The following is a 71,936-nucleotide window of genomic DNA, read 5'->3' on the forward strand; positions in this document are numbered from 1 at the left end:
TTTGTAATTTTATAATTATTTAAATTTAAAATTAAAAAAAAATTTAATATTAAATCTAAAAAAAACTATTTAAACATTACATTTATTATTTAAAAAGAATGATTCAAATTAAAATTTTAAATGAAACTTGTTACTTTAATTCTTTTAAAATATAATAGAGATTTAGGTGAAACTCCATAAATATCTCATAATGTAATTTATTTTTTTATAAAATTAGTAAATTTAAAATTTTTATTTTATTAGGATGTGTCTATAATCTGAATAAAGAATAAATTGTATATAAACTAATATTTAAAATCAAATCACATATTATTATTTGTATATTTATATTAAAAATATAAATTTATAATTTATTTTAATAAATACGAATATATTATATCTATATATAAAAATATTTTTTTTATAACTGTTTTAAGAATGGTATTATAGTTTACTTTTGTTTTGAAAACGAGTTTTTCAATGGTTAAGTATTCTACAAAACAAAAATGTATAAATAAATATATATAAATTATTTAGCTTTTCTGTTTTTTCTAAAAATCTTGAAAATCTTTGGTTCATAAAACAACTTTTTATTTTTTCTTCCATTTCGTTATGTCTTTTTGTTACTTTTCTATTTATTTCACGTTATAATTCGTTTTTTATTTTTTTTTATAAAAATCAAATAAATTAGTGATCATGATAGCTATTTTATTTTTTTAATCTTGATGAGAATATACAAATAAAAAATTAATAAATATATTTTTTTTTTAATTTTTAAAATTAAAAAAATTATGAATAATATGTTTTATACAATTTGATTATTGTTATAATTTAATTAATGGAGATATTTGTTAATTTTTTTTTAATAATACGCATACTAACGTTTACATATTTATTAACTTATGTTTAATTTTTCAAAAAATCTAAAAAAAAAATAATGATGCCATAAATTAGTAATTTAGTAAACAGATTTATATCCCTAAAATTTTTAAAGATAAATATTTAATAAAAATATTAAAATTTCAATTAATTTTAAAAAAATAATTGTCAAAATTTAAGTTTAGTTTATATATAATGAATGTTTGATTTCAGCTCAAAACAAATATATGATATCTTAAAATTGAATCTATTTTGGATAAATTTTATTTTTTATATATGAACAGTGAATAATAGATTCGAAACTAAAAATCAGTCATCCTAATATTTTAAGTTCATCCTACCTTGTGCAGTGATGTGCGAATGTTCCTGAGATTGAAGGCATGGTAGTCCAAAGTAAGACTTCAAACGGATGAATGGAATCACCAAATAAAAATAACAACTACCAAAAGAAGGGTAGAACAAAAATCCTACCTTCTATAACAATGTTATGTTATAGTTTGACGTTTGAACATGTAAAATAATTACAGTCACAACACAACAACTAACAGTAAAGAAAATGATTTAGGATTGTGTTCCATAAGCAATGAATCCTAATTGTACTAGGAGGCTAAATAATATCAACTAACACAAAAGTACACTACAATACAAGTAAAAAGAAACACACTACAACATTATGTCTATGTGAATAATACAACATCAATTATGTGCATTAATCAAACAAGAATTAAAGTTGACATTCAAACTGGTGAGACTATTATATAATAGCATATTATGACATATATTATAATTGCATGCATTTTAATTTCAAATAAATAGACAAGGATATTGTTTATCTGTAAAAAATGTGAAAACCAAAATGAAGAGGGAACAACAATAGTACATTGATTTCAGAATTGAAGTCAACAATGAATAACAAAGCACCTAATATGTAGAGCAATAACAAATGTAGAGGCAGAGATCTGACTGTGTTAATTACTGCCAGAACTTTAAAGTTTGAAATGATCTCCTTATTCACACACCCATTGAAATTTCTTGATGACAGAGTAAACTCTTTCTTAAAATTGAAAATCTATTAAAAAAAATAGTGAGTACTTATAAACAAATACTTTAGTACTCATGTTAATAAGAATTCCACTAACATTATGCAAGAAAATGTCTATTTATATAATAACTTTGATTGTATTTATAAAGTCTAAAGTTCCAAGGTTTCTGAAAGAGAACATTATATGAATGCTGTAAGTATAAAACATTATGATATTCTGTCTCTTCTTAAAAATCTTATATTTAGACAAAAGTTAACATTATATACATAGATTGAGGTTTTAGTAGTTGAAAGGTATGAGATTGTGATTATGACACAAATTATATAGTGTCTAAGGCAGTTATTGCTACTGAGAAATTTACCCACTAATTGTCAGGCCGTTGAAAAGTTTTGCAAAACCTTACATCACTTGGATTTTGTGGATGACCTTACTGGTTGTAATGATGATGGTGAAAGGGACCACGAGTTCTTCCTCTCAAATGTTTCTGAACCTATTCAGATTCGAAATCAGTTCCTTATAATTCTCTCACAGATGAGAACTTGAAATTGGTGTCTTCTTGGAACGTGGCTACTTCTAGAGTGGTCCCAGTGCCTGCACTTGTTGCTTCTCACTCTCTTACCTCCACATTATATATTATACACACCAATACGTTCAACTTGTTCAAAAATAAACTATCAACCTTCATACAACTCATCACTTAAGACAAATAATGTCTTTAAATACCATTCATCTTCACCTGTGATCTCAACGTACTCATTTTCACAGATCAAATCGTTGGATATGATATGATATGATGACTGACATCATAACATGATTCTTGCATTAAACTAGGCGTCTCAATAAATAAACAATGATGTAGCTATTTTGAAAACGAACATGCTTTATATATCCGTTATATGGATTTGCATGATGAAATCTGAAAATTTTGATGCATTTTTCAATTCAGCAAATGATGTCATCTTCAGAACTAGATTCAGTTTCACATGATACATTTTTTTCCCTTACATCATATTCCTGACCCTCTTACACTCACCTCCATATTCTGTGTTATATTATATAGCCCTCTGGGGAGAGAGAACCCTACTTCATAATTTGAACTGGTCCTCTTTGGTGGGGGATTTGAATACTCTAAAAATTTGATATTAAGTATCATATATATATATATTTTTCTTTTCTCGCATTCTGAGTTCTTTATATTATTTGTGAAGGCTTTGAAATTTGTGAGGCCTGAAGAAGAGGGTAGCTAGGTGTATGATGACAACAAAAATTGAGAGCTCTAGTTAGAGAGGTACATGCTATTGTACTTTCAAGTTTGGAAGGGAGGGAAAGATAGGAGCCTCTATTATGGCTAAAACACTTAAATTAAAGGAAGGGTAGGGTCCTAATGGATCAAATTTAGATGGCACAAATTATTGATGAGGCCCCATTCCTTCTTCATGCAAATTATCAAAAAAATTATGAGAGACTGAGGTGTGGGGCATACATTCACATACATATAGACTCACTAATTTACTTTCTACCATGTGGGCCTCATACATGTTGACTGAAAAAGCCCAAATTGAGAACTAGTATATATGCAGGTTAAACTTCTATCTCTAAAAATGGACCAAACAAAACTATTATATATCTAAACCCCTTGCCATTATTTTTTTGTAACATTCAGAGGGATGATGCAGTTTTGAGATCCAATCATAGTTAGGATAGTTGAAATCAGCGAATTTTACTCATAGGGTTTTGAATCTTAATGTTGTAGTTAGATTATAAATGAACTAGAGAAAAAGAAATGAGTTATTAATGGATTTTAGGCAGGTTTTTTAGATTTTGAGATATCTTAACTTTTCAACGTTAAATTCTTCCTAAACCTCCATACATTTTCTTTACTTTATAAATATAAAAAATTTATATTTTGTCCTATTCATATTGCATAACCAGATTTTTTTTTTCTTTTGAATTACATAGTGTTTGAAAGTTGTTTTTTTCTTAAAAAATTACATAATTGGAAGTCGTTTTTTCTTTTTGGACAATCTTAGTTGTATTCTTCAATAACACTTATTATTAAGAAGAAAACCATCACCAACATCCAACTCCTAATCAACAATATCATTCTTTTTCTCATTATTGTGACTTTTGCCACCACTTCGATCACCAATTGTCCCCTTTTCAAAAAAAAGTTCCATTTTCAAAAAAAGGTCACATAGTTTTCAGATTGTAAAATTTAAAAATGGATTGCACTATTTTGAATTGTATAATTTAAAATAAAAAATTGACTTATGACTTGTCTAATTTAAAAGTTTTATTTAAGAAAAAATATTTATAATAATCTAAGTTTTTTTAGTTGCACAATCTAAAATAATAAAATCAGAATTTTTATATTTACAATTTTAGAAAAAATAATTGTTAAGAGGTAGAATTTGCCCTTTTCAATTCTCCTCTTGGACAAGTAGTTGAAATTTTTTTCTCTTTTCCCTCTTCTTTCTCTTAAAAACAAATAAGGCGAAAGCAAGGAAGCATGTACGGGTCCTTGGGCTGAAAATTCCTCCCCCTTCCATTACAATTATTAAAATATTTAACTATTTAACAAATAAAAATCTCCACAAAAAATATTATTATTTTATATATAAAATTATAAGTAATTTTTATTTCAAAAGTTAAAAGTAATAAAAAGAATAAAAAAATTATCAACGAAAATTTGCATTTCGAATGATAAAAAGTTCTATAATTCATAGGATATTGAATAACTATGTGATGTTATATTTAGTTGTCGATTTTGTTCATTAAATTTGAATTCATTGAGATAGTAAATGAAACTAAAGAGGTTCACAACCTTTCTAAAACTTGACAGAACAAAAATATAACAAGCAGTATCATGAGTTCTATCTTATCTGTCCCTCACTAACATGAAAATAACTTGTCTTCAAAAGATAGCTAGCTAGATATTCTTCATATTATAAATCATACTGTTTTTTGGTTGTCATCTTATGGAAAAAAAACTCCCATCTCTAAGGCAATATAATGATTGAACATCACTCAGAAATAGTCTCTCAATTTAAAAAATATGATGAACCCACACATCTTTATTATATGCTATATTCTCCAATATTTCCCCCCAATTCCATCTATTGTTAGGTCTATGTAGGCCCAATTGCAGCTTCTGTACCATCTTAACCTCAGGTAATTTACTTTTACTTGTTTTTTTGTCTGCCTTATTCTTCACCAATTATAAGTTCTGTTGCTTATATTTTTAGTTTGTATGGACTTATATTACTTCAGTTTCAAAGTTTTGTTAGTTGGATTATAGTATTGGCTTTGATACCTGTGGAATGCAGACCAAAAAAAAGTGAATGAGTTAGCTATTATTTAAATTTGAAAAATAGCACATTGTTCAAAATTCCTCAACTAATTATAAAGCTTTATATAAAGGATCACACATATTTTTTTAAAAATAAATGAGTCAGTTCCACATATCTCAAATACTATTTTTATTTTTTATAAGAGTTAGATATGAATCACTTTACGAATCCCACATATCTTAAATACCGTTTTTTTTTTATAAAAGTTAGATCACCATTTAAATAATTCATATTTATTTATTTTTTATTAATAAAAAATAATACAATCCTACCTTAGTTCATCTCTTTAAGTCAATGAGATTTTCAGCACTATTAAAATATTAAAAATAAACAATCTTTTATTAACTATTTTATTATCATAAATAACTTTGAAGTTTTTAAATTGTTGACTTGTATAAAAATGACATATTTAGTGATTCAAACTGATAAATCAGTCATTGATCATGATTGTACAAATGGTTATAAATTATAATTTGTGGCCAAGGGATATACCACATTTTGTGGATTAACTTATATTAGAGGTGTTAAAATGAATTTAAAACAGCAAGTAAACTTATCTCATCACATTAAGTGGCAACTAACCAAAAAGTAAATTTGGACTTGTTTTTAATTCAACCCTTATGAGCACTCACCTATTCAGCTTACACTAACATGCACATGAACATTCCTTAAATAAATACCGTAGAATCCTGAAATAGGTATAGATGGATTATCAGCAAGAATGGATAGCTTTTCAAAAACAAACAACTCATGCATGTTAGATGTCATTTTCTCTATCAAAGTTTTGACCATAACAAAAAATCATAGGTGTACTGTCTAGGCCGAAAGGTTGTACCAAAAGTCTCGACCGAAAGGTTGTACCGAAAGTCTCAACCGAAAGGTTAAATATAAAAAGTAAATAAGTAAAGTTAAATTAGTGATTATAGCAAAGCCCATGGGCCCAAATATACAGGTGTGTGTTTTCAAAATGTTAGGTGCAAAAAGAAAAGACCCAAGTAACTCTTAAGCCCAATAAGAGAGCCTTATAAATAGAGGTTCAACTCAAGAGGTAAGGGAGATTCAATTTATTTTATGAACATAAAACTATATCTGACTTTGGCATCGGAGCGCCTTGCATGTACACACACCCACCTGTGAGGAGAAGAAGCCGAGAGCCCAACTCGAGTAGAAGCCGTGAGAGCCCAACTCGAGAAGAAGCCGAGAGCACCTAGCTGAAGGAGAAGCCGAGAGCACCTAGCTGAAGGAGAAGTCGAGAGCACTTAGCCGAAAGAGAAGTCGAGAGCATCTACCTTGAGGAGAAGCCTAGAGCACCCAATGTGAGAAGAGACCGAGAGAGTCCAGCCCACAGTTCGGAAGATTTGTATAAGAGTTAATCTTGTCAACCTGATTTTAGTGTTCTTGGTCCTTGTTGTAAGAACATTTTGGCGCCCACCGTGGGGCCGAGAAGTAGCTGAAAAAGGTTGAAGACAAGATGAATCAAATGAGAAGAACAAGGTGGAGAGCAATCTGGGGAGCAGAGAGATAATCAAAATTCCATGTCAATGACTATGCTCATGCAGTTACAAAGAGAGTTCGAAACACTAAAGAAAAGCAATGAAGAAAAGTTAAGTATGTTAAGGGCGGAGAATGCGTACATGAAAAGGAAGTTGAATGAAGAGACGATTTTAAACACATCATTTGAAACTGTTCAACCAAGAACACATATCCACCAAAGGGTACATAATGAGAAAAGATTTGAAACTACAAGGAAGAGAATACCAGAGACTTCTGGTATCTTTGTAGGAATATTTGTTAGGAGGCATCCATTTTCCAAAGCCATAGAAACCCCACTGCCCGAAAATTGGAAGAATTTTACCATGGAGAAATATGATGGAGGTACAGATCCTGATGAACACATTGCAATATACACAACGCAGATAAGTTTGTATACGTGGAATGATGCCATTTTGTGCCGAGTATTCCCAACAACTTTGAAGGGAGGGGCTCTGAGTTGGTTTACTCGGTTGCCACCGTTATCCATTGATTGTTTCAACACTTTAGTAAAAAAGTTTGGAGCTCATTTTGCTACAAGCCGACCACATCATCTGACATCAATTGCCTTAGTGAATATAAGGCAAGAAAAGGGAGAATCCCTAAGAACATTTATGGAGCGCTTTGGAAAGGTAGCACTAAGTATCCGCAATCTCAGTCCGAAAGTCACAATGCATCATATGATTACAGCACTGAAACCGGGACCATTTGCCGACAGTCTTTGCAAAAAACCGGCAACCAATCTTGATGAGTTAAGACAATGTGCATCAAAGTTTATGCAGATGGAAGAGTTGAGAGAATTTCGAGGGCGGATGGAAATGATAAGAAGATAAGTGAAAAGGAAGGAGGGCATTCGTTTAGAAAAGAAAGAGAATAATTTCGTAGCCGAAAGTTTCAACAATATACACCGTTGAGTAGTAATGGAGCAAGAATCTTACAATAAGCAATGGCAGTAAAGATAATCTCACCACCAAAGAAGGAAAGAACTTCAGAAAGAGCATATCAGAGTAAACATTGTCAATACCACAAGAATCATGGTCGTCATACAGAAGAATCTGTAGCTTTGAAAGATAGAATTGAAGAATTGATTCAAGTTGGGCAGTTGAAATGCTTTGTTAGAGATGGAGGGATAAGGAGCAGACAAAGTCCAAGGCAGTTAAACACTCATCATTGTATGTAAAACCTTTCGGTCAAGGATGATTTTTCATGTATAAAGAAAGTCTTATTCAAGATTGAAACACTTAATGAAGTTATTCATATGAAGAGTCAAACTGTTAAATCCATCAATGCTTCGCATACTTCAAACCTCTCGGTCCTGGATGCTTTCACTTCAAGTGAAATCCCTCCCGAGAGTGTATCTCGTACTTCAAACCTCTCGGTCCAGGATGCTTTCACTCCAGGTGAAATCCCTCCCGAGAGTGTATCTCGTTCTTCAAACCTCTCGGTCCTGGATGCTTTCACTTCAAGTGAAATCCCTCCCGAGAGTGTATCTCGTACTTCAAACCTCTCGGTCCAGGATGTTTTCACTCCAGGTGAAATTCCTCCCGAGAGTGTATCTCGTTCTTCAAACCTCTCGGTCCTGGATGCTTTTACTTCAAGTGAAATCCCTTCCGAGAGTGTATCTCGTTCTTCAAGCTTCTCGGATCAAGATGTTTTCACTCCAGGTGAAATCCCTCCCGAGAGTGTATCTCGTTCTTCAAACCTCTTGGTCCTGGATGCTTTTACTTCAAGTGAAATCCCTCCCGAGAGTGTATCTCGTTCTTCAAGCTTCTCGGATCAAGATGTTTTCACTTCAAGTGAAATTCCTCCCGAGAGTGTATCTCGTTCTTCAAACCTCTCGGTCCTGGAAGCTTTTACTTCAAGTGAAATCCCTCCCGAGAGTGTATCTCGTTCTTCAAACCTCTCGGTCCTGGATGCTTTTACTTCAAGTGAAATCCCTCCCAAGAGTGTATCTCGTTCTTCAAGCTTCTCGGATCAAGATGTTTTCACTTCAAGTGAAATTCCTCCCGAGAGTGTATCTCGTTCTTCAAACCTCTCGGTCCTAGAAGCTTTTACTTCAAGTGAAATCCCTCCCGAGAGTGTATCTCGTTCTTCAAGCTTCTCGGATCAAGATGTTTTCACTCCAGGTGAGATCCCTCCCGATAGTGTATCTCGTACTTCAAGCCTCTCGGATCAAGATGCTTTCACTCCAGGTGAAATCCCTCTCTCGAGTGTTTCATTCAAATCAAATCTCAATCAACGAAGTTCTTATTTAAGTCGAAAAGTTATAGTCCGAAAGGTTGGCAGAAAACAAAAACCGAGAGCTCTTATAAAAAACCCGAAAGGTTCCAATACTAAATTGAAAGGTCTTATAAAAAAACCGAAAGGTTCTAATACAAAAACCGAGAGGTTTCATTTTTTGCATGGCAGAAAACAAAAACCGAGAGGTCTTATAAAAAACCGAAAGGTTCTAATACAAAAACCGAGAGGTCTCATTTTTTGCATGGCAGAAAACAAAAACCGATAGGTTTTATCAAAAACCGAAAGGTCTCATTTTTTGCATGGCACAAAACAAAAACCGAGAGGTTTTATCAAAAAACCGAAAGGTTCCAATACTAAACCGAAAGGTCTTATAAAAAAACCGAAAGGTTCTAATACAAAAACTGAGAGGTCTCATTTTTTGCATGGCAGAAAACAAAAACCGAGAGGTCTTATCAAAAAACCGAAAGGTTCCAATACAAAACCAAGAGGGCTTATAAAAACCGAAAAGTTCTAATACAAAAACCGAGAGGTCTCATTTTTTGCATGGCAGAAAACAAAAACCGATAGGTTTTATCAAAAACCGAAAGGTCTCATTTTTTGCATGGCACAAAACAAAAACCGAGAGGTTTTATCGAAAAAACCGAAAGGTTCTAATGCAAAACCTAGAGGTCTCAAGACAAAACTGAGAAGTCTAAATAAACATTGGCGTATCAGTATCAAGTCCAAAAGTTCAAACCTATAAAAAATAGTCAAAATTGGTCTCTAACTAGAAAAATCGAGAACTTTAATTAGGAAGTTCATAGACAATTATTTTCGGTTCAAACTCAAAAATCGAAAGGTCCAGGTTGCAAAGTATTTAAATAATTTTATACTTGAAAACCGAAAGGATAAGATAAATTTATCTTAGGTTGAAAAATAAATCAGTTAAAACCGAATACTAAAATCCAAAAGGTGGAACCGGATAAATTGGTTATATTAGATCATCTAATTTTATCTTTTCTGCATACTTATGTTAAATAAGATTATTCACTAGCAAGCGATTAAGTTACATGCTAAGTAAGTAAAATATTATATATGGTTTGATGTTATACATCCAAAATAACTTCTTCAGGATTTCATGTCAATAATAAGTAAATAATAGCTTATGATCGAAAGATAACATTTAAGTCATATAAGTCAGATGACCGAAAGGTTAGGTTGGCACCGAGAAGTTAAGACCGAGAAGTCTCGGAAAAACAAAATTAATCAATCATATCACATAACCGGAAGAACAAGATTGAGAATTCTATGATATCATTTGCTTGTAACCGAAAAAAAAAATTAATCAATCGGATCACATAACCGAAAGAACAAGATTGAGAAGTCTGTGATAATATTTATGGGTAACCGAAAAATAACATTAAATATTTCAAACAAATAACAAGTTGGTTAGGCCGAAAGGTCTAAAATGATATTTAATTGGTAATAAAAAATGGCTCGAATTAAAAGAAAACAATAAACAATTATATTAAGTTCAAAAGGTGGTTTCATGACGAACCTAAAACTTTCCAAAAGGAACTATTTCATGTAAATCTTTCGGCATAAACTACTTTCACTTAAAATTTTTTCCAAAGAATATTATATGTAGTTCTCATGGTCAAAGATGCTTTTTTAGTTGGGCAAAGTGCATCGAAAATTATCGAAAACTAATGTCGAATACTGATGATGCCAAAAGATGAGGTCGAACATGTTTGTTATATTAGATGAGTTAAACTAAGATATATCTTTTAAGCATAGTTAGCCAAATACTAAGCCAGATACTGAAACCGAAAAGGTGAGATGTATTTATTTTAGGTTGGAGAAATACTAAAATTGAAAGCTAGGATCCGACACGTTGGTTATATTAGGTGATATATGGTGCGGTGAACATGGACAATCACATCTTCACTTTATCTTTCATGCACATTTGTGATAAATAAAGATTATTCACTAGCAAATAATTGGGATACGTGCAAAGTAAATAGAATATTATATATAACTTGATGTTATACATCCAAAATAACCATCAAGTGGCTGGGACAAAACATGTTAAGAACCCTGGAACTTTACTTGGGAGTTCTTACAAAACAACAAACTAAAACAATCTATTCGGCGCCGGCATGCCTATCATCATCAGCGCCACCATCTTCATCTTCATCTTCATCATAAGGAATTTCACTGATGGGCATCAGTTCGTCATTATAAAAATCTTTGCCATGTCGAAATTTTCAACATCCATTGGAATCTTGTAAAAATACTCGGCTTGCTGGAGAGGTTTTTCAAAACCCAACTTGTGTTGCTGAACAACAACCCTCAACTCGAGTAACCCTTGAATTCAACTGGTTTATCACAGATTCTAAACGAAGATTATTATCAGCTTCAGCTTTCTTCGCAGCAGAAAGATCAGCGAAGTTTCCTTTCAAACGTTGAATCTCCTCGTCAAGGGATAACTTATGAGCCGTTAACTCAGTAATCTCATCCTTCAAAGACTCTTTCTCGGCTTCATAACAATCCTTAGCCTTAGACAACTCTTCAACTTGGGAAGTTAAGGATCTGATCTTCTCATTTGATTCAGTTGCTTCCTTTTTCAATTTTTCAAGTTCAAAAGAAGAAACAACATCCTTAGTCTCTTCTCTTATTGCTTTGCCAATTAGTAAAGTCCGACTAGCAAGCTCAATCACCGAATTTGTAAGAGAAGGAATAGTAGCCTACGAGAACATGTCACGAGAAGAAGCATTGGGACTAGTATGCACAAAATTCGAAAGTTATAGGCCGAAAAGTTGGCCGAAAGGTAAACGCCTTCAAACAATTGTTATCAATTTTCAACAAGTTATAGGCCGAAAGGAAATCCAAAAGGTAAACGCCTTCAAACAATTGTTATCAATTTTCAACAAGTTATAGGCCGAAACGACTTCAAATATTATGTTATCAATTTTCAACAAGTTATAGGCGAAAGGAAATCCGAAAGGTAAACGGCTTCAAACAATTGTTATCAATTTTCAATAAGTTATAGGCCGAAAGGTTGACTGAAAGGAAATCCAAAAGGTAAACACATCTTCAAAAAAAAAGAAAAAATTATGTTATTCAAGACTCTTGCTAGATTCAACCAACTCTTTAATCAGCTTCAAGATCTATAGCTTCTTCACAACAGAAATGATGGTAGATGAAACAATTGAATGAATATCCTCATTCATCTCAATTACTTTCCTAATAGCCTCGTTACTCATGTCCAAAAAATTCTGTAAATTCATCAAAAATAGAAACAGAGCTTGAAGAAGACATTATACCTTTTGAGAGTATTCAGTTCAATCTTTCTGAATCAATAAAAACAAAAAACCCTTCCAAACGAAGCGTTACAATATCACAATTATAACTCGTCATGTCAATCGGCATAATCAAGAAAAGTACACGAAACAAGGCAATACTTTGATACGAAAGGTATTAAATACAAAATTTGTCCTTTTCATTAGGCATAACGTCTTTTTCAAATCCTCATGCCTGGGGGGCTAGTGTACTGTCTAGGCCGAAAGGTCAACCGAAAGGTTGTACCAAAAGTCTCGACCGAAAGGTTGTACCGAAAGTCTCAACCGAAAGGTTAAATATAAAAAGTAAATAAGTAAAGTTAAATTAGTGATTATAGCAAAGCCCATAAGATGGACCCAAATATACAGGTGTGTGTTTTCAAAATGTTAGGTGCAAAAAGAAAAGACCCAAGTAACTCTTAAGCCCAATAAGAGAGCCTTATAAAGAGAGGTTCAACACACACCCACCTGTGAGGAGAAGAAGCCGAGAGCCCAACTCGAGTAGAAGCCGTGAGAGCCCAACTCGAGAAGAAGCCGAGAGCACCTAGTTGAAGGAGAAGCCGAGAGCACCTAGCTGAAGGAGAAGCCGAGAGCACTTAGCCGAAAGAGAAGCCGAGAGCACTTAGTCGAAAGAGAAGTCGAGAGCATCTACCTTGAGGAGAAGCCTAGAGCACCCAATGTGAGAAGAGACCGAGAGAGTCCAGTCCAAAGTTCGGAAGATTTCTATAAGAGTTAATCTTGTCAACCTGATTTTAGTGTTCTTGATCCTTGTTGTAAGAACAATAGGTATCAGAACTAAGATATAATCATTAAGGTTATACACTGATACAACACCATAACAAGGTAAAAGCAAAGGTTAAATAATAAAATAACAAGGTAAAATAACCTTTTTACATTGAGTGATTAATTTAAACGTGATACCTAACTCTTAGCAGCAGAGCCCATAATCTAGGTTAGATATTCCATGAACTGTGGCAGCCTGCTATCATACACTACATACCCGAAAGCTAGAGGGAAAGAGAATGAACATCAATATGGTAAATATAAATATACAAATTCGGAACCAAAAGACTCCATTTCGTATTTTTTTTTTATCAGCAACGAATTAATAGAATTTAAAAGAAACACTTTAAGGGTGTTCCAACCCTTATATATAATAACTCTTAATTAAGCATTCAACAATTAGATCAAAGTTAAGCGGCACACCACTTAACTCAAAAACTTAAAACTAGTTAAAGATACTCAGTCCCAAAACCTGAATCTGCATAACACCAGCATAACACAAACCAGAATCCTGGTGATGAAGGAGAACTACTAGGGGAAACATGCTAACCGCTAGGTGTGACCAGCACAACATAACCAAGTAGCACAACATAACCATTTCGTGTCTTCTTATTTCATCATAGGTGGTATACATATTCTCTTCTGCATGCAATGTGCTTATTTATCTAGAATTCAAATGAATAAGAAAAAATAAGCAGTGCCCTGGAATATAATGAAGAATTATATGAGCATTTATTAATTGATGAGCTTGATAAGGATGGAGATTATAATCAGATTTTTACACTTAAGAGAGAAAAGGATATTCTGTGAGAACACTGAGATTTGTCATCAATCTTGCAAAGTGATTAGTAGATAATATGTAAGGACCTACAATCAGCAACCCTGGTTTGGCAGTCCAATAAACAATTCTGTATCCACTTCTAAACTCTGGCTACTTGAACCGTAAGGTGCTGCTTCTACTTGTGCTTCAACTTGTGAGTGTCCAGGCCATTGCTGCTGGTATGTATTTTCCGTCCCCTGCCACTGCCATCCATAAGAAAAAAAACTTAGAAAAGGGTGATGGCCCTTTCCAACAGTAAAGATTCCATCTTCCCATTTTAGACAAAGTGATCAATGTAATATATGCAACACTATTATTTGCAAGTGGATCCATGCTACTTTTATGTTATTCTTATCGACCATTTGATTTTTGTGATTCAATCATTAAAAAGAGAAGGCAGATGTATTGAAGGGAGGAGATTCCCACAAAATATATATTTCTTCGATAATCTTTTATCGCTAAGAAATAAGACATTGTTTCTTTTGTAACAAGTCAGGATATCAATAAAAGGATTGTGTAAAGAGAAGAATTAGACAAGTTTGAGATGTTTGTAGAATATATATTTTTGGAGAGATTATACATTAAAATTATTGGCATTAATTGAAGTAAGATGACCACATTAATAATTCTGACAAATATTAATCCTGAGGTAAGCTATATAGGCACTAAAAGAGACTTAAAAACACAAACAAAGTTAATTTATTGAGGCGTGTATGATCACTGTCCGTAATGACTTATTTGTAGTGAATTGTACAAGTTTATCTAGATACAGCAGGAATTTCTTGGATCAAAATCGAGGATCAGAACTAGCAAGAATAAGTAAGAATCCAAGACTATGTAAATAGATAAAGAACATAAGAAGTGACAATAGGAAAAGACCATGAAAGATGTATTGAAAGATGCAGAAGAAACCTTGGGCCTATTTATAATTGGGAGAAGCCACAACTTCAAAAACGATTTCAGCGTGCTTCTCGTTCCAGCAACTTAACTTCCCAGGAAGGATGAAGGAGATCGCGAAGAGAATAAGACTCACGTGCAAATATCCAACCAGAAAGCATGGGAGCGTGTGACGAGTGTCTGAGGAGAGCTTCGTGAAAACTGGAATTAGAGGTGGTCGAAAAAGACGCACGAAAATATGCAACATTGCATGAGATTGAAATCGGATTTCTACAACCTCTTTGTTTTTATTTTCTTTTGCTATATACATGGATTCAGTTTTGCAAGATATTGTGTCCATGAGTCAAGACGAAATAACCAAATTGAAAAGCCAAGGTACAATCTTTCCAACCCAACAAGATCTCCAATGAGCTACAAGAGGTGACAATAAATGACGATAAAGACAAAGACCAGACAAAGGTAAAATCAAATGAAAGGGAACAGGGTTGAGAGTTGTGCCATCAAAGAATTATTTGAATTTAGGGTTTAGGGTTTAGGGTTTAGGATTAGACAAAGTGATTATGAATATGCAAAGAAACTTTTTATGGGGTTGGAGTAGCCATACTAAAAATATTATTTAGATTAAATGGGAGAGTTTGTGTAGACCTACGCAAGAGGAGGGACGATTGAGAATCAGGAAATTAGAAACTTCAACTTAACAAAATGGAGATGGAGGCTAAGTACAGACACCACAAGTATTTGAAGAGATGTGTTGTTGTCTAAGTACGGAAATTGTGTAATTACACTAGTAGGATTAATGCGTGCAAATAGCTTATTTCACAAACCTGTAGTCCAGAACAAATGATTAGGTCATACATTGAACAAAAGTACTATTAAATTTTGAGAGGACAAATGACTAGGTTATACACCAAAACAAAAATACCCGAGGCTATATTCAATATCAAATGACAAAATGAAAATTGTACAACATCTAGGTTTGTGGACTGAAAATGAATGGGAGTGGAACCTTGAATAGAGAAGACACACCTTTGAATGGGAAAGAATGGAAAAAAGAACAACAATCACAACTCGAGAATGACATTAACAATGCTCATCTTCAAGAGAAAGCTCAAGATACGTTGTTATGGCTAGCTGATCAGGGAGGAACATACATTGTCAAATCACCATATGTTGTTTTACAACAAACCACCACTTATGATCTTAGCTTAGCCTTGGATACAGTGTGGGTTGTCAAAGCACTTTCTAATGCACGCATCTTGGCTTAGAGAATTTTGCAAGTTAGAATCCCAACAAGGGTGAGCTAGATTAGTCCCCTCCACAACTTATCCTCTATGTAGTTAGTCAGATAAAACTGTCCAACATATTTTTCTGGAATGTTAAGTAGCTTATCGGGTTTGGACAACATGTTCCATATGGGCAGAGTTTCAGGTATCCTATCATAATAATATTAAATATCACTTTCAATAATTTTTCTTAGTCCTTAGATGTTAAGGTAGGCTCATATATCTTCTAATTATGTTTTTCGGTGTTACTTAGATGTAATGTTTGTTAATTACATTTTGATTAATAAAAGGGGTCAACATGTTATTCATAAGTGTGTTAAAGTGGGTTGCTCATCTTAATATAAAGGTTATCTCTAATTCCTATTGCCAAAACATATCTTGATAATCCATGATTGTCTCTATCTCGTGTAGTACATTAACTCCAAACTCGAATTAACTTGTGAAGAGTCTTGAAAGAAAAAAAAAACTTTCAATTCTATCTTCGTTTTTGTGCGATTTTGTACATGAATTAGATTATTCCTAAAGTAGTTTTTATTTATTTATTTTTTATTGTTGATAAAAAAAGTCTAAAGCATAAACAAATTCATGTTTTAGGTGAAACAAAAATATTATAGTTAACTACTAATTAAAATTATATATATATACTAGAATTTTTAAATAAAAATTTGTAAAAATGATTTTATTTATAAATTTTGAAAGGACACAAAATATTAAAAAAAATTATAAAATATAAAAATTCTACTATTAACCATAAGTCAAATAGCATGCATCAAACTCAATGAATTAACAAAACGTCATAATTAAGCAGTTGGCAAAACTAAAATGGATCACCTTGTTTCATTTGTTTATGATGCATAGAAGATTTGGGATAATGAATAGCATGGATCAAAACCAGGAAGGATAAGAATATCACCATTTCAGTTAATTTGACATTCTCTTCGAGCAAGTTATTCTCCTAAATTCAGTGAGAAAATGTGTCAGGAGTAGAGGATTCTTGTAACAGTGTTAAGCGTTTTCAATGTACTTAGCAGCTGAATGAGGCAGGGTTACCTGGGATCGTAGTTGATCAATCTGCTCCATATACAGTTGAGCCTGAATGAGAAAGATCAAAATCTCTCAATTCTCTCCTTTGAATCTCTCGAATCTCTTAATTTTTTGTTGATTATCTCAACTCAGGTGTTTTACTTACCTTTCTTTGTCTGACTCTTAACAAACTTATCTGCAGCTGATCCTCAATTCCTTTCAGTTCATCATAGGAACAACTCACGTTTTCTCCCAGCAGCTTCCTAAAACATCAATTCAATTTCAAATAACGAACCAAAAACTGTGGAAGCCAGTGCAGTGCATTTCAGGCAAGAACAAAAATACAATCAGTAATATATAGCTCAAAAAAATGCTAAAGAACATTCCCAAAAATTGAGTCATTAATTTGGCAGCAGCAGTAAAACCTCAGCTATACTATTAGAATTGAAATACGATGAACCAGAGGTAGTAGGATAATTGAGAAAGCATTAAATAAGGGCTAACCTTTTAGAAATTTCAAGAAGCTCAATCTTCTTTGCCATGCTTGCAGATTCTAACTTCAGTTGCTGCATGAAAAAGATCAACAAAAGTTAGCAATATATTCCACTTACTATCATAAAAGTAATAAAAATAATATATTTTTCTACTGTTAATGTATTTACTATAACCTAATTATCAACTTAATACTAAAGATTACTATCAAGGAGGTCGATGATTCATCAATAAAAATGAGTTAAGGAGGAATATGGACCATTATGTCCTACAGAAGTTACCATTTGTAGTGCAGTCAAGTATATAAATATAAATGAATCAATCAATTAAAAGATAAAGAGAAATTAGGAAATGCAAACTTAAGAAAGACAAGTGATTTTAAATTTTCTAAGTTAGGAATTTCTTTAAGCATTCCTCGACAATTCCTTTTATTTACGACCAAACTCCTAAGTAGAATGGGAGAGCGAAACCATTGTGCACATTATGGCAAAAACTATATGATTACATTTTTTACCTTCTTTGTTACCTTTGTTACCTGAACAGATATTAATATTTCCCTTTAATTACAAATTACTACCACACATTATCAAACACATTATGAAATAGGTTCACTTTAAATTATATTATTTTTTATTGTATTCTAAGTTATATTAAGTGTATAAAATTGTTGGGAATCTCTCCTTAATTTAATGGGGACCATGACCAATGAATCTTGATAATTGATCTATTGAATATATTCAATGATGACCATTCCAAAGTTTTGAAATTATATCTCTCTTGAAAACTATGAAATTCAATCTAGAAAGTTGTAGATAATATTTTCAAGATATCTTGAAAATGTGATAAACATTAATTATCCACTATCTCTTTATGAAGAAGCATTTCTCTCATTCTCTATATAAAGTGAATTTGTGAGGAAGAGAAGTGTAAGCAAGTGAGAAGAGCAACATAGAGAAAAAATGAGAGAATAGATATACACTATAGTGTGAGATTAGAAATCCTAGTGAGATGCTAGAGAGACATTGTATTTCATTCTTGTTGGGTGAGATTGAGTGTTATCCTCATAAAGTGAGAGAAACTAATATTGTAATCTTACTTTCATAGTAAAGACATTTTTTGGACTAGGTCCCGTGGGTTTTTATTTCTCAAGTTGAGAAGGTTTTTATTTCTCAAGTTGAGAAGGTTTTCCCACGTTAAAAATTCTTTGTGTCATTATTCTATTTTGCTCTGTTTTCTATTATCTAGTTATTGTTTTCGCAAGTGCCCATTTTGTATCTACACCAAAGAGGGAGAGTTAGTTCTGGTTTTCCCAACATTGGTATCAAAGCTTGGTTCTGATACAAGATGGAAGGAATCTCTACTGACGCAAATGATATTGAGAAGCGAGGAAAAGGTGAAACCCGTGGGAGATTTGAATCCCTTGGAAGAAACAAAAGCAAAGCCAAAGGTCGTTCTCAATCTCTCACAAGAACAACAATATTGTAGTATTGTAGCAAAGAAGGTCATAAGAGATTTGAATGCAAATTTATGAAGAGAGACCAGAAAGTCGGAACTGTCCATCCAAACTTAGTTGATCCAAAAAAGGAGGATTGTACTCCAACCACAGTTGTCACCGTTGACGATGATGTTTTTCTTATTGGAGAAGACAATTACCTAAATGTTGCATATGGTGATTGCTCTTGGATCGTTGACTTTGGTGCCTCTTTTCATGTAAGTCCACATGAAGATTTCTTTTCAAATTATAAGAAAGGTGACTTTGGTACTGTGAAAATGGGAAACCATGTTACAAGATTGTAGGTATTGGTGATATTGTGTTACTATCAAACACGGGAAACAAACTTGTGCTGAAGGAAGTGAGGCATGTTCTAGAAATGCATCTCAACCTTATCTCAACGGGTAAGTTGGATGATGCTGGTTTTCTAAGCCACTTTGGTAATAGAAAGTGGAAACTAGCAAACGGGAACCTAGTCATTGTCAGAGGTCAAAGGAAGGATCCCTTTACATTATGCAAGGAAGAATTTGTTCTGGAAAAGAAAATGTTGCTACAGACTCCAAAGATCTTTGGCATAGACGTTTGGGACATGAGTGAGAAAACACTGTAGATGCTTGCCAAAAACTACTTGTCAGGTATAAAGGGTCAAATCTTGGAATCCTGTACTGATTGCATCATGGTAAACAATGCAGAGTCGGTTTTCAGAGATCAGGTGATCCCTCAAGGAGACATGAGGTACTTCAACTTGTGCATACAAATGTTTGTGTACCATCTGAAAAATATCTTGGTGGAGCCTACTACTTTGTAACATTTATTGACGACCACTTAAGAAGAGTATGGGTGTACTTGCTAAAAACCAAAGATTAGGTACTATCAACATTTAAAGAATTTCATGCTCTAGTGGAGCGTGAGACTGGAAAAAAGCTTAAGTGTCTGAAAGCAGACAATGATGGAGAGTATCGTGGTCCGTTTGAAACCTATTGTAAGATGTATAACATTAGAATGATAAAGACACCACCAAAGACTCCTCAATTGAATGGAGTAGCTGAAAGGATGAATCGTACTATTGAAGAGAAAGTCAGATGTATGTTACAAGGTGTTAACCTCCCTAATTCTTTATGGGGTGAAGCAATAAAGACTGCAGTTGATCTTATAAACCTGACACCTTTAAGACCTCTAGATGGAGAGATTCCAGAGGAAGTGTGGTGCAAGAAGAAGGCATCCTTCAACCATCTAAGAGTATTTGGATGCAGAGTCTTTGTTCATATTCCAAAGGATGAAAGAAAAAAGCTAGATGATAAAGCCAAGGGGTGCATATATTTGGGTCCCCAAAGGATGAATTTGGGTACAGATTGTGGGATCCTATAAAGAAGAAAATTGTTAGAAGCAGAGATGTTGTGTTCTTCGAGGATCAAACGATCAGAGATATTCAAGAGAAAAATCAGTGCTAGTTCAAAGTTCGCATTGATTCCGGGGAGAGATTCCTCAACAGATAGATCATGATCAAATAGACCAACAAACATATCTTGCTCACCCAGTTCCTAACCAGATTGATGAACAACCAGATCATGATTAAATAATGTTAGATCCTCAAATACAACAAGAACCTGAGCCTTTAGAGCACCAAATGGAAGTTAAATTTAGACTCTCTGAAAGAAGAAGAATGTCATCATCAAAGTATCTTGAAGAAGACTATATTACTTTGACAGATAATGGTGAACCTCAAAACTTCGCAGTGGTTATAGATTCAATTGAGAAAAGTGAGTGGATCAAAGCCATTGAAGAAGAGATGAGATTTTTACATGAAAACCATACTTATGATATGGTGGAGCTACCTAACGAAAGAAAAGCCTTGAAAAACAATGGGCGTATAGGTTAAAACTGAAGAAGGAAGTTCGAGACCAAGGTACAAAGCTTAAATTGTTGTGAAAGGGTGCAATCAAAAGAAAGAAGTTGATTTTGATGAGATATTCTCACTAGTGGTAAAGTATTCCTCCATAAGAGTAGTATTTTGTATAACAGCTAGCCTAAATCTAGAAGTTGAACAACTTGATGTCAAAATAACTTTCCTACATGAAGACATCAAAGAAGAAATATATATGGAACAACCAAAAGGCTATGAAGAACCAAACAAGGAACACTTAGTGTGTCGTCTGAAGAAGAGTTTGTATGGTCTGAAACAAGCACCTAGACAGTGTATAAGAAGTTTGAATCCTTCATGACCAGGCACGACTTCAAGAAGACAACTGTTGACCATTGTGTGTTCATCAAGAGGTATGAAGATGGAAACTTTATTATCCTATTATTATATGTCGATGATATGTTGATCAGGATAAAGTAAAACCAAGATTGTTGGTTTGAAGAACGCTTTAAGCAAGTATTTCAAGCTAAGATTTTTCCTCAGTTCATTTAAAGGTATGGTCTTGGGTTACTTATAAATTTGCCTCTACACGTTTTTCTTATTTTGATTGGTGTCTTGATCCTCTGGTTTGTATGTATTTAATCAAAAGACTTTGAAACTCTAGGCCTTTTGTTTTTTCAGAAGGTTGAGATGAGGTGTTAGGTTGTTTCTGAGGCGTCCTTTTTTCATTCCGTTGGCTTGCTTTTTAGTTGCTCAAGTAGGATATTTATGATAAGTTTTTGGGGGAGGTGTTGTACATTTTTGTTCAATTTTGTACAAGGGTTGGACCACCCCCAAAGTGGTTCATATTTATTTATTTTTTCTTGTTGATAAAAAAAACCCTTTGTAAAATACTAAGTTTCAAAATTTTCGGAAAATGACTTATCATTTGAAATAACCTTCAACCCCATTTTCCACCATCTCTAACAATCCTCCTGACTTCTCTCTTCCATTTTAAACACATTGCTCTTCGGCACATGCTAAATGGTCGCCAACAGAGTCCTATTAAGGAATCACAATTCAGCCACATTTATGTCTATTATATCTAAGGAGAAGAAACATTGAATAAGACATTAGCTTCTTCTGACTCCAATATTACTTCTTCCATCACCTTACTGCCCCAACTTGGGTCAAGAGTCACTATTACCTAGCTCGGCAACAACTGATGTTTATCACTCCTTTATATATCTTAAATAATTGCATTATCTGTCAGACATGGGTTTTAAAGCCATGTGTGTTCTTGGCTAAAGATTGCAAGAACCTATAGCGAGGAGAAATTAACTTTATTACTTCTCACTTTCACAGTGAATTAATTATGAGATGCATTTTAAAATAAAGACCTTAATTTAAAATATTTCAAAATTATGATAATTAAATATTAAAAATTATAAATAAAACTAAAATTGAACATAAAATATACGTACATCAAAAGTTAAAACAAAATAAGTCAGGTTTTGAAGTATGAGCTTGTAACAAAAAAACTAGGAATTATATAAACTAACTTCTATCAATCATAAGAAATATGCAAATAATGTTGAAATACTTATTATCCAAGATTAGTTGTTAAAATACTTATTATCCAAGGTTATTTTTCTGAGTTTTAAAAATAATTTTTTACAACTTTAGAAAACTTATTTGTAAGGTAAAGTTACACTTTCAAAATTTTAGAGAATTTAGTTATAAAATATATTAAAACTATATAGTTTTAAATTATTTATTTATAAATAGATTTAATTATATTTATTTCTTGAAGTTTGAGAAATTTGGAGTATTTTATTGAGGTTCTACAATAAAACTTTGAAATTTAACGAAAATTAAAAACTTTAGAATAAGCCTTTGAAACTCAACAAAGGTTAAAAAGACTTACGTTAATTTGTTGAGGTTGTAGAATAAACCTTTAGAACTTATTGAAAGTTTAAAAAACCTCCATTATTTTGATGAGGTTTTAGAATAAATTTTTAGAATTTTAAGGAAGGTTAAAAAAACCTCCGTTGTTTTGCTGAGGTTTTAGAATAAACCTTTGGAATTTAATGAAGGTTAATAAAACCTCCATTGCTAAGGTTTTAAAATAAACCTTTGAAATTTAATGAAGGTTAAAAAAACCTTTGTTATTTTGCTAAGATTTTAGAATAACCTTTGAAACTTAACAAATATTAAAAAACCTTCGTTAATTAAATCAATTCCTAAAATAATAATATATTTGTGCAAATGTATGATTGAATATGATGGAGAAATCGGTTTCGTGGGTTTCTGGTTTTCCTCTTTGTCAACAATAATAGTGTTTGTTTTGAGCAAGGAGGTTAGATGGCAGATACTACATTTTTTATCACTAATTTCCCAAATGAGTTCTTCGAAAGGATTTATAGAGATTTTTTCAACGTTGGGGAAGAGTTTTAGATGTCTTCATTCCTAGAAAGCTAAATGCAAAAAAATAACATTTTGGGTTTGTTAGATTTCACAGGGTGAGGGATGCGCTCACATTGGAAAGAAGGTTGGACCCCATTTGGATTGGAACCTAGAAATTGCAGCAAACAAACCCAAGTATATCAGGCAAGTGATTGCAAAGAAAAAATGGACTTCCACACAGCGAAATGTACAACCCCAAAAAGTTTGGAGTCAGAAGGATCAACAACGTTCTTTTACTCAAGTTGTTAAGAATGAGAATGTGAGTATTACCTCGAAGGATGCTAGTGACACAACACCCCATATCAGGATTGAGGTGGAATCATCTAACTGGCTGGAGATATGTTTATGTCTTGCGAAGAAGAGGGCATAATTGAAAAGGCAATAGCAAAGAACAAGGATTGGTTTGACAATATTTTTGGATCATTAGTTCCCTGGAATGACCCCTTCGTGGTATCTAAGAAGTTTGTATGGGTTAGTTGTAGGGGCATCTCGTTGTCTCTCTGGAATAGTCAGTGCTTTGAACGTATTGGAGCTTTAGTTGGCACACTTGTAGAGGTCGATAAGGCTACCACTGCAAGAGAGGTTTAGAGTATTCGAGATTGCGCATAAAAATCCTAGTGGGTGAGGAAGCAAATCTGGCAAAATCAATAAGGATAAATGATATCCCAATGATTTTATCGAAAAATCTGATTTGTTGGATATCCCAATGGTAGGGAGAAAATTTACTTGATACAAATCGAATGGGGTTGTTAAGAGTAGAATCAACGAGATCTTGATTTCCAGGGAGTGGTTGGAAGCTTGGCCAAACATCAAACAATTTGTTTTAAGTAGATTGGTCCCTGATAATTATGCTTTAGTATTAAAAGACACGTGTGTGGATTGGGGTTCAAAATCGTTCAAAAGTTTAAATGTGTGGCAAAGTGATGGTAGGTTTAAGGATTTCGTTCGCAGTAAATGGCAGAGTCATGAGGTGTTTGGCAGAGGGTTGTATGTTTTAAAAGAAAAATTGAAAAAGCTAAAATCATATATGAAGTCTTAGAATAGAGACGTCTTCGGGAATGTTAACGAAGTAGGGAAGATCTACAAAGGAAAATTCAAGAGTTGGACGTAAGAGATGATGAAAGCGAGCTAGATGAATTTGGGAGGGAGGATAGAAGACTCCTTTAGCCAAAACAAAGTCGAAACTTTTTTAAACAGGAGGTTGTTCTACAAGAACAAACCCGTCTTAAATGGTTGAAACAAGGCAAAATTCTTTCATTCGACCGTGAAGTGGAAGAGAGCGAGGAACGAGATTAACGGGGTAGTAGAGAACAACCTTTGGTGCGATAATAAAGAGGTGGTTAAGGATAAGGTTATATATTTCTTCAAAGCCAAGTTTGAAAGGAGCTTTGGGCCCTAGGTAAGGTTGGACAACATCTGTTTTAATTCTATCTCTGGTGAAGACAATGACTTTCTGGTAGGAGTTGTCTCTAAAGAGAAAGTTAAGGCTGCAGTTTGGAGTTGTGATAGTTTGAAGAGTCCTAGCCCAAACGATTTTAACTTCAACTTCATTAAATTTTGTTGGGATTGTTTAAAAGAGGATGTTCTTTTGGTTGTGAACGATCTTATGTCTAAAGGTATTTGGCCTAGGGGTCAAAAGCTTCTTTTATTTGTCTGATTCCAAAGTCTGATAACTCGCAACAACTTAAAGACTTTCGTCCAATCTCGTTGGTAGGGTGTGTGTACAAAATCGTTTTGATGATTCTTTCTCTTAGGTTGAAAAGGTGATTAGTAAAGTCATACATTCCAGACAATCAACTTTTTTAGAAGGAAGGGGGCTTATGGATAGCGTTCTCGTGGCTAACGAAGTCCTTGATAAGATGAAGAGGAAGAAGAAAATATGTGTTTTTTCAAGGTCGATTATGAGAAGGCTTATGACTCCGTGAGGTGAGAGTTCATTTATTATATGCTTGGAAGACTCGGATTCTGCAAAAAATGGATTTATTGGATTAAATTGTATTTGGAATCAACTTCGGTGTCAGTTTTAGTAAATGGGAGTCCGACTAAGGATTTTTTTCCAAAGAAGGGTTTGAGGCAAGGTGACCCTTTAGCTCTGTTCTTGTTCCTTAAAGCAGCTGAAGGTATAACAGGGTTTCTAAGATCGCGGTTGAGAAAAAAATTGTTGAGAGTTTGGAGATTGGGAGTTAGAAGATTAAGGTGAATATGCTTCAGTACATCGATGATACTTTGTTTTCCTACAAAGCTAGCTTAAAAAACGTGTTTAACATAAAAATTATTCTGAAATGCTTCGAATTGGCTTTTGGTCTTAAGGTGAACTTCTTGAATAGCAGAATTTATGGGGTGGGGGTCGATCAGACTTCAATATTTTGTTTTGCGACAATCCTCAGTTGTGATGTGATGAAGACTCCTTTTAATTACTTGAGGTTGCTGGTAGGAAGGTGTTTTAAGAGGAACGTGTTTTGGGAGGAAGTGGTCAATAGAATCAAAAATAGACTAGGCAATTGGAAGGGTAGATTCGTCTCGGTGGTCGGGAGGATTTGCTTGATTAAATCTGTTTTGTCGTTTATCCCTCTGTTTTATTTATCTTTGTTCAGGATACTGTCTACTGTGATGAAGAAGATCGTGAGTCTGCAGAGAAATTTTCTTTGGGGGGTGGGGGTCTGAAGGGAGGAAGATTGCTTGGGTTGCTTGGGATAAAGTCTGCGAGTCTCGGGAAGCAGGGTGTCTTGGCATTGTTAATAATGTCTGGGTGTGGAGGCTAGCTTGGAGAAGGAGTGTGTTCGCTTGGGAGGAGTCCCAAGTAGGTCAGCTTCTCAAGGTGGTACTCGGTTCGACTCTCGCTTTGGATTCTAAGGATAGATGGGTGTGGAAGAATAGCGAGTCTGAAGCGTTTTCAGTCAAGTTCGCGTACGGTATTCTGAGATGGGAGGTAGAAGGGGGACACCCGTCGTTGTCCAACTTCTTCTAGAGGATCGAGGCCCTACCTTGAGCTTAAGTCACATCTTGGAGGGTGATTGAAGAAAAGATTGCTACTAAGGTCAATTTGGAGAGACGCGGGGTAATGGTCGAGAGTAACCTATGTGTCCTGTGCGGGAGAAAGAATAGTCGACAAGTCATCTGTTTTTTGGTTGCAAAGTTTCTTGGCTAGTTTGTAAGCTTTGTTGCGAGTGGTTAGAAGTGTGTTCGATAGACCCTTTTACACCTGTTTCTCATTTTACGCAGTTTAGATTACTCGACGAGTCTACGTCTGTTAATCTAATTATGGGCAGTATTTGGATTGCAGTGGTAAGTGAGATTTGGAGACATAAGAATGATTGTACATTTAAAGGTAGAGTGATTGGCCATTCTGAATTTTTTTCATTGGCATAGTTAAAAGTTTGGTCTTGGATTTTCTCAAAAGTGTCTTTTGTGGTCTTTTCCTTCTCAAATTGGTGCCTAGAACCCATGGTATGTATGCATTCGATTAAAAGTCTTTAATGTTTTGTAGGTTGGTTGAGCTGATCATTGGTGTTTTTTAGGAGTGTTAACTTTTGTGGTGGTTTAGAGTGGTAGGGTGTTTTGGTTGGTGATGTTTGTGTAGGTAGTTGGTGACAAATTTATGGATTATGTTTTTGCTTGTAAAGAAGTGTGATTGTCTCTTTGATTTGTAAAATAGTTGGATTACCCTTAAAGTGTGTCACGTTTATTTATTTTTTCTTGCCGATAAAAAAATTAAATTAATTCCTAAAGTTTCCGTTAAGTAACTTCTATTAAAACATTTTTTTAGTGTTATTTTTATTTTGTATTAGTATCTAAGGATCTTCATTCTTAATTAATTTTGATAGTTAAAGTAACTCGAGAAATAACATGTAACGTATTCATCCACAATTGATGCGCATCGATTTTAACGAGACATGCTAAATAATAAAGTTTTTCATATAACCCTTTATATATGTTTGGCCAAAAACTCCTTTTAGAATTCATTTTTACTTAAATAATAGCAGGTGATTTATACGTTCAACTATTTAATTGGCTATAGTGCAAGGACTTATATGTCTTTTATTCAATTGATTACTTGACTAATATCACGAGAACTTTTACCTTCCTTATTAGGTCACAACTCGATTGATAATATGAAGACTTATGTCTTTTATCTATGTGGCTACTTGATTAATATTATAATGAAAACTCATCAAATCACAACATTCACAAAATAAGATGACCTAGAGCTCTATTTAAAGACTTAATAGCATACATAGGTATAATTAAGATTTTGTCTATCTTTTATAGGTCCAATAAGGATGACAACTTTGGGATGAAGAAATGTATAGAGTATTTTAGATAAGACCTCCATACCATAAAAGAATACTAGAGCATTGGTCAAAGGACTATAAGAAGATTGAAATTTAGTTGACTTTCGCAGGAACAAGTCAGCATCATTTTTGGGTCAAACTTTAGTTTAAATAATTATATAAGAGTAGTTTAGGATTCCATGGTCATATATTAGGCTTAGTAGTGTAAAATAATTGGGCCTTGTATTTGGGCTAGAGGTAGAATAGGGTTAGAATATGGGCAAATTCTTCCTACATCCAATATTTTTGAACTTGCACCCAACACAATTTTAAAATTCCAAAAATACCTTTTGTTCTGAAAATGAAAATCCGAAATTGAAAATAATACATTCTGGAAAAGTAGATTCGGAAAAGCTTTTTGTGTTCCGAAAATAAAAATCTAGAAACAAAAATCAAAAGCCCATTCCGGATAAGAAAATCCGCAATACAAAAAATAATACATTAAGGGCATTTTCGTCTTTTCCACTAGAATTGGGTGCAGTGATATGGTGCAGGAAGCAATTGCCTAAAATATGATGACATAAACCCTATAGAGTTACATTTGGGCTTCTTTAAGCCCAAAGTAAACCCTAGACGTTCAAGAGGTGTTGCACACAAAAAGGAGACTAAATTGACATGTGCTACACATAAGAGAAGGCATGGAAAGTGTGACTAGCCACATGACACTTCCTTAATGGAAAGAATTTACACTAATGAAGAGGTGACAATTGTCAATCTCTCATTTGAAGGATCCTCTCAAATGAGAAGATGACACTTGTCAAACACTTAATAGCTTCCGTTGGAATGTCATTTCTTCATAGCTTCCGCAAGTCATCTTTCATTTCCATCCAAAGACAATTCAAAAACAAAAGAATGAGCCAATCCGGGTTTGCATCATAGCACGAGGACTTTTCATCTCCTATTACTTGTTAACTCGTGATAGTGTGAGAACTTGTATATCCCCTATCTAGTTGGTTACTTGACTTATAACATGAGGATTTTTACATCCTTTATCTAGCAACTCAACTAATAACGTTATCACTTTTACGTCCCTTGTTTACTTGACTGGTAGTGTGACTCATGTCCACTTACTTAGTTCGTGACTTGAGTGATAATGCCATGACTTATACAACTACTCTACATAGTGTGTGAATCACTCATCTATTTATCTAATTAGATACTTGATTAATAACTTGTGATTCATTTGTTCCTATCTAGTTGGTGATACAATTAATAATATTTGACTTGCATACTCTTATCAAATAATCACAAATTCAAACTCAAAAATAAAATGATACTTAATTTTGAAAGTTGGATTATTTATCAACTTATATAGTTTATTTAGTTGTACTTAATTGGAAGTTGTGTACTATAAATTTATTTATTGACCAATATGATAGTCCTTGTCTAAAATATCAATATAATACAAGTCACAAATCTTTAAATCCTATTCACAACAACAAGCCACCAGATACTTGTATTATATGTGACTTGTATTATAGGAAAACCCTAAACCCTATAGAAGTTACCACCAGTAGGAAAATTGATCAACTAAAGAATATAGGAAAACTAGAAAAATAGAAACCCCTAGTCAAGGAAATCTAATTTCAAATTTAAGAAGAATAATTGATTTTAGTTAGAGACTCTAGACTAAACAAAGACAAATAACTAATCTGAATGTTATAACTTATAGAATCTTATTGATTCTTCTCTATTTCACTTGAAATATCACTACCAACCGATAGTGTATCAACTCACTACTAACTGGTATGTCTCTGCAATCAAAAAGATATGAGAACCACAAACCAGGCACGGTAGTGTTGCAAATGCACAAATTTAACCTGAATCTTGAGTAAAGCATGTTTATTGTTTCATTTAATATTTTAATAAATAATCAATTGTTTGTAAAATTAAAAGTGTTCATTTCCTTAAAATAAATAAATCGAAATACATATAGAAGCTATGCCTATTGTTGTATTATTATAATTTTCTCCTAAATTTTGCTGGATTATAAATGGTTTCAAACCTGATAAAGGTTGTTATTATTAGGCGCAGGTAACATAAGCAATGAAGTATTGGTTAACGGTATTACGCAAAGGAAAGAGCTAATAAAAAAAAAGGGAAAGGAAAAACCATTTTGTGGGTAATAACATTAAAATGTAACAGTTGAGTTGGAGTATGTGTAGTTTGGTTTATATTAATATGTTGTACATATATTTATTTAGTTGGTTAAAAAAGGTATTAGTAAATAAAATAAATATAATTATTAGGTTAAGTAAAGAAACTTAATATGAAAAAATAAACTTGGACAATGACATAATTGTTACTAGATAAAAGCAAACTATCTATGAGATCCTCAACCATTGTTTTTGTGGATTTTGTTGGATAGATGTATTAGGAGGTTGTGGAAGTTGATTATTATCATCATTTTCTTTCCCTGTGATACAACTCAAATCGACAAGCAGATGATTAAGGACACCACGAACACTTCACAATTAGTCATCTCAGCATTCAAGATAAGGTCCCACCAAAACATCTTAAAGACATCAGCAGAAGAAGAACTGGACATAGGCCAAAACATCAAATGTTCTTTCTTCTGGTCTTTTTACAAGACAAGTTTATGTAAATAATTTTGGCTCTTTTTGGGAGTCCAAATAGAAGTATAAGCTAGAGTAGGGTGTGCTTAGTAATTTGGGCTTGTGTCAAACCCACCTTTCATGACATGTGTACCTAGGTTTATGGCTTCTTTGACCTACCTTCTAGAAGGTTGCTCACAAATGACACCCCTACCCCTCTCACTCTTGCTCCCCAAGTCACTATCTCCTATATAAAGGGTGTCTTGCCTCATGTATTTTTACACATTAAATTTGAATAGAAAAAAAACTTTGCTTGAGTGATTAGTGAGTTTTGTCTTCTAAAGGTTCTTAGTTCTTATCTTGAGTGTAGTGTATTTCAAGTGGCGGCTCTTCACCACTCATCTTGGAGTCTTACGCCTTTATCTTTCCTTTTTATGTTCTTTTATCATTCATTTACCATTCGGTTTTCACTTTATGCCTTGCTTCATTTTGTTCATTTAATTTCGCAAGTCATTTTCATCCTCTCTCTATAATTGTGTTTTCTCTTTGCTCTTTAGAAGAGAATATTCACACTTAACCACTTGGTTAAGTTTGTGTCTAGTGACAATCTTCTTTGAGCTTATCACTATAATTTCTAATTCAAAAACCATAAACAAAGTGCAACCTCTAAAATGGACAGTCCTAAAATCAACTCACATCACTCGGGTTATCATGAGTAGGAATATCGGACCTGTATGAAAGTATTATGGATCGATAACAATGTATGTATGAAATTGGATGAAAGCAAAGAGTGTTGTCATTGTTGAAGTACCTATCATATGTGATGCACCTGAAAGAATATTTGGTTGGGATTGAAATGTGGTGTAAGTGGACAAAACTTGTTGGTATGGAAACTAGGCAAACATATTGTGGTGGTGGACCATAAATGTGACATTTTTGTTGGTTCAAGGGGGTAGACTGATGAAAAGATTGTTGTTTGTATGCTCATGTTATCGCTGTTTGTTTTACATGTCATTTATAAACGACATTCATTGACCCAATCTACAATTTGCATAATATTTAGAAGGCTTACGAAATTTAATTTCATCTAGTTCAAAATGAGGATTATTGGTTTACTTATAGAGGATTGAATTTGATCCTAAACCCCACATGAGACGTAAGGAATCAGAAAGACCAACTAGTAACCATTTATATAATGAAATTGATTAATCAATTTTGAAAAAGTCAAATAAATGTTCTTATTATAGGAATTAAGATCACAATAGGACAAATTGTCCATACAGACAATAAAATGTCGTCTCTTGTATTTTTTTTTATCTACAAAGAATAAATAAAATAAAATGAGACACTTTAGTTGTGTCCCAACCCTTATACAGAAACTGGTCAAGGCCAAGCTGGTCAACACCTGACAAGCATCCATCAGACTCTACAAACCACCAAACCAATCCTCAAGAAAAAAAAAAGGAACGGTAGACCATATCAAAAGAATTTAGCAACTATTCTATCAGTGTTCTTATAATCAATCTTTAGTTAAAAGAGGACAGAATAAAATACAGACAAAACATCCCCTAATACAACTGGAAGCCCACAAAACAATTACTAAACAAAGTCCTCACCGAAAAACAAGTCCAACACAAATCTACTCAAAAGTGGGTTTGCTTTCTTCAAACCTAAAATTTTTTTACCTACTTACTAACCTGCCTAGGAGCCGCAAAATTTGTTCATAGCCTCACTAACGGTATCACAATAACCTGCACAAAAAATCCAACATTCCTAGATATATAGAAAATAACATTTTGCACACCGTCATTTTTTCAAATACTTCATACAACATATGAGATCCAAGCATCAATCCGAATAAGAGAAGTCTGCAAATCTTTCCTTAGTCGAAACCCAATACCAAGATTTTCTTTGAGCCATAGTGAAAATCTCCAAAAAATCTACTCTCCCATTCTTAGAGATACAATTATTCCTATGATTCTGTATTTCTCCTACAACTGTTATCCAAATCCCCCCAACATCTAATGAAAGCTTCCTTCATACCTACAAGCTTAAACAACATGAAATGCATTTTGGCATCAGAATGATACACCGAGTAGAACCCTCAAGCTACTTAAAACAAAGACCCCATATTCTCCAGGAAACCTTACACAAAGAAAATATGATTTATTGTCTCCTCTTCCTCACCAAATAAGGGACGGAGATTACTTACCAGAACTATGCCACGTTGCATAAGATTATCCTTAGTAGCAATTGTAATAGTCAACACCCTCCAAGTTGTAACTTGTGCTGAAGGAAGAGTCTTTAACTTCCAAAACTCCGCAAGGAAATCCCTAGTACAACCTTGTTCAACCCCTTTAAATGATTATAAGTTGTTTTCACCGAGTCAACTGTAGACTTTGTATCCCTCCAGATCCACTTATCAGTCATACCTTTACTCTCCTCCATTAATCTCTTATTATCCAACCACCAAGAATTGTTCATCTTGACTAGATTCCCACACAAAGAGAGTCCTTCTCCTCTCCAGATTCTACGATCAACAATTATCGTTCAAAACACCAACATGTGATAATGTGCCGCCAACATCTAAAAAGACTGAAAACAGCCTAGAAAATTTTTGTTTTAAAGATTCATTATCCACCAATTTATCTCTCAAAACATAATTTCTTTTCCATCTCTTACTACCCACTTTTTCAAATTTTAGCATGGATTAATATGCAATATTATTAGAGTCGGCTAATCTGACTCAATTGTGACATAAAACATTTATAATTTATTCTAATAAAATATAATTCATAAAATTATTATAAATTTTAATATTATGTTATGAAAAATTTATATTTCGGTTGAACCGACATATAAAAAACATCAGAGTCGACTTAACCAATTCTAATAATATTAAATGTACTTTATTTAGTGAATTAACAATTTAAAAAATATTATTATATTATTTAATTTTATTAATAAACATTATTAAGTTTTGCCTATAATAGGGCATTGTTATTTTTAATTTTTTTAACAGAATACTGAGTTAGATTCTGTTAAAGATATTACATTTTGACTTCTTAAAAATTAATGAAATATTTATGATGATTGATGTTAATATAATATATTTTTAATTTAAACTAGAGTTAACTCAAATAATGTTAATTTATACTGTGTGTGCCTTCGTACTAAGGAGTAGATTATTTTTAATCTAAATGTCCAAATTTAAAGATGAAAAATCTACTCAATCACTCATTCTTCTTCTCATCTCGTTCATTTACTCTCATATTCGTCATTCATCCTCATCTCTCTCACGTACAATCATCTTAGTCATCTATATCCATCTCTTTCATTCACATGCATTTGAAGATGGTGACAATGTAGTAAACATTTTCTAAACTATTAATAAATAATCAAATTTTATAACTTTTGCGTCAATCAAATCAATACTATATTTCCATAATTAATGAATATTTAACTTATAATGTTCTTAATGTGAATTTAATCTATGTTTGTAATATCCGTTATCAAGAATTAACGTAAAGGTTATAGCATCACGAGAGACGCTAATTACATGTTAACGTCATCTATTTGTCACTTATGTTAGTTCTTGGCCGTCACCAAATCTAGGTTTTATTATAGTTTATATTAAATGTACTAGGGCCAACATTAGTAGTATAACTAAGCTTTAAGTATATTAAGTTTGATCATTAACTATGATTAATTCAAATATCACATTAGAGTTATATAAATATTACTGGACAATTCATTCACATTTATGACTCCATATATTATGACTTTTCTAAATTTCTAAGATCAGAATAAAACCTGAATATAATCGTCTCCAAGTTTATTCGCAGGAACATCCTTCGTATATTGACTGTATCGTTCCAAAATCTTTGACATGCTGAAATATTTAAAACAACTTTTGTTAAAATTAAGAATTTAATTAAAGTATAATGATAGCTGCGAAAATTCACGGTATCATTTGGTTATATATTTTTGTCTATTGCTAACTTTTGTAATAAGTTATTTAAAAGTTACATTTATATATTGTAAGATCAAAGTATTAGAACAAAATATGAACATTAATATAGAGCTATGTAGATAAGTTTTAGTACATTTTTTTTTTCAGCAAAAGTTTTAGTACATATACCAAGAATTTAGCCTGTTGTAACTAATAGTGCTTATTTATAGTCATTTTGCACAAGATTGACCCATTTTCACATCTATTGATTTTTATTAGAAAAATGAGATGTATAGATTCCCTCAGAGAAAAGTGTTGGTGAAATAGTATATGTATAAATGTTAAACCCTAGGATCGCAAAGTTTTATGTTGTCTGTATAAAAAGCTATATAGTTGTTCTCCTCATCTTCTAATAACGGGCTGCATCTGCAAAAATAATTTATAGTTATACAATGCTGTGCATAATCTAATAATTTATAGTTACACAATGCAGTGCAAATTTGTGCATAATCTTCTGCAGTTTTTAGCTTTAAGCAATAAGCATTGGTATTTCTTAGACTGTTTTAAGTAGTAAGAGCATGTTGACAATAGTTTGTTAATGTAAAAGGTTAAGGTTAATGTTTCATCTTAATTTAATTTATTTATGATAAAAAAAAAATATACTGCACTGCAACATTTTACCAATAAACCAAATTTACTCATTAAACCTTCCTACCAAATTATCTATAGTTTTTTCCAGATTATCTCAAAACAAGTAACATTCTTATTTTTTAATGTACTATTAATTGTTTTTCTCCTAAATTTCAATTTTAACATTCATTTTATACCCAAAATTACATATTTTTTTATCAACAAAAATAATAAATAAAAGGGGAATATTAAGAGTATTCAAACTCATAAAAAAAAATCCTGCATTGGCTATAAAAACCCTAAACATTCACAGTAACTGATGTTTTCACTTTACAGTATATTATTAATATTTTAAAAAAAATTCCCTCACATATTAATATGTTAACAATTCAACCACCACAATTACTTCATTCTTTATTTAATGTATTTATTAAAAGTAATGCACCTACGTGTGTGTAGGTATATATATCATTTTTCTTAATCTATTTTTTAGAAATATTAAATTCCATATAAAAAAATAAACCTACATAACTTATGTATACTTGTTGTTATAGTGCTAAAACCAATCTGTTGACATTTTAAAGAATTAGGGTAATTAAGAGATGTGCACATAATTCTTACTAAAAATAAGAAATAAATGTGTACGGAATGTCCCTAAGAGAACTGCTCGTGAATACTAGGTAAATCCCTCTTTCCAAGGTGGTATATATATATATATATATATATATATATATATATATATATATATATATATCAATACTGTTGGAAAAAGACATGCATAAACACATGCCTGCACTTGAAAATGTCCATAGTTTGTTCCACAAAAGCCAAAAACTTCCATGTCTCAAGGTTCTAAAAAAGTGAGAGTGAAGTTTATATAAATAGATGTGAATTTATGTAAGTTGCTTTAACATTTACTCATATTTATGGTAGGAAGTGATTTTAGTACAAGATATAGATCTGTCAATAAATTGTCCTATAAGATATTGCATATCAAATTCTACACGTAGGTACTACTGATCTAAATTAACTTTTTAAGGGGCACATCACCCAATAACCCTTTATTTCATATCTTATTTAATCCTTTATTTCATATTTTATTTAACAAGTCTTAATAGAACTGTGAACATGTCATGACTCTGTGAAGATGGCAAGTCTTATATCTTTGTTGCTTTATTTTTTTATTATAGTAATAAATTTTGATTAAAAACTCGTATTATATGTAGATTGGAGTATTTTAAGTATTTTCATTTATATTATTTTTTGTTGCTAATTAAAAAAAAAACCTTAAACAGAATTGGACTTTGATGATAGATTGGTTTCATGTCTATAATTACTCTAAACAAACAACTAAAATCTAGGGAATATTGAAATGACCTACCACAATTCAAAGGGTACCTAACTTACTAATGGGCTTCCATTTTATTCAGCCAAGGGAATACAAATACTCAAACCAGTACAATGAATACTTCTTACATAGCCAGAACCTTTTAGTATAGTCATCTCAGTAATCAGTACAACTCAGTCACATATAGCACAATTAAAGACACACCCACTCATTTGTTTTTCTCTTTTTTCTTTTGTACATATAGCACCAAATTTCAAATAGTAAGTTAGATAAAAAAAACTAAGAAAGACTACTCACAGAACCACCAATTCAACCCATCTCCCTTTTTTTCCACATTAGTATAACAGGTACATACATATCTTTGAGCAATAATATATAGCATATATCTATTGAAGTACTATTTCTTAAGCAGAATAAACGAAGAAAAACGTACTCGCAACTTGAGAACTCATAGAGCCTTCCATTCTGGGCGAAGACTATGACAGCTACTTGTGCATCACAAAGAACTGATAGCTCATAAGCTTTCTTTAGAAGACCATTTCTACGCTTTGAAAAGGTCACTTGACGGCTTGTTGCATCCTCAATTTTTTTCATTTGAACCTTTCCCCTCACCATCTCCTACACATAAAAACAAGAAGATGCATAAGCCCCTCTAAAACAAAACAAAAAAGAGAAGTCAAAAATTTTCTATAAGCTCTAAATGGAACCAAATAAAGTAAAAAAAATTATAAGAACTGATAACTAAGTACAAAAAATTGAAAATGTACGGAACAAAATATTACCAGAAATTCGCAAGAGGCTCTTCCAGAAAAGTTTCCCTTTAATTTGTGTTCTTTCTAAAGCTGGAAAATGTAAGATTTTGAAACAAACAGTTAAAACCCACAATCCAATCTGGGGTGAGCAGCAACAGTCAATAGAAGAAGATAGTTAAAAGAGATATTTAGTTTTATCAGAAATAAATTGATCCTTGAACTCCAGAATGGATCTTACAGATCGTTTAGGCTATTTTAGACAACATGTACCAAATTAAATTAAATGCGGTGAAAAATAGTGACCTCTCAGAATGGTTGAAATTAAACCATTCTAATATAAGCAGAGAGAAAGCTAAAAGAGCTCACTGCTTCATCATAGGTCAAGGAACACAGAGAAAAACCAAAACTCACCACTATTCTTAGGTTAAAAAGAGAAGAGAAACTGTAGCTAGTGGAAGAAAGAACTGGAAAATATTCCAGAAACCCTAGCCAGAAGCATCGTACTTCCAGCAAAGTGGTATTCATTGTAGATGTTTTTCGGACCACAGAAAGGAGGGTGTTGCCTTATTCCATCCATTTTTGTCATCCTCCCATAGGTTCGACACCCCAATAGTTGACTTGAAAACAGACCACAAAAAGAAATGGAAAACAAAATTTCTGTTTCTTTTTTGTTTCTTATCATCTAATTGTCTGTCTTTTTTTAGTAAAATTAAATAACTATTTAAGGCAAAATGTTCTTAACAAAAAACTTTGGTATTTGAATAAAAGATCTAAAAATGTTAATTTAAACAAAATACTATAAAACTCTGTTACCACATAAGAAAAAATAAATATTAAACATTAAAGTTACTTAGTATGTTATTTTATTTTAGTTAAAATTTATTTATTTATTTAATAAAATTAGGTAATGATTTTTTAAAAAATTTAACTCAATTTTATAAAAATTAGTTTATTATTGTAACATGAAAGATTACAAGTTTTCAGGATGTGGAATTACGTGCAGTCAAGATAACTTGACAAACTGGTTAATTAATAGTTTTCATATAAAAGGGGAAAAGCAAATAGTTTGAAATAAAGAAGCAACTAAACTTACGTAAACTGACATATAAAGTTGGCAGAATACTTTGACAAAGAAGTAATAATATTATTGAGAAAAATAAACATATATATTTAGCACAAGAAAGGTATAAACCTTATATAAAGGTTGAATATTAGTACATTATCAGCTTATTTAGATTCTACATGTTGATACCATAGCTGTCCTGAAAATCTTAAGGATGTTATTTAAGCCATTTAAGCTCAATTCATAAGGTGAAACAAGACGAGATAACCATTAAATCGATATATTTTTTTTATAAATTTGTGTTTTTTTAATGGAGAGATTTCTTAATTATTATATTAATTAAATTATATATTATTTTATTGACTAAAAATTATTGGTATCTAGAATAACTTTTATTATTAATAAAAAATTATAAGTGGTTTTCTTAATTAAGAACTAATGATTATATATAAATTTAGAAACTATTTTATAAAATTTTATTAATAATATAAACTACTTTAGATATTAATAATGTTTTTAATTTATAAAATGATCTCTAATTTAGTCAAATAGTAACTAATTATTTTGATTTCTAAAATTAATTTTTTCTTGTAATGGTACATCTTTTATCAGCAATAATAAATAAATAAATAAATATGGTTTACTTCAGGGATGAACCAACCCTTATAGAACTCACCAATTATAGTTAGCCAACAAAATACTAACTAAACTACTTTAAAACCAATCAAACTACTCTAAAGCAAGAAACCCCAAAATTCAGAAAACCAATAATCTAGAACCAAATCTAAATCGAATAAAGGCAAATCATATATTCAAGAAACCAATCTGAATAAGAAAAACAAGCAGATGAAATTTTAGAGAAAATCCAAGACCAAACTTTCAATTGAAACAGAGAGAAAGTCTCTTAATATCTATTAGGTGAAGCTTGAGGATAACTCGATATTTTCAATCTACACAGTTTATCAGTTGTGAATGATTTTGATTAAAAAAAAGAACGATTGTATTTTAGTAAGAGTTTATCACCTATTATGAAAATATCATTCATTGAAATTGTGTTAAGCTTAGTTGTTATTCTAGATTTGAAGGTAGAGAAAATAGATGTGAAGATTTGTTGTCCATGGAGGGAGAGATATACAAGAAAACAACTAAATATTTTTCCATTAAAGACGAAAATAAATGTGTGTATTGATTAAGAAAAACAAGTAAGTTTAATGTGTGTACAGGTTAAATCAAGTTTCAAGCAAAATCCACAAAAATGAACAGAGAAATTAGATATGGAAAGTTTTTCTGTGTGCATAATTTGAAGTTTAATATGTGTAATGGTCTACACAAAACTAAATATAGCATGTGTTGTTGGTCTATTAGTAGTTTACACTAAAATTGGGTAAAAAAACATTAAAATGTCATGACATAGATTTTGAAATTGTAATGCTAACATGAAATTTTCGTTTTGATAAGCCTACTTTATTGGAATAATTGGATTCATATATGATTGGGACACTGTTTCAGAAAGTTATTTTAGACTATTTGACTTATTTGTAATGAGTCATGACATGACTTGTTGGTTTAAGTTATAAGAATATGTAGTTTTATGTAGGCAAAATTTATTATTATTATTATTATTATTAAAAAAACATAGAAGAATTTGTTATATGTTATCAAATTCTTGCAAAAATTTGATTTTGTTTAATTTGTAAATAGTTAGACTGTTTTTCATTTATTAAGAATTTAATTTTGTATTGAAATATCTAAGTTTATTGATATCATTATATAAAAATGTTTTATATAAATTAAGTTGATGGAGTTAGAAAAAAAAATCATATCAATAACAATGGAGTTTATGTAATGGTTAAGACATTGAAAAAAGGAAAATTTAAAATTTAAAGTTTATTATATGGTTTGATAGTCAGTCACATTGGCATGTGAAGGTGTTTTCTTGAATTTTTGAATTTTATTCATAAGTCAAAATATTTAAAACTCATTTATATAATTTATTTAAGTGGAGAGTGATTAAACTAAAATTATCTAAGAGAATATCGAAAATACAAAAAATAAATAGTGAGAAAAAGAAAAAAGTAGTGATATTTACATATTCATAAAAATGTAGGTTTTCAATTAAAAATTTATTTATCCTAGGATTTAAATGGTTTACATTATATTCATATTTTATTGTCAATTAAAAGTCTATAAAAAGAAAAGCATTAATAACTTTATTTTGATTTTTTTTTCTTATTTATTAGTATTTTGTTTGATTTTCTTTGGTTGATTATACACCTAGTTTATATATTTATTAGAAAGTGTAATTGATCATTGCATTTGGTTCCTTTTATTTAAATAACTTTCTTTATTCTTATATATAGAGAGAGATTCTGATATTAAAGGTGTTGTGTTTCATATACTCCGTCTTTCTTCATTTTTGTCAGTACTCTACTTTTGTAAGTAATCATTACATTTGTTTACAAGTTTTGAAAAATTTATTTTATACTGTTTCTTTTTTGTCATTATACATCTTTTTATCTTAAAATTAAGTAAATAACATAATTGAACTATGTTTTTGAAATATTATTAAGTTAAAATGTTGGAAAGCATTATGAAAATTTTAGTCGATAATATGAAAATATTTTGGATTATTTTGAATTATTTGGGAATAAAAGAATGAGTGGTTGGAGGAGATGATGCTGTTTATGATTGTCACTGCCTTAAAGGAGTGAAATAAAGCAACACGACTTCTCAGTTGCTTTTTTTTTTTTTTTTTATCAGCAAGACTTCTCAGCTCTTTCATTATTGATTTTATGCCATTCTTATCAACTCACCCTATACTTTACTGTTAGCTCTTTTCCAACAGAGTACTTTTAGAGCTTGTTTAATTGGATTTTTTAATCAGTTTTCCATCAACAAAAATAGAATAATATTATAAATATCATAATTAAATGGCTTGAATATACTCGTTACGAAACTCAATTTGTTAAATATAATATATTAATCATTTATTTCCATTCATATATTTCATCGTAATTGAACTTGAACTAACAGCGTGACATGATTTCTCGTTGTAAAGTTTTACCGGTACATAACTAATTATATAAATATATTTTAAAAATATATATAATTAAATAATATATATAATAAAAATTAAATTTATAAAATAATATAAAAAATATTAAAATAGTAACCTTGTTGATTGTGAATTGAATATATAAAAAAAATCACTTAGCATCGTATTAAGATCTAAACTGTAAATGTTCTTCCAATACTAGTGAGGTTAATGTGACAAAAAAATTAATTTTATAAATATAATATAAATCTTAAAAAATGATGGATTTGTTATATGGGAGTTTATTATCAGAGGATCAACTTATCACTACTCTCAATAAAAATTTACCATACCTTATAAAATCGCATTTTGAACTTATTCAATATATTCTTATATACATAGATCTAATAATATTCTGAAATATATCCTTTGTAAGTAAAAATATGATTCACATAATATATTTTTTATTTTATATATCAGAATATGTAATTTAAAATATAAAAAATATTAATTTTTATCGTTCTAGATTTTTTAATTCCAGACAATCCATAACTAGAAGTGGATAAACCAAAAGCTAAATTTAATTTTTTCTTAAAAAGAAAAAGCCTTTCTTCTTTCACCTTTTTATTTTCTTCTTTCATGCTCATAATATAAAAATATAATAAACGTATCTTTGTCATAATATATTTTAAATTACAATATCTAAAATATACAAATTATATATCACATAATTAAAATATAGTTTAAAATTACCTAATTTAAAATAAAATCACACTGTCTAAAGTATAATTCTAAATTAGATAAATTAATATAAAATTATATAATTTATTATCGAATTTAAAATATAGTAGTCTAAAATTATAAAATTAAGTGTTATAACACCGACACAATTGTGAGTTTTACAGGGTAGGGTGGAAACGAAATAGGGGGTTGCAGAGAGAAAAACCGTACTGGTAAACATGTACTTAACAGAAATTGGGCCGCACACGCAAACATAAACTGAACAAACAGAGAAACCTTGGTGGCGATGTAATGACCGAGAGGTCAACACCAACGAGGAAGAAGAGAAAAATGGGAGACACAGAGGATACAGCTCCTAAGAAACCTGCGGCAAAATGGCCTCTCATCAAACCAAAAAAGAATCTTCAGATTACCCGACTCCGAGATTTCGATCTCTTCACAGTTAAAATTCCATCTTCTCTCTCTGTTCAATTCCTTCTTTTTGTGTGGTCTAATTTGATACGGGACTTTGATTGATTCCCCGTACATTGATATTTTTTATGCTTGCTTCAAATTCAGTTGAGATTTTAATCTTTCAAAGAAAATTAAACAGTTCCACAGTGCCTGCTAAATGTATCCATGTGCTTATTGTTCTCTAAATAATTCTTATTTTATTTGGGTTTAGGTCCAGAATTTTTTCTCCTCTGCTGAATCAAAGGCATTTGTTAAAAATGCTGAGTCAATTGGTTTTGCTCATCAAGGGAGTCTAGGTCCTACTTATGGTGAAGCTTACAGAGATAATGATCGAATCTCGGTGGATGATCCTGTCCTTGCAGATACTATTTGGGAGTCTGGACTTAGCAAACTATTCTCTGATATAAAAATTCGCGGAAAGGTTGCTGTAGGCTTGAATCCAAATATTAGACTCTATAGGTTGGTTTTTTTGTGTGGCAAAAGTTTCTTGTGGATAAGTTCTTCTTGGTTCATTGTATTTTCAATAGGATTACGTTTATATTTGAGCACCCAAAAATAGAAATCAAAACTAATACTACATTTGACACCATGCACAGTTATCTCTATCCTGAAATTGCTTTTATCTTTATCATCGTACATACACCTCAAAAAACCTCCCAAAATCCACACTGGTGTTGAAGGTTTTCCTTTCAATTTTGCTGTCCTAGAATTGGACCACATGCCTCTTTAAGTTTGGTTACGAGAAAAATGTTGATAATTTGAATGCATCACCTTCACTAATGATCTTGTACTTCTGCACTTCAGGTACAAGATTGGTCAGCGGTTTGGACGGCATATTGACGAAAGTGTTAATATTGGAGATGGAAAACGCACTTATTATACTCTTCTAGTGTATTTGAGCGGTGGGCCTGGTGAACTTAAGTCAAAGCCCAAAAATGATTCTAGCAATTCTTTAGTTTCATCTGTTGATCCTTTAGTTGGAGGAGAAACAGTCTTTTATGGTCCAAGGAATAAGATTGTTGCTGAGGTAAATTATATATTTCAAGTGAGTTTGAATTTATGCTTCATTCAAATTTTGGAATATGACTATATGTTTTGGGTCATCTAATACAATATTAGTTTCACAGGTGGCTCCTACTGAAGGGACTGCCCTTCTTCACCTTCACGGAGATAAGTGTTTATTGCATGAAGCCAGAAATGTTAGTAAGGGTGTCAAGTATGTGTTTCGTTCAGATGTAGTATTTGCTTGAAGAATGGTTCATGACTTGTACCAAATAATCTGGTATATTCATCTCCTGAAGGCTTTTTGGTTCACCTATTGCTCAAAATATTGTTGTGTTATTTTGATTTTCAATGTCGGTAATATGTTCAGTATGGAAATTTATGCAATAGATAATTTACCTTTACGTCTAAGCAGAATAGGAAAGTTATTTTGAAAAACTCATACAGTAGTGAAAATCAGGTGAATTAAAGCAATTATGGAGCTACCTCCTCAGAACATTAAGGGCAGCCTAGTACTGTAATATAAAGCTTGACTTACAAATAATATTTTTGGATACTTGAATTTCAGGGAGAAGTATTCTCTTCTTTGTCCATTGAAGAACTATGACGATATTTCTTAATTTATGTATATCTATTTGCGGTATAATGTCTGCATGTAGCATCTTTTGATCCATCAAAACACGGTTTCTTTAATGGTCATGGATGAAAAGTTCGATGACTTTCCTATGAAATGTTTAGGTGAAATTTGAAAAACTCATCTATTTGCCTTGTGTTCTCTTTAGTATTGCACGCTTTTCTGTTATTTAAATATCATGAACAACACATTTTTCCAATGAAATTCCTTTACAGTAGGACATCAGTACACTGAGCCCGAACTAGTATTCACAATGATAATTGCTGTTTGAAATTCACATATTCTGTGCCTGTTGCATTTCCTTCTAGTTTCGGGGCTAAAAGTCTGTACATTGTTGGTCTTAAAGTTTTCATAGAATGAAAGAGACTTGGTATCCGTCTAATTGGGATGAAAAACTCAGTTACAAACCCTCAGCATGAAATAAGTATTATGAATTGAATGCCAAGATTGTTAAGTGGGAATATTTACTGTTTGGAGTGTTAAAGTATCAGCACTGTCTCTAGAAAAAGATTCTTTGTCATTCGTGAAATGAAGTATTCAAGCACAATCGGTTTTATTTCAACATTGGTATCAAGATCTTTGTGATGATACTGTAAAATGTAATTAACTAAAGCGGTGGCAAAGAAAACAAGAATCAGGGCAAATTGGTCTCTGTTCACTTTCTCTCTCAATTTGTCATCCTGCAATTGAGTCTTACTTCTCCATTTGTAGAGCCTCTTAGATTTCCAAGTTTTAACATTGAAGCTGTGAACTCTTTGAAGAACAAACCCTGGTCTTTTGCAAATGCTTCAACAAACGATTTAGTCCTGTGATCACCAACAAGTGATTGATCCGAAGAAAACACACCTTTTCCAGCCAACAGTTGTTTGTAATAGTCATTATCAAAAACTGATGCTGTTGAGTCCAGGAACTGTCCTGCATTGTGGTTGTGGTTTGGTTTTGGACATTTCTTTCTTAGGTCTAAAACAAACTCAGCGTTCATGCTTGGATCTGTGTCATGCAATGAACTAAAATTACGAAGACGTGCCTCAAAGGAAGAACAATGTGAAAAGCCCAAAGTGTGACCTCCCGATAAAGTTACCAAGTCTTTAACTGTCAAACCTCTCTTAGCAAAGCTCTGAATTAGTTGGCTCACATTGAAGGTTGGAGCAGGTAAGTTGGTGGTATCAGATGCTTTTGATACTCTTCCATCTTTCCTTCCTTTTAGTACATTCCAATACGGGCCTCCAGACTGTTACATTACAGTAAATAAGAAATGTTGACATCGTACTAAATAACTAACTTTTACTTACCTCATGATACTAATGCTTCATGGCGGGGATCATTATGGAATGTAGAGATCAATAATCATATCCAACAAACTAAATATCCTGAATAATAATTTATATGCTATTCAAGATTTTCAGCAACAAGTAATCACAGTGTGGATACAAATTTTAATTATTTGGGCATTATCTAAACCTATTATGTGATGTGGATTCTCTTAATGGAATATTTTGAGATCATCAAGTGTGTCTACTAAAGGGTACCAAAAATTTAGCAAGTCTAAGGTAGTTTGGAGACTTAGATATTACCATGGCTACCACATCTCTAGCTGAAATGGAAATTATATCAGCACAAGAAACAGTGCGTGGGCAGGCCAATTCAAGTTTTGCTTTGGCTTCATCAATCACATAGAACGACCGAACTGAGATATTAGGAGGGCCATCTTTCTCTGCTTGGTTAATAGCTGTTGAGTCCATCAATATTGATGCATCACACCCCTGTCATTTAACATCAATCAGAACACACATTAGCCACCTTTTATCATTCAACTGTGTGAATACTGTGTGCACATGCAGTGCATGTGTGTGTGTTTTTCTTCCGAGAAAGATCATACCCTTATGAAACAGTCATGGAAGAACATTCTCAAGATACGAGCTGGGACTTTTGGATCATGCTTAGAAGCTTTTAGAACAGTCTCCGAAATTATTTTTTCAAATTGTGGGCAGATTTGGTCGTAGTAATGAGCATGAAGTTCAGCTTTGGATACTGAGAATGTTGTCAAGAGGAGGAAAATGATTGGGAAGATGTTTTCTGCTGATAGAGGAGCCATATGATAGATCAGAATTTTTGTATTTTGAGAATTAGGCTTGGATGAGAACATCATCAAAGATGCATTGCGATATATATATCATAGGCGTGTTCGGTTTAGCAAAACATGCTTAAGTTGGATTCACTGTACTTCAAACATTAGAATATTAACCTAGAAGTACAGATTTTGACCTCTCTTCTGTTCATGTTCTATCAAACAACCTACACACATCTTCTTTTACTAACAGAAGTACAAACAGAAGGTTTTCTATTGTACTTAATTGTTTATTTTTTAGCAATGTCCTAAGGTGGTTTTTGAGGTTACATTCCTTGTAAATTAAGAATAAGCTTTCCTCAAACATCCTGGCAGGTAACATGTTACTTCATAAGTTGTTCTGTTGGTTTATGTCTCTCAGGTTAGTTTAGTAATGTTATAAGGTTTATGAGAGGAGTGCGAGATTCTGCAGTAACAAATGGTCCACATTGTGCCGAAGTTTCCATTTATAATTACTACTTTGGGACATTGTAGAGTATTTTTAAGTTACTGTATTTTCTAAAATTTCTATTTAATTGTTTTTTTTAAGTTGAAATAATATTAATTTTTTTATGTTATTTTTAATTAGTTACATATATCTATTTACTATAATGTAGAAATTAAAAAATATATAAATATTTTATTAGAATTAAGAAAAAAATAAATAAAAAAAGCATTTGAAAAGAAACATAGGAAGTTTTTAGTAAAGTCAATAAAATTTATTATATTTTTATTTCTTCAAAAAAGAATTAAATAAGGAATTAAGGGAATAAAAAATAATGCTATTAGAAGAAAATGAAATGTTTTTCAAACTTCAAACATTCATTTTATTTTATTTTTGTTATCAAAATGTTAAAAATGTCAGTTCTGTTATGTAACCAGCCAGGGAAATAAACAGTACAGGTATCTTTTTATGTAATTATTAAGCTTGCAAACTGATGAGACAGGTTAAAGTTAAATAATCAGTCCTGAGTGGTGATTTTGTGTCTGAACAGGTTTTCAAAATATCTGATACTGCATAATTGCCATACTAGACTTTGATATCTATTGAATTGAATGCTTAAAGTAACAGCAACCACACCACCAGTTCCACAAGTACAACTGGTTTGACCGTTCACTCATATCTTGAACAAGTGATGTATTGACCCAATAAAGTTGAGTCATAATCAGTTCAGTAACACTCATTGAAACACTGAAGATATCAAGAAGAGTTATAATAAAATACGTCATTTTTTAAATAAATAATTTTCAGAAACTGATATAATTTTTTCAATTAAAAAAACAAACTGATTTTTTAAAAATATACAAAGTAACCAAACACATAAATATTTTATCAAAAAGACACTTTTTAAAAAAAAGTTAAGACAGAGATCCACACGAACAAGTTATGTTATATCATTATACAATGAATTTTTTTACATTGTGTATAGACGGCACACGTAAATGTCAAGGAAAAATAAGTAAGACCAATACTACAGACGTGTTTGGATAAATGATTTAATAAAGTACTTATACAAAAATTCCTTTATTTGATAATTTTTTTCTTTTAATACTTAATTTGATTATTTTGATAAGTTTTAATATAATGCTATTTGAAATGAGGATAAATTTGTGAGAGCCAAAATTTCAATTTGAAAAATTCAACCAAATAAATGTCAAGTGTAATTAAATTGAACTTAAGAAATAGTGTAATGTAAATATTTTTGAAGAAAAAAAAAAGGGATCCCTGTTAAACATAAACACAATTGTATAAAATCGAATACAACACTTAGTTTTAGTAAAATATATAAATTATATTCAGTATGTATGTAAATTTTTTCTCAGGAGGTTGGAGAGTACTTTTAAGAGTTAATGTCATACTTAATTATGGTAATTGATTTTAATTTTTTAGGCAGTACTTTAAACTTAATTCAGTAATAGTTTTAATGATGTAATTTAAGTGTTATAATTAAAAAATGAACTTAATTTTTCAAAAGCGTTCCCAAACAATTACTTAGCCAATTGAGCTTTAATAATGATTAGATGAAAAAATAAATTTATAATATACTTAAAATATGTATATTTATCTTTCAAGTTATAATTGGTTAATTTATTATATTCATAAAACATTTTAGTGTTAATTAAGTTGTAAATTCCTGAAAATTCTGTGATTTTTTATTTAATCTCTCATTTTTTTTTATCCAAATGCACTTCCATAAAATTCATTTTGTTGGTAAAATGGTCCTTTTATTTTATCTATGATTTAATTCGCTCTGTCCCTATAAATGTAGGCAAAATGAAAGAGTGGTGACAAATAAGAAGATAAAATGAGATTAAGCAGAATTAAAAGAAAAAATACAATATTTAAAGTGTACGAAAGGGAATGAAAATTGCACAACAACAACTTAACAATGCAAAATTACACAAAGTGGACTAAAATTTATCAAATTTTTTATTTGGACCAAGCATACCTTTGGACTAAAATTTATCAAATTTTTTATTTGGACCAAGCATACCTTTGTGGTGATGGTGTATAACTCACATGTAAAAAAGGTGTTTGTAATAATATATCTAATGAGCTTTTTAAAAGAGTTATTTATTAATAAAATTATTACTTTAATATGAACTTTATAAACGCAAATCATTTTCAAATCAAAATTCTATTAAAATATAAGTGTAGAATGTATATTAATATTTTCCGAAACCGTGTTTAAAGATGTTCTGAGTTGATTTTCATCGTAGCGTGTTTTAGTTGACAAGAACATAGTCCAACATAAAGATAAGGTCGATTTAGTTGGCTAAGTCTATAAAATAGACTGGTTAAGAACTAACTCGACTTATATCACTTAATCATTCTATCTTATTTTACATTCTTATGATTCCTTTTTTATCTGTATATATGTATGCAAATTTAACATATTAATATATAGAATAATTTGTTTGAAAGTGAAGATAAAAACAATGATTATTAAAAACAAAAAGTGGTTATCCTGAGTTTGTAAAATCTTTGCTAAAAGCGTAGCCAAAGTATAATAGTTTGTCTTAACAAAAGAGCATCTCACCTTGAGAAGGTCGCATCAGTTGAGTTAACACGCGTCCACGTGTGGACCAGCCACGTACAGTCCCCACAGTCAACACGTGTAGAGAGGGCCAGCCTGGTTTCAGCAAGGGACGGGCCCACAAAATCATAGGGACACATGCCTAACCCAAAGAATCACATGCCAAAATATCGTGGCGTCCAACTTTAATCACTCAACACGCTCCAGGGACACCCTCTCTTTCCCACCAACCTTTTGGGTAATGGGGCCCACGACATAACACGTGCACAAATTCAAGTGACGTTACAAAGCACCAATCAGAATCAGCTTCATCCATCCCAGCTCCCACGTGCCACCCTACCCCACCTCTATACTATTGCTTTACTTTCATTATATCTTACACTATCTCAAAAATTTTAAAATAAAACAAAATGAACAGTCTTAAAAGATTTTCATTAAAATAATAATCGAATCCTAACATTATCCAAAATCAACACAACTCAAAGTGAAAAAATAATGGTCTAAAACTAAAAAGACTATCTAAATGTTTTTATTTTTGTTCTAAACATTCAGGGCTTTGAAGAAGGTGGCGCTTGCCCCAAAAATTGAAGCTCTTTCTTGTCATAAATTTCCAAAGAGAAATCCCTGAGTATCTGAGTGGTTGTGGCCGCGGATGAGGAGGAAGCAACAGCAGTAGTAACACTCACTGAGCTCATGCTAGAACCCACAGTGGAGGAAGAGTTAACAGAATCCGAGGCACCACCATCTGAGGAGTGCCTATCTTGTTCATGCATCTGCAAGGCGGAAACGAACCCCGAAATGGGCCGGGCCTGCACGTTAAAAAATGGGGCCGCGGTTGCGGGAATGGCCCAATACTGAGGCGGGTTTGAGGCGTTTGGGAACATGAAGAAAGGCCCTGAAGCGTTACCATTCCAGAGGGGAACTACACCACCGCCACTGGCAACACCGCCATATGCGGTTTGCGCGATCGGTGCGAGCCCTGAAGACACCGAAACGTGGTTTTCGTTCACGTCGATGAATTCGCTATTCGACGCTCGCCTCCTTCGCTTCTTCGGGGTTTCTTCTCCGTCGGGCCTCGCCGCCGAGGATGTCGGAATCTTCAGAGTTCCGCCAACAGACACCGCGATGGCCGGAACTGTGCCCGTGCCGGTGGCCTCGATGATAGCCGGCTCAGCGTGCTCCAGCAGCCACCGGATTGTTTCTCCGTCGGACTTGTGCCCCAGCTCGCGCGTCAGCTGGAAGATCCTTGCGGCGCATGTCGCCGGCATCCGGATTCTGCGGCCACGCCCCTCAACCTTCGTGTGTCGGTCCTTCGACGGCCGCTTTGCCACCGTCAGAGGCATCGGAATAACGTTCATTGGAAGGGATACGTCAACACCTTGCTCCACGTCCATGGCCTCTTCTTTCATTTGTAGCGCCTGCGACGGAGACAGACAGGGTGACGACGATTCCGTCGGCTCCACCATTGGCGGTGACAGCTTCTCCGAGGTGTCGTCCCCGTCATGGGTGGGATTTGATTCCATCCTGAAGAAATTCCAAATTTTAAAAAACACCCAACAAAATATGACTAAAACCCAGATGAGATACAAGGAAAAATATTTAAAATTTGAGTATGAGAATCCATGGGTGGTATAGAAAATCACAGTTCTTTGCAGCGGGAGGAAGAACACACAAGAGCTAGAGAGTTTAGGAAAGTTGACTGTGTTTGAAGCTTTCTAGAGCTGCAAGGATTAGAGACTAATTCAGAATTGGTAATTAAAAATTATGAATGTAAAATGGTATAAAATGAATAAATTAGGTACAGAGACAACGTAGAAGACAGAGAGGAACAAACCCTAACAAAGGTGAGAGCCCCACTTATCCGGATAGAAGAGGGACCCTCGCTCAGTGTTCTCTATTTATTTACTCACTGAAATTGAATCAATGGCTAAACACACTCATGGCCATAACTAATATATTGGGATGATGCCACGTGGAATGTATAGGTTCTACTGTTCCAATGTAGTTTTGTGCCTAATTCATGACAATTTGCAACTTTCAATGATAGAGAAACAAAAAAATCAAAAGTTTCCTTATTTCTCGCTGAGTAATGGGAAAGTCACTCAATTTTTTTTCAAAATAGCAATTAATGATTTTTTTAAAAATTAAATGAGGATAATTAATGTGCTTAGTTACCGTCGATATTTTAAGAATGATGCAAATATTCGTATCAAAATATTTTTTTGGCATAGTTATTATGTATAAAATTTAATTTATACTAAGAAATCCTAAATGACTGTTACTATGAATTTCAAAGCAATTAAAAGTCAACTAATTTTATAAAGAAATTACATGATAATGTAAAATAATTATATTACTGATATAGTTTGATTAAATTTTTACTACTTTCCTGTCATTTATTTAAAGAATACACATTTTTAAATATAAAAAAGTTAGTTACTTTTATCTTATTTAATTAGATTTTCGTAAAAAAAATATTTAATCAATGTTTCCCTTTAGGTTACTTACTATAATTTATATTTTAGTACAATGAAGATTCATTTTAGAAAACATAAAGAGAATATTAAATTTGAATTGATTGACTCCTTTTAATATAAGTAAAATAATTTTTATTTTATAATTGATGAAATATATACTAAAATAAAATTATTAAATAAAAAATAATAAATAATAATTAATTACTATATTAATTAAATTAAATATTAAAAAATATTAATATCTAATTAATAATAAAACTATTTTAAATATCAATAATTTTTTTAATCTTTAAAATAATATATAATTTAGTTAATACAGGATTATACTTATTTTTCAAAACTTTTCAAATAATTACTTAGTTAATTAATTGAGCGTTAATAATCATTAGATGAAAAACTAAATTTATAATATATTTTCTTAAAATATATATATTTATCTTTCAAGTTATAATTGGATAATTTATTAACATTTTAGTGTTAATTAGATATTATTTTCGATACTAAAAAATATTAATATTTAATAATAAAAATTATTTTAGATACTAATAATATTTTTAGTCTTAAAATAATATATAATTTAGTTAATATAGTAATTATTATTTTTTATTTAATAATTTTCTTATAATAATAACATATTTAAGAATATATATATCAGCATATATTTAATATAAAATAATTTTAACATAATCACAATGAAAAAAATTAAGTCACTATTTCATTAAATTTTTAAAACAATGTTATTAGTTTACCAAATTTATCTTTATGAATGACTATTTAATCTCTTTTAATTTTTATTAAAATAAATAAATTTCATGCTAATAGCAACACATGATCGAGTAATACATAATGTACTATTTAAATTTATTTTAATATTATTAAAAAATACTTGTATATATTGGATACAAGGAATATCTAATTTTTAAATAGAGATACCATGGTTATTTTTCATACATATTTTGTTTTCAATCTCGTTTTGATTTTAAATTATTTAGATACCTTTGATTTATTAAGTACTATGTATTAAAATTTATATAATTATAATTTTTTCATTACTTCATTGGAAAAAATAAAATAGATCATTTTTCTGATATTGAATTTTTAATCTTATTAAACATTATTTGATAAATAGTTGAACACTCGTATGATATTCTCATTACTTAATGGAGATGATGGAGATGGGAATGAGATTATGAACTAGAAGATTTGTGTTTTTACTTGAGTAACAAGAATAAGTATGCAAACGAATCCGGTCATTTAAGCAAGCACTTGCATTATAAAGCATCTTCTTGTGACCTTCCCTTTCTTTCTCTATTTTCTCAAACATATTTGAAGGAAAACCCAAGAACTCTACTGTTTCCTCTTCAACTTCCTTTTAACAAATCCACAATCATGCCATCATCACATTTCTCCTCTTCAACAGACAATGTTTTTCAGCCATTTTTTCCAACACCTTACCACCACTTTTATTTAATCGCTTTTCGCGTACATGTCCGCCAAGGTGGGAGACCTCGTCAAATGAAGGAATGCTTTTTTATTCAGAGTATCTTGCTTTTTAATCAATTATAACATCTTATCATGCCAACATAAAAGTACATTTGTGATAAATAATTGGCATATAAAAACTAATCAGTTTTTTTTAAAAAAGAAAAAATTGTGAATGTTTTGTTTATATTATATATCAGCGAAACCATCCTATAATTCTATATTGGATGTCGATCACCTAATTTGTATGAGATGTATCAAAGTAAAAAAGAATACACAATATTAGATGATATCATTGTTATGATTATGTACATTAATTACGACTTATTAATAATATGATTTATTATATTTATATAAATAAGATAAAGCAACGTTACTCTTACAACATTAATAATGTTCAAATATCAAATATTTACTTAAATATTGAATAACCTTTTACATATACATTCTTGACCAATAGTCAAAATCTAAATATTAAAAAAAAAACATAGCACAATCGAATGAGAGAATCAATTGTTGAGTTGAAAATACTATCTTAATTTCTTACAAATACATATTATATTTTTGTAAAAAAATTATATTAAAAGAAAACTAAATCGACCTACGAACTCCCTTTTGGCATAGTAATTTTGTGCTCTAATTGCATTAAACTAAGGATCAGTTTGAAAGAAAAAAAAATTGAAATCATGACCATTACTAAAATTTAGGAAAGCAATTGCTAGATCCTGGTTACTTGAATGAAGTTGTTTTTTTTTTATGAATTACGAAATTTTGGAGGGAATATTATTTATTGTGTGGTATATTCTTTGTCAATCCTATTTGTCGAGAGGAAGTTAGTGGGAGCAAGGATAAAGGCTCCATCACTATCTTCAGATCCACCACATCACTCCAACATCCTTTCTCAAATATATTTATAAATTTTATTGTATATTTGTGAATCTCAATGTACAAAATACAAAAACAAAATGTATTGTTTTCAAAGTAAAAATATTTTGTACACTGTGAACTAAAAAACTTATTATGTTAAAAAATTAGATCATATTTCTCTTATTTCTTCTGTAACTTCCCAGGAAATCACAATATGTAAAGTAATTTTAACCTATTTATCTTTTGAAAGGTGGATTGACTCTTTTCTTACTTTTGAACACAATAATTTTAAAGCAAATTGCATTAATCTTTTATGCGTTGCATGTTAGAAAACGACTTTAATAAAATAAATAATTTTATTTTGTTTTTTTTTTAAGTTCTAAAGAAAAAGAAAAAAACAATTTAAAAATGAAGCTCTATTATACTTAAAAGAATATTGTTCAGATTAAAAAAATATGAAAATGTCGGGGAAGGTATGAAGCTCCAACGAGAATTTGCAAAAGAAAATAGGAAGAGAAAATGAAAAGTCCGATTCTATAAAATGAAAAAAATTGCAATTAATGCTAGGTTGATTCTCCTTCCCCATATCAATTCAAACCACACCTAAATGCAATCCGTTTTATTCTTAATAATTTAAATTTTTTATCTTATGAATATTCATATCCATAACTTAAATCATGATTATACACATTCGGAACTAATATGTTATTTCTGAATTTCGCCATTCGAAAGTTTATATGGACAACAGAAATGACTTTTGGATATCAAGATTCATAAACAAACATAAATGTGTTATAAATCTCGATCTCAACACCATTTTCAGCATACAATTTCGAATATGAAAATCTAAAACTCATAACTCATTTCTGGATATGACTATCCATAAGCTTAAATAAAGTATACAAATAACTTTTTAAATATCGAAATCTAGAGCATGTAACCATCACTTCCGAATTTCTGGATTTGTAAGTAAAAATAAAGTTAAGAATAATGTTGAATTTTAAAATTTTGGTTGCATACATTTCTTAAATAATATGGTGCATGAGAAATTGCATTAATGCTGCAGCACGAAAGCCTGAATCTGTTGTCCCAGCTAAGCCCAGTGGACCTTTCAATATTGTAATAGGAAGGGGAACTTAATGGAAAGAAATATATTTTCGGCTGTAACCCAAAGACTACATGATTATTATGATTGAATAACACATTAATGAAAAGAAATAAAATTGATGAACATAGAAGACAATAAATTAATTTCTTTTAAAACGTTCGGTTTAAAAGATACAAAATATAAAAATAATGTTTTTTATGTTAATTTTTAATTAGATAACCAACACCCCGTTGTGTAACCAACGTACAGGTACAATTCTGATTTAGCGAAATATATGAGTTGGAAAATTGCAACAGAGAACCAGTGAAAGTTTGTTAATAATTTGGAACGTAAACTCATGGCGATTTTGATAACCTTGGATGTGCCAATAACTAAGCGTGGCTATCTCCGCTAGTAAACAGTAAAAGATTTTGCATGGATCTTTGAGCATTGATTACTAGCATGAGCAAGGCTGGGCAATCTCTGAAATGGGTACTCTTGGATTTGATTCACAAGAGCAACGACTTGAGATCCTTCAAGAAAATCCATGCTCATCTATTGACTTCTGCCCTTGTAGCCAATGACTTGATTGTAACCCAAGCTGCAAACTTTTTGGGGAAACATATCGCAGATGTTCAGTACCCTTGCAATTTCCTGAAGCAATTTGATTGGAACTTGAGCTCTTTCCCTTGCAATTTGCTGATTTCTGGCTATGCCTCTGGCCACTTACCCTGGCTTGCAGTCCTGATTTATAGATGGACTGTTAGGAATGGTTTTGTGCCTGATGTGTACACTATCCCAGCAGTTTTGAAATCTTGTGCTAAGTTTTATGGGATTGTAGAGGTTAAACAGTTTCATTCTGTCGCTTTTAAGACTGGCTTGTGGTGCGACATTTATGTGCAAAATTCTCTTGTCCATGTTTATAGCATTTCTGGGGACACCGTTGGTGCTGGCAAGGTGTTTGATGACATGCTTGTGAGAGACGTGGTCTCTTGGACTGGTTTGATATCTGGGTATGTCAAGGCTGGGTTGTATAAAGAGGCCATCGCATTGTTTTTGAGAATGGATGCGGAACCTAATGTAGCAACCTTTGTCAGCATACTTGGGGCTTGTGGGAAATTGGGTTGTTTAAATTTGGGGAAAGGGATTCATGGGTTGGGTCTCAAATGTCATTACGGTAATGAGTTGGTGGTATGCAATGCTGTGTTGGATATGTATATGAAGTGTGAGTCCGTCACTGATGCAAGGCAAATGTTTGATGAGATACCTGAGAAAGATATTATTTCTTGGACTAGTATGATAAGCGGGTTAGTGCAGTGCCAGTGTCCCAGTGAATCGCTGGACTTGTTCTGTCAAATGCAGGGCTCAGGCTTTGAGCCTGATGGAGTTATACTAACTAGTGTGCTTTCTGCTTGTGCCAGCCTTGGGCTTCTTGACTATGGCAGATGGGTCCATGAATACATTGATCAATGCCGTATCAAGTGGGATGTTCATATAGGAACGACATTGGTTGACATGTATGCAAAGTGTGGTTGTATAGACATGGCGAAACGTATCTTCAGTGGAATGCCTTCTAGGAATATCCGTACATGGAATGCCTATATAGGTGGTCTAGCAATAAATGGACATGGGAGGGAAGCTTTGAAACTATTTGAAGATTTGATCGAGTCTGGTGCTAAGCCTAATGAAGTGACATTTCTTGCTATTTTTACAGCTTGCTGCCATTCTGGTTTGGTCAGCGAAGGCCGGAAGTATTTCAATGAGATGTCAAGTCCCCTCTACAACCTTTCTCCCTGGTTAGAACACTATGGCTGCATGGTTGATTTACTTTGCAGAGCTGGACTGGTGGGGGAAGCTGTGGAGTTGATAAAGACAATGCCCATGCCCCCTGATGTGCAGATCATAGGAGCTCTTTTGAGTGCCTGTAATACATATGGGAATGTTGGGTTCACCCAAGAAATGTTGAAATCACTGCAGAATTTTGAAATCCAAGATAGTGGCATATACGTGCTTCTTTCTAATCTGTATGCCACTAACAAGAAATGGGCTGACGTGAGAAGTGTTAGGAGACTGATGAAGCAGAAAGGAATAAGCAAGGCTCCTGGTTCTAGCATTATAAGGGTGGATGGTAGGAGTCATGAATTTTTAGTTGGAGATAATAGCCATCCTCAAAGTGAGAATATTCACGTACTATTGAACATCCTTGCCAATCAAATCTATTCTGAGGAGGCATATTAATACCTTTTGTAAGCACACTTGATCCTGAGCTCACGTATTTTGTCTATGGACTTTAAACAACTTCTAATGACGCATTCTACAAAGTGTCCCTAAATCATTTTAGCCTTGTCTTATCATGTTCCCTCCATGACCAAATTGGGGCTTGATATGGAAGTTCATAATAGTTATGGAAAAAATACGGGGCCACTCTTTGCCAAATTAAACTTAAGCTTATGCGTTGAGAAGCAGTTCAGTAGCAAGGTAGATTCATAGGTATCCTCTTTTAGGGGCCAAAGGGAAACTTCATCTTGCACCTACGACACAGTGACAACGTTTCATGTTTATGATTTTGAGCGATTGTTCAATGATCAGCTGAACTTTGACGAGAGTAGTTTCTCTGCCACAAGCTCTGACATGAGACAAAAACATAGAAATAGAAGCCGCTTGGATAAGTTCAGATACGGAATGCGTCAACTCATGCAATGGCACGTGGTCATAATAATAAAAGAACTTCACCGTTAGTTTTTGGAGTCTTCCTGGAGCATGGCCATGCTGATTTATTTATTTTCTTCCAAATCTGATTCAATTTTTTTTTAAAAAAGAGAAATTTTTGAAAATAAACGTAATTTACACGACTTGTGTAAATTAAAGTAGTTGTTTGACCAAGTATGGTTAGTTAAGAGGGGGTTTCAGAAATTGTCTATTTCTGAATGTCTCGCTTTCATCGAAAAGGTTTAGAAAAGAAAAATATACTTACACTTATATTCTGAGATTATTTATTATGACTACTACTGAAATGAAACAAGGACTAATAGCCTCCTCAGATGTGTAAGTCAGAAGAAATTATAATCCATTGATGATGTGAACTTCTTAGTGGAGAAACATGACTTATTTGAATAAGCTTCTTGGTCGGCTGTTCCATAGAGGCCGTGTTTGAATAATGGGCATAAGTAAGAAAGCAAGAATTGAAACAATGTCAAGTCCCTTGAACATCAAATTCCCAGCCAACAAAAATAGAAAAAGAAGATAACAAAGTCAAACTTAATCCCTTATTGGTATTTTAGAATACTATTCATATTTTGTTCTTTTACGGTTTTGAAGTGACGAAACAATTTCTGGCTTTATGCTTCATTTTTTATATTTAATTATCGTCTACTAAAGCACGGTTCCTAAACACTCAGAAACAGATTCTATGTAATTATTCCAATTTGACCATATATTTTTCAAGATACATGCATTTCTGGACTGCCAAACACGCACTAAGATATACTGAAGAGAGGCCATGATGCTTTGTAGGTTGATTTGGTTAAGTAAACATATATCATTAAAGAACATTTACTAAATAGAATAGTGCTGGAAGCAACACTTCAGTCAGTTTTGGAAGTGATTAGAAAGGGTATTCGGATTACTTTCTCGTTGAATTAGACAGTATATTCAATTTTCTAGCTCTACGAGTTCTTTCGTTCTTTGGTGTAATCAATTACTTTGTTTAAGGTAATTAGTATATAATTTTTTATATGTAAACATTATCTTCATTTAATCAATTATTTTATTTTTTCTTCTCAAAAATTAGAAATGATTTTTCCGGATTCTAATATTTTTTTTAGTTTTCTCTCATGTATATCATTAATGAAAACTTTAATGTGTCATAATCTATTGTTACTAATGGTAGATTATATCTACTCTAATGATTTAGTTTGCAAGTTAAACAAGTTTATATATGGACTTAGACAAACATCATCACAATGGATTTGAATTTTCTCTTCAACAATACACCAAAATTGTTTTACATTGTCTAATATAATTACTTTATATTCATTTATGGTTTTGGTTTTTCATTGGTCATTTTATTTGTTTATGTGGATGACATAATCTTATAAGTCCTAATTTTTCTTATATTAAGAGTGTATAATTGATATCGAGTTTCTTATTCAAACTAAAGATCTTGTTTCTTATTTTGTGTCTGAATAAGGTGATATGCATCTCATAATGGTCTAATGGACAATTCCACAATGGTTGCAGTGAGCGAAGTAAACTTCATAATTGAAACTATGTTGGTTAACTGATTTGCAATTCTCAGGACCAATGTTGCATTGTAAACTCAAGTTTATTATATGTAAATGAAACCTGATTGAAGATTTCACAAAAGTGATGTGAGGGTACATCAAATACGTTGGCTGTTTAGAAGATATTTATAGAAAAGATAAGCAGTGATATTCTCAGAAAAATTTAAATAACATCTAAAAATGTGCAACCGCTATATAAGTTTTTTCTCCAATGGCTTGAGATTGAAAGATATTACACAATTGAAATTAAGAATCAAACATATTAGTATCATGAATAATTAAGAACTCTGATTTGGACAACACAGCAAGAAAATTCAGAGCAAGTAGAGGTCAATCTCATCAAAGACTAAATAAATGAAAGAAAACTGTGATGTTATAATAATATAAAGGTAAAGTATGTAAAAGTAATACGATATGTAATACATTAGAAGATAAAGCACAAGCAGATTTTCTTCACTAATGAATCCATAAGAGCTACCATAGTTTGGTCCTATAATAATTGTTTTTCAAAATACATATGTTTAGAAATGGGTGAGTTCCAAAAGCATTCATGGCTTCCAAAAGTGGCCTCTGATGGACTGTAACTTAAGCCTCGTGTTGGGTCTTGAAAATGTCACAATCGCTGCCCCTTCACCACCTCTGGACCGCACCACATAATCACTCCTCCAAATCGACCATGGGAACGCAGCTCACCATCGTAACTCACGGTCGCACCACAAAATCGAATGAGGGGAGCACACCTCCGAATGGAATCGAAGCAGGGAAGCGCACCACAGAATCCAACCAGGGGAGCAATCCTCGTATCAGAAACCCTAAATCAGAAATTCGAAATCTCCAATTTGAATAACCTAAATCCTAATTCAGTATTCACCAAAGTAATGTAAGCACAATCTACGTAACTTACACGTGTCTGCCACATAAGCACCACTTAACGCTGTTTGGTGATATTTAACAGAAATGACCATTTTGAATACATTTTAAAAAACTTAGGGACCAAATTGAATTTTTTAAAAATCACTGTACCAAATTGACTATTGGCTATAAATATAGGGACGAAAAAGGTAATTAAACTTTTTTCTTATATTAAGAGTGTACAATTGAGATTGAGTTTCTTGTTCAAACTAAAGATCTTGTTTCTCTTCAATACTTCTTAGACTTGGAAATTTCCAGATCCAACTAAGGTATTTTCTTAAGTAAGAGAAAATATATTTTATCTTTGCTTAATGATATTGGTTTCTTAGGTAACAAACCAATTATATTACCTATAGAACACAATTTAAAACTTAATTTCAATGGTGGTGACCATATTAAGAATCCATTTGTACTCATGTACTTGCACTCGTTCAAGCCTAGACATTAACTTTGTAGTTCACAAGCTAAATCAATACATCAAAAATTTATTGACCACACATTTAATTGCAGTCCACACCACTTATTATAGTACTTGAAGATCACTCTAAGTCAATGCCTCTTTTTCCAACCATAAACAAATGTAATCTTTCAACATATGTTGATGCAAATTAGAAAGCCATCAAGACACGGGGAAATCAACCACTGAATTTTGTACTTTCCTTGGCCATTCTTTGATTTCTTGGAAGTTTGTCAAACAAGTTAAAGTGTCAAAATCTTTGACAAACTCAAGACATTGTGTCTTCATCAATAGACAATGAAGTGGTTTGATTGCAACAATTACTCTAACGTAACATTTTGAAGTTTTAATGGATACAACTATATTCTTTTATAATGACAAATTTATCACACACCTTAATTTAAACCCATCCCAAAATTTGAATTGGTTGTCATTTTAAAAAACAAATTTTCACCCTCATTCATGTCAAAATTGAGCATGAGACCGCTAATATTAAAAAAAGTTCTTCATGTTTTTAATTGTTTTACCAACAAGTTTAAAATCACAAATATTTATTCTACCATCTGATAAGATATTAGAATCAAATATAATTAAATATTATAAATGCTAATATTATTAGTCATTTTATTTCTTAGTATATATTATTAGTTATTTTACTCTTCCGGTATATTAGTGTTATAAATAATTTTCTCTTAGGTATAAATATCATATTAATTGATTCAATAAATTACTTTATTTCTTTATGTTTTAATAATGATAATGTACATCCGAGGACAGAATAGACGATACAAATATTTGTGAAATATATTTGAGTGATCAACAAAATAAGTGAACAAGTTAACTATTTTCCAAAATTCAAAGTCTGGAGTCTTTTGTGTTCCACAAACCAGAAGAATAAATGGAATTTGTTGTATTAAACTTCAATTGTTTTCTGATTGAGAGCCGTGTATCTCCATCTCTCCTTCTCCACAAAATCAGCATCAAGGAACCTGGCAACAAAAGTCCATAGTTTATATACATCTTCAAAATTAGCCAAGAAGCTTAATGCAGCAGTAACTACTGTTACTCCTAGCTTATCCCTATCTTTCTTCTTGTTGGTGGTTAGTCCGTGGCCTCTTCCTTCTTTGGTCTGTAGAACTTTTCCCTTTTCTTCTGAATACTTATCTGCAAACCAAATATGATGCAGAAACCCATAGCTGAGAGATATATTGTTCCTATCAGCAAGTTTCTGTACAAGGACGGGCTCAACCTTCTCACCTTTCCAATCAAACACATTGAATGCCAAAGCAGGTCCCCTATCGAATTTTACCTTTGGGCCATAAATCTTGACTAGGGGTTCCCCTGCTGCATTAGGGTGCTTCAGCTTCATCATGGAGTTCACCAGCCAATTTATCAGGTACCTTGTTCTGTTGGTGATCACTATCAATCCCAAAGAGTCCACTTGATCCAAACATCTGCACTCAATGTTAAATCCCTCGCTCTCACCATCTCGTGCTTTCATATTTTGAAGTCTCTCAACCAGTTCTTTTGCTTCCACACTTCCAGAACCTTCTTTTGGCTCTGCTGGTGCCACCATAATCTGAAGCTCAGATGATTCTTCTTCTTCAACTTTTAAAGCTTGTGAAGTTTGTATCCGACCAGAGAAAGAATTCAAGGAAGACAATTCTTGGTCTTGCAAGCTAGATAATGGTTTTTGTTTGCAGTTCCCTGAAGAACCCTTATCTTGTGATGACTGATGTAGAAACCTATCTGGCACAAGGTTCACAATTCCTCCACAAGAGGAGGATTCAAGAGCGGTGATAGCAGATTTCTTGACAAAAAGGCATCCAAACCCTGATGGATTTTCTCCGAAGACCTTGTAGAATGAACAGATGAGAAAGTCAGGTTGAAAGAGAGAGAGGCCAAAGCTGTCCATGTCTTTGGGTCCCAATGCACAAGCATCAATCAACACATGCCATCCATTCTCCTGTGCTACGCTCATCCACAGGTAAGGATATCTTGCTCCTGTTACCCTGGAGTGAAGTGGAAACACAAAGAGACCCCTCTTCTTCTTCTTTTTTCTCTTGCTAACAATCATCTTCCTCAGTTTTGTTGACTGAATTCTCAGCCTTGACCATGAGAACTCTGCTGCCATGGCCTTGGCTCCTCTCTTCTCTGAGCAACTAATCATAGCTTCCACTGCCTCACTCTCATAGTCATAAACTGTCAGAAGCTTCTTGCTAGATTGGAATGGATACGAGTCTGCCACAAGTTTGAAAGCTGAAGTTCTGTTTGCTGTGAAAACCATAAAGTAGTCATTTTCAGAAATGTTGAGAAACTTCATTATTCTTCTCTTCATGGCAGACTCAAACTCTGACTCCTGTCCCCCATGAAGTAAAAGTGTTTTCAAATTCCCAGTCTTGTAGGATATGCTAAAGAAGGGAATATCCGAATATTGGGTTGGGGATTGAGGAGTTGAAGAAGAGGCAAGTTGGGTTTTTGAGGTGTCACGGTGGTGTTGGCGTTGGTAATAGGAGAAAAGGCCAATACCAATGTAGTCAAGGCATGATGGGTTGGAGAAAGAGAGATGATAATACTCTTTAGCTCTCACATGGTCCACCTGGTCAGTTTCGGAGTATTTAGGATACACTTTCTTGAATTCACTGAATGATTCATGAAGAGAAGGAAGGGACTCATGGTTGGTGAATTTGGTGTTTGGGAAGATATAGGATGCCGTCGTGGCTACAAAGCTGTGGCGACACTCTGAAGAACTGTTTCTGGGTTTGGTTGTTGTGTTCTGAGACTGTGGTGGTGGAGGATTGAACAATAAAGAAGGGCAACAACCTTGAGGGCATGCTAGGGAGGCCTCATTTTGACCAAGGGACTGCATCTTTTTTTTCTTCTCTGTCTGGACTCAGACAATTGTGGTTGTTTATATATACCTGTTTGGCAGTTGGATTTATTGATGATTTATTCTCTGTTAGAAACACACATAAAGATTACAGAATTTTTGTACTGGTTTATATGTAATTATGTGGCTGAAACAGTACTGTGTGAACACACTGACAAGGTCACGTAGCACAATTTGGACTATTTCTTCATTTGTTGGATAGTTTGTCAAGTTGACCTCTTAGTTATATTGTGTCCCATAGTGGTGATGATGGTGGTGATGTATGCTTTGGGAGATTTCCTTAGACGTTATAGAAAAGAAAAGGTAAAAACATTTCTTGTGGCACCTAATTAAATTATTTTGCTTACTTGTACTCACTAGTGACTCCTCTCCAATTCTTTTGTCCTTTTGGTCAATTCACTTTCTTTTTTTAATAGTGGCTATTCATGATAACAGAGAAATGAGCTCAAGTGATGAAAGGTAAAATTATGAACACTTGGTCAATGCACATACAGAAAAAAAAAACAAATGATGCTGATTTAATTTTGTTTGGTTTTCATGAAACAAGTAGAACGAGCAGAACATATGGTTATGCAAGTAATTTTACTTGACATAAAACAGTTTAATTTTGATAAGAAAAATGGTTGACAGTTAGCTAGTAACTACCTAGACCCGAGGTAAAAAAGTTAGTTAACTACTAAGTTTGGTCTAATGAGAAATTTGGTACAAAAATCTTTGGTACATGGGTGAAGAATGGAGACGTTTGTGAGAGAGTAAAAGGTGGAGCCAGGTAGTTGAAAGCAATAGTGAGTGGAGGAGAGAATGGTCATTATCGATTAGGTCGTAAAGAAAAGTGTCTTGAAAAATGTTGTAAGTACTTGCGGACAGTGCTTGGTTGCTTAAGGTTTAAGTGTTGCAAAAGAAATCAAAACAAAAGCTCCATCATTGTGGATGCATTATTACTTGCCCTCATGAACCTCTAAATTAATGTTTCTCTCCGTTGAATGTGTTGATTGAACATATTGTGTCCATCAATATTAAAATAAAATTTGCAACACAGTGACACCAAGGTTGTTTTGGGATGCTTAATGTGGGAGGACAACACTGGGCTCAGGAACCCAAATAAATGTGAGGCATGCTTATGATGAGGAAAGCCCTTTATTCAAAAAAGAACAAAGTGAATTTGACTGCCATTAAAGTGACTTCAATTAACGAAAAAGAAAAGGCAAAGCTGCACCCAACAGCACAAAGAAAGAAGGTTTGGTATGTTTTGCGGGAAACCGAGGAAAAAGAAGACTGCAAAATTAGTTGCGAAATTAAGGGTTGCCTAAGGTGAAATAGCTTTATATCTGTTGAAAGTACCCATAATAATTTTATGCATAACGTTAAAATAATAATAATAAGCTCCAAAAATTTGTTTTTACATTTTATAATAGGAACATCATAAAAAAAGAAATATTTATGTATTCGTCAGAAAAATAATCGAGACACGTGTTGGTGAACCCATTTTTCTACAAATTAGAATAACACACCAAAGGGCTTTGTTTACCTAAGTTTAAAAATATCCTAATTTTAACGTAGTTGCGCCAATAAAGAAGAGTTACTGCAAAAATAATGTTGTGCACTCGACAGCTTGTGCTTACTTTTGGAATTTGTTTCTATTCCCTTTATTTTTATCCAATAATTTCCATTTATTCCTGTAGTTTGGTTTGGTGGAATGATGAAAGAACTTTTATAAATTAATTTATAAAGAAACTAATTTAAACTTATGAAAATATTATTTCCATTTTTTTTCTTACTCTTTTGTTTTCAAATCAAATATGTTATTAAGTTTCTTGTTTGAATTAGTTTTTCATCTTCACCCTAAATTTTTTATTTATTTGCGGTTTATTTAATCGTTTAACGGAATTAATGTTACTTTTTTCCTTTTAGCTACTACCTATTTAGGAATCAATAATTGACAATTTAACCTTTGTTTTTGTATTAGAAACAATGAAAAACAATTGGATAAAAACATCCAGTTAAAACCCTAATTGGGGCAGTGTTTTAAAACCCGGTAGTTAAGATGTAGAACTATTCTTGATATATTTACTATTAGTAGCACCTAATTCTTTTAATTGAAAAGAGAAAGGAAGATCAGCAGTTGTTTAAAGTGTCCTTTGTAATTATGATTAACTAACAGAAGTTTGTACTTAAACAAAAGTGAGTTTTGCTACTATTAAGCCCAGAGTTAACTTTAATTAATTGGTCATCGTTCTTTAATAATGGGTCGTTAAAATAGTGTAATAGTTAAAAAAATATTCCTACCAATCAAATTAAGGGGAATGTTTGTGAGTACAATTTAAAATTTTTACCAGCAGTTATTGGTTAATCAGCTTAACTTGATTGGACATCCAGTTATGAATTGTCATGACATCAATATTTAAGATAATTTCAAAAAATAAGAAAGACAATAACAATTGAACACAATAATATTTACAGCAGTAACGCAATTTTGATTTTCAATATATTTCTTAGAATCAAATATTTTAATTTTTTTTAAAATTTGTAATATAAAGAACAACTTAATGACACATATTAATTGTATTTAGTTTTTAATATTTTCTTCTTACAAATAATTTTTGAGGTTTATAAATTAAAAATAAATTGAAAATGCAATGTAAATAGATATTTAAATCGTCAAACAAAAGTATGAAAGATCAATTCAATTAATCATTTCAATTAATCATACGTGAGTTTTTCATTAAGTTGATTTGTTGTGACAATCGATTGAATTGCACTTAGTGTTTTTTAAAAGGTTTTGAAAAACTTTGTTTTCTTTTATCTTTTCTGTGAGACAAAGAATTAACTATTTTATTTGAAATCTTTAATAGAAAAATAATTCAATTAGTTTATTTTAAAATCAATCAATTGTTTTTGAAACAAAATTATATGAATTTCAAACTACTTTTAAATGATTTTAATTGTTTTCAATTAATGATCTAACTGTTTTAACCTCTTTATTAAATATATATATAAAGATGTTTTGTGATCATTTGAAAAAAAAAGTAGAGAGATTTATCAAAAACGTTTTCAAGAGAAGATCAAGAACTTATGGATCAATGCTTGTGTGAAGTAGGACATGGGTTTTCCATTCAATTGTTCTACTGCTTTGTAAATTCCAGGTGTATTATATTTCCTTCTTTGAATACTGTAATTGTGTATAAGATAGTTTCAGAAAGTGGTTCTGAAAATTGTGTTGTTGCTACGAGTGTTGTGTGTTTTTGAGGGGTTCAAGATCAACATTTTTTGTGTGGTTTTGACTAAGAGTGTTGTGTGTTCTTGATGAGTTCACGATCAACATTCTTAGTGTGGTTTATAATCTAGTTTTGATTGCATAGTGAATTATCAGTTATTACCTAGGATTGGACTAGATGTACCTCTTGACTAAGAGTGAACCAATATAAATTTCTTTGTGTGAATATCTCTTTTCCTACTCTGATATATTGCTTTAAATTTTGTTATTTGTTTTCTGCTGCAAATAGTCACTTGGTTGAGTTCTCATAAAGAACTCTTAATCTGAAAATTAGTCCAGTTGAACGGAAAAATCAATTAATTGATTTTACAGATCTTTTCACTCCACTACCAATTTTTGCCTTGTTTTGGCTATACCATAGGGAAGTCCTATGTTTTTTGTGAAGAAGAAGGACCATTCCTCTCAGTTTTTTTATTGATTACAAACAAACAAGTTGACTATAAATAACAAGTATCCTCTACCACATATTGATGATTTAATGAATCAATATGTATGGTACAATTGTGTTTTCAAGATAGATTTAAAATCTGAATATCATCAGATTCTTGTGAATGATGAAGACGTAAAAAAACACTACTTATTGATCTAGATATGACATTATGAATATATTGTCATGTCTTTTGGAATGACCAATGTTTTGTGGTTTTAGAGAAAGGATATTCGTACTAAGAGATGATGAGTTGAACAAATTGATTTTAGAAAAATGTCATAAAGTAGACTTAGTTAGCATCTCAAAATGACTAATATGTATCAAGATCTAAAGAAATATTTTTGGTGATTTGAATGAAAAGAGATGTAGCTCAATATGTCACTTCTTAGTTGACTTGTGAGAGAGCTAATATTAAACAACAAAGACCTTAAGGGATGTTACAACAATTATATATTCCAGACTTGAAATGAGATAACATAGTTATGGATTTTGTTACTCATTTACCTAAAATTGTGAGATGTCATAATTTGTGTGGATCATTGTTGATAGATTGATAAAGATTGTTCACTTTTTACTTATGAATATGAGGATTTCTATGCATAAACTTATTCAGTTACATATTAGAGATATTCTATAGTTGCATAATATACCTTTCAAGACAATCTTCAACAAAGATTTTAGATTCATATTTAGGTTTTGCCAAACATTGCAAGAATATTGAGGGAGCACTACAAAAAATATGTTTATTAGCATGGGTCAAAAAGGGACACTAGCTATAATAAATGGACACAAAAGTGTAGTTATTATTAAAATTTGGAAGCTAATATGCTCGACATAAAAATAGTGGCGGGTGTGTGGGACACAAGTGGTGTGTTTTTTGCGTAAGCCTAGCCTACATGCTCCCCACACAAAATTATATTTATATTATTTATTTAAAGAAGCGTGGGCTTAGCCTAGATGTTGCCCTCACAAAATTATATTTTATATTGTTTATTCAAAGAAGCGTGGGCTTAGTCAACGGATTGGCCACACAATTTTTAATCAAGCGTGGGCTTAACCTTCATAATTTTATTACATATTTAAATTTAATTTAAATATATATATATATATATATATATATTATGTTTGCGTGGGCTTAACCTGCAAAATTTTAAATTTTTATTATTATTTATTATTTATAGTTTCAGTTGTGACCATTTGACCTACACAATTTTTTTTATTTTTTTTAGTTTATCTCCATATAACTCACGCTTACCCACGCTTTATTTTTTTTATTTTTTAATAATAAAGGCTTAGTGGACACTATTTAGGGTTCCTAGCATCACTTCACTTTCTTTTGGAGCTAATTTTACTTTTTGGTGTAGTGGACTAAAGTCAAACTCAATCAAGCCTATTATCCTCAAACAAATGGTCAGTTTGAGATGATTGCGACTTTGGAAGATTTTTTAAAAACTTATGTTATAGATTAATTAGATAATTGGTATGAGATTTTATCCTTGGTGAAATTCACACATAGCAGCAACTAACATTCCAATCTTGATATGACACTATATGAAGCTCTTTGCAAAAGAAAATGCAAAATTGTACAATAAATTGTTGTATGATTAGAATTATTGGAAGAGACAACAAATAAAGTTAAACAAATAAAAATATCATTGAATTGCAAAAAAAAAAATGCTAATTAAAAAAAATCATATTTTTTTAATGATATGTCTATATAGTTAATAAAACTATTGTATTACTTTGAGAATTTGGTATGGATGATATTGTGTTTTTGTTTAACTTTGTACATCCTGTGTAATTTCTTAATAATATATAATTTTTACTTTTTTTTAAAAAAGAATAGAAAAAAAAATTCTCTTAACAAGGACAAGCGAGCACATGCAAGTTTTAAACATAGAATTTTATTAAATACTTGAAAGGAAAAAGATTATTGTGTATAATGATCCTATTCTACTTTTGTAAAATTAACTCTTCTAAAAAAATATCTGATCTCTACCAAAAGCTCAAAAACCTTATCAGAGTAAAATTCACATTATTTGCTTCCCTTTACTTTTGTTTCCACTGAAGATAGTCTCCCTCATTCTTCCGGAAATTAATTTCTTTTGAATTATGGAGATCACCGAGTACGTTTATCTCTACGTTATGTTCTACAGATGAACAGTAAAAAAACACATGTAACTATACACTATATTGAACTGTTACATTATTGTTTTCCTTAAAAAAAAAGAACTCGTGGAATTAAAGAAGAAGAAGATGAAGTCATTTGTTTGATCCCTTGCATACTACTTCAGTGCTTCTCTTCAATGGAGTGAATGATCATATGCACTGAATAGCATAGAAGATTACATATTAAGCTAAAGCAGCAACAGGGCAACTCTCCTTTGGCAAGATATTTCATGAAGTGGTCATGTCATTTCCTGCCAACAAAGAGAAGCCCTATAACTGGTTTGCTTATTGACTATAATATCTTGTGCAGCTAGTTACTGCTGTTGCACACAACAACGTTTCATGAACATGACAATTTATAATCTCAGGACATGGGATAAACTAATACTCAAAAGCATATGCTTGAGGGTTATGCTGTGAATATTCTTCAAGGGATTTGAGGGTGATTTCCCTTCATGAGCAACAAGTCATTCTCTTTCTCTATCTCACCTGCTTTTGAGAACTAATGGGGGAAGTTGGTGAAAGTTAGATGCTTCCTCCATTTCATGAAGGTGCCATGGGGTTGGGGTACCAGATGTTGCAGAGGATATGCTCATGTCTTATTCTGTTATTAAAACTATGTTGTCTGTGTGCAGCAGTTTGTTTTGTAGCGTTTATTAGTCCAACATGTGTCCTTTGAAATCAATATAGTGGTTATCTTTACTTGGACCATAAAGATTAACTGAATTTTTCGGAGATTTTTTTAGGGATGATAAATCTTGCAATTCTGACTTCATTTTCCAGATTTATGACTTTGAATTTAGTTTTTGGTTTTAGACACTCAATGTTTGAGTCTGCATCCAACATCATTAATACAAGTTGAACGAGGTGAACCAATTTAAAGAGAAAAAACCTTTTCAAAGAATATGTACTTATTTGCATAAATCTTGATGTTATTTTATAACAATATTATTTGCATATGTACTGAATAACAATATTATCATATAAAAGAAAGAACAAGTGCAAATATTCTCCTATAAACAGATACAGCATTGAGAAGAAGAAAAATAGGTCTAAGTGACAACCCAAATATTACACAGCAAACTGATATGAAACAACAGAAAATATGCACTCAATTGATCCCTTCACTTTTGTGTCCACTGAAGAATCTTTTATTTATAATTTTTTCTCCCATATACCTGTATCAAATTAATAAAAAGAATTATTATTGTTATTATTATTATTATTATTATCAAAATCAAATCACAACATCTATATATTAAAATATTCCAATTAATGTTTACCTTCCAAGCATCATTACAGTGGCTTGAGGATTAGTCCCAGGTGTTCGATAAAAGGTGGATCCATCAATTACCCTCAGAGCTTCGACCCCAATAACCTTATAATTATGATCAACAACTTTACGAGGGGGGCACCCTCCATGGTAATGCCAAATTGTAAGCACAGTGTCTATGCAATACTGTTCTAAAGAATAAGCAGCATTAACATGTTTTGGCCTCAAGTTCATTGGTATCAGCAACATCAAGTCTATTAGAGCTTGGACTGAAAGGTTGGGGTACCGGAACTTTGATAATGCTTTGGAGTTTATCACAGCAATGATGGTTTTCATGCCTTCAACACAGATTCTCAAGTCCTCTGGATCCTTGAAATAGTTAAAGGTAACTGATGGATTATCATTGGGATTTGTGGTTCTGAGCTCCAAATGACCTTTGGATCGTGGTCCCGTGATCTTTTCAACTATGATTCCTCCTTTCAGAGTTGGATTGCTTAAATATCTAACGAAATCTGCAACACTCTGCTTGTTTTCTGAGGAAAACGTCGAAGGCTGACCAGACTTCAAATCAGAACAAATTTCAGTATATATCACCCTTATTAGTAAAAATTCAAATTTTGCAACCTTCACACATTAAAAAGTTTAAAATGAAAACAACATCTAAAACTATGTAAAACTGAAAAACAATGAAAGTGATGGAAATAAAACTGGCTAAACACATTTTGCCTGACACTGCTTTGAAATTATGAGCAAACATAACCTGTTATGTGTTTCATTGTCACCAGCGATTAATTTTGAATCTTCTGTTCATTTGATTAAAGAAATTCATAATAAGAAGGTAAATTTTTTTCATTTCTTTTTGAATCTTTTAACTCGGAATTCCATTTGAACAAATTTATCAACAGAGCTCAAATCAAGCAGCATATGGGATACTAACCTGGTTTGACACAAATTCAAAAATGTTTTGAAGCCTTTCAGACCAAGAATTGCCCAAACTTAATCCACTGCCGGTTTCAATGTAGCTACCAAACTTTGTGATGCCGACTGTTTGGACCAGAGAGAGTTCAACAGGCAAAGGGGAAGGAACCACTAGAACGTTCATTGGATTATCTGCTATCTCTTGACCCACCCAAGGCTGATCCAAAACCACCGTGATTCCATGAGCCTGCAGATGTCTAGCAGGCCCAATCCCACTCAGCATCAGCAACTGTGGACTCCCAATTGCCCCAGCTGATAAGATTATCTCATTCTTTCCAT

The 71,936-nt window shown here is 32.1% G+C and overlaps 7 protein-coding genes across 11 annotated transcripts in view; 2 read left to right on the forward strand and 5 right to left on the reverse strand.

The window, feature by feature from the left end:
- Positions 1–13,835: 13,835 nt before the first annotated feature.
- Positions 13,836–37,614, reverse strand: LOC137829878 (MADS-box protein AGL42). 3 transcript variants are annotated; one of them, XM_068636855.2, is made up of 9 exons: positions 37,418–37,614; positions 37,037–37,096; positions 36,688–36,872; positions 34,138–34,216; positions 17,653–17,714; positions 17,315–17,411; positions 17,176–17,217; positions 17,039–17,080; positions 13,836–14,148 (listed from the first exon to the last, which is right to left on the reverse strand). In XM_068636855.2, exons 3-9 carry the CDS (start codon positions 36,867–36,869, stop codon positions 13,999–14,001), a joined length of 654 nt encoding a protein of 217 aa, XP_068492956.1. In that variant the 5' UTR covers positions 36,870–36,872; positions 37,037–37,096; positions 37,418–37,614; the 3' UTR covers positions 13,836–13,998. The 3 variants fall into 3 exon arrangements, with proteins under 3 accessions (XP_068492956.1, XP_090160345.1, XP_068492957.1); XM_090304219.1 differs by lacking the exon at positions 37,418–37,614 and adding an exon at positions 37,310–37,392; XM_068636856.2 differs by having other exon boundaries at positions 13,954–14,148; positions 16,957–17,080.
- A 4,399-nt stretch (positions 37,615–42,013) lies between these two features.
- On the forward strand, positions 42,014–43,892 carry LOC137828484 (2-oxoglutarate (2OG) and Fe(II)-dependent oxygenase superfamily protein). Of its 2 annotated transcripts, none has more exons than XM_068635093.1 (4): positions 42,014–42,285; positions 42,509–42,756; positions 43,102–43,324; positions 43,425–43,892. In XM_068635093.1, the coding sequence occupies exons 1-4, from the start codon at positions 42,136–42,138 to the stop codon at positions 43,545–43,547; spliced, it is 744 nt and encodes a 247-aa protein (XP_068491194.1). In that variant the 5' UTR covers positions 42,014–42,135; the 3' UTR covers positions 43,548–43,892. The 2 variants fall into 2 exon arrangements, 1 of the variants encoding a protein (XP_068491194.1); XR_016522995.1 differs by having other exon boundaries at positions 42,090–42,285; positions 42,509–42,718.
- Positions 43,893–44,433: 541 nt separating this feature from the next.
- LOC137828485 (peroxidase 66) lies at positions 44,434–46,173 on the reverse strand. Its single transcript, XM_068635094.2, has 3 exons — positions 45,813–46,173; positions 45,508–45,696; positions 44,434–45,164 (listed from the first exon to the last, which is right to left on the reverse strand). The coding sequence occupies exons 1-3, from the start codon at positions 46,080–46,082 to the stop codon at positions 44,601–44,603; spliced, it is 1,023 nt and encodes a 340-aa protein (XP_068491195.2). The 5' UTR covers positions 46,083–46,173; the 3' UTR covers positions 44,434–44,600.
- A 3,316-nt stretch (positions 46,174–49,489) lies between these two features.
- Positions 49,490–50,992, reverse strand: LOC137827613 (TCP family transcription factor). The gene is made up of 3 exons (XM_068633821.2): positions 50,913–50,992; positions 50,722–50,799; positions 49,490–50,602 (listed from the first exon to the last, which is right to left on the reverse strand). Exon 3 carries the CDS (start codon positions 50,599–50,601, stop codon positions 49,627–49,629), a length of 975 nt encoding a protein of 324 aa, XP_068489922.1. The 5' UTR covers position 50,602; positions 50,722–50,799; positions 50,913–50,992; the 3' UTR covers positions 49,490–49,626.
- Positions 50,993–55,271: 4,279 nt separating this feature from the next.
- LOC137828890 (Pentatricopeptide repeat (PPR-like) superfamily protein) lies at positions 55,272–57,296 on the forward strand. The gene has a single exon (XM_068635634.2). The coding sequence runs from the start codon at positions 55,454–55,456 to the stop codon at positions 57,227–57,229; it is 1,776 nt and encodes a 591-aa protein (XP_068491735.1). The 5' UTR covers positions 55,272–55,453; the 3' UTR covers positions 57,230–57,296.
- A 4,129-nt stretch (positions 57,297–61,425) lies between these two features.
- Positions 61,426–63,885, reverse strand: LOC137827614 (uncharacterized). The gene has a single exon (XM_068633822.2). It carries the CDS (start codon positions 63,510–63,512, stop codon positions 61,557–61,559), a length of 1,956 nt encoding a protein of 651 aa, XP_068489923.1. The 5' UTR covers positions 63,513–63,885; the 3' UTR covers positions 61,426–61,556.
- Positions 63,886–70,390: 6,505 nt separating this feature from the next.
- LOC137828032 (protein HOTHEAD) overlaps positions 70,391–71,936 on the reverse strand; it is a 3,556-nt gene continuing 2,010 nt past the window's right edge. Inside the window, exons 3-5 of one of the 2 annotated variants that reach the window (XM_068634430.2) lie at positions 71,617–71,936; positions 70,690–71,240; positions 70,391–70,584 (exon numbers count right to left, since the gene is read on the reverse strand). The exon at positions 71,617–71,936 is cut by the window's right edge and continues 78 nt beyond it. In XM_068634430.2, the coding sequence (XP_068490531.1) occupies positions 70,518–70,584; positions 70,690–71,240; positions 71,617–71,936 (938 nt within the window). In that variant the 3' untranslated portion in view covers positions 70,391–70,517. Of the gene's footprint in view, positions 70,585–70,685; positions 71,241–71,616 lie in introns of those variants that run through there. The other variant, XM_090304975.1, reaches the window with a different exon arrangement.

This window comes from Phaseolus vulgaris, chromosome 7 (genome assembly GCF_051622355.1).
Source record: "Phaseolus vulgaris cultivar YP4 chromosome 7, ASM5162235v1, whole genome shotgun sequence".
Classification (NCBI taxonomy): domain Eukaryota; kingdom Viridiplantae; phylum Streptophyta; class Magnoliopsida; order Fabales; family Fabaceae; genus Phaseolus; species Phaseolus vulgaris.

Excerpts from the sequence above, each read along its gene's own strand:
- LOC137827614 (XM_068633822.2), bottom strand. The coding sequence starts at position 63,512 with ATGCAGTCCCTTGGTCAAAATGAGGCCTCCCTAGCATGCCCTCAAGGT.
- LOC137829878 (XM_068636855.2), bottom strand. The coding sequence starts at position 36,869 with ATGGTGAGGGGAAAGGTTCAAATGAAAAAAATTGAGGATGCAACAAGC. Across the intron at positions 34,217-36,687 it reads TATGAGTTCTCAAGTTGCGA|CATGTCAAAGATTTTGGAAC; the intron begins GTACGTTTTTCT and ends TAAATATTTCAG. Across the intron at positions 17,218-17,314 it reads TAAGAGTCAGACAAAGAAAG|GCTCAACTGTATATGGAGCA; the intron begins GTAAGTAAAACA and ends TTTCTCATTCAG.
- LOC137827613 (XM_068633821.2), bottom strand. The coding sequence starts at position 50,601 with ATGGAATCAAATCCCACCCATGACGGGGACGACACCTCGGAGAAGCTG.
- LOC137828890 (XM_068635634.2), top strand. The coding sequence starts at position 55,454 with ATGAGCAAGGCTGGGCAATCTCTGAAATGGGTACTCTTGGATTTGATT.
- LOC137828484 (XM_068635093.1), top strand. The coding sequence starts at position 42,136 with ATGACCGAGAGGTCAACACCAACGAGGAAGAAGAGAAAAATGGGAGAC. Across the intron at positions 42,757-43,101 it reads CCAAATATTAGACTCTATAG|GTACAAGATTGGTCAGCGGT; the intron begins GTTGGTTTTTTT and ends TCTGCACTTCAG. Across the intron at positions 43,325-43,424 it reads GGAATAAGATTGTTGCTGAG|GTGGCTCCTACTGAAGGGAC; the intron begins GTAAATTATATA and ends TTAGTTTCACAG.
- LOC137828485 (XM_068635094.2), bottom strand. The coding sequence starts at position 46,082 with ATGATGTTCTCATCCAAGCCTAATTCTCAAAATACAAAAATTCTGATC. Across the intron at positions 45,697-45,812 it reads TCCATGACTGTTTCATAAGG|GGGTGTGATGCATCAATATT; the intron begins GTATGATCTTTC and ends GTTAAATGACAG. Across the intron at positions 45,165-45,507 it reads CTAGAGATGTGGTAGCCATG|TCTGGAGGCCCGTATTGGAA; the intron begins GTAATATCTAAG and ends GTAATGTAACAG.